Source organism: Cucumis melo, chromosome 12 (assembly GCF_025177605.1).
Source record: "Cucumis melo cultivar AY chromosome 12, USDA_Cmelo_AY_1.0, whole genome shotgun sequence".
In the NCBI taxonomy this organism is placed as follows: domain Eukaryota; kingdom Viridiplantae; phylum Streptophyta; class Magnoliopsida; order Cucurbitales; family Cucurbitaceae; genus Cucumis; species Cucumis melo.
In genome coordinates, this window is record NC_066868.1 from 15,453,518 (window position 1) to 15,525,606 (window position 72,089).

At 34.2% G+C, this 72,089-nt stretch overlaps 4 protein-coding genes, 1 long non-coding RNA gene and 1 pseudogene across 10 annotated transcripts in view; 2 read left to right on the forward strand and 4 right to left on the reverse strand.

Moving 5' to 3' along the window:
* Window positions 1-1,927: 1,927 nt before the first annotated feature.
* On the reverse strand, window positions 1,928-13,278 carry LOC103502216 (protein DOUBLE-STRAND BREAK FORMATION). 4 transcript variants are annotated; one of them, XR_007815764.1, is made up of 7 exons: window positions 13,113-13,277; window positions 12,791-12,998; window positions 12,435-12,578; window positions 10,844-10,985; window positions 10,204-10,453; window positions 9,038-9,141; window positions 1,928-2,129 (listed from the first exon to the last, which is right to left on the reverse strand). XR_007815764.1 is itself a non-coding variant. In XM_051079780.1 (5 exons), exons 1-5 carry the CDS (start codon window positions 13,157-13,159, stop codon window positions 10,257-10,259), a joined length of 738 nt encoding a protein of 245 aa, XP_050935737.1. In that variant the 5' UTR covers window positions 13,160-13,278; the 3' UTR covers window positions 10,176-10,256. The 4 variants fall into 4 exon arrangements, 1 of the variants encoding a protein (XP_050935737.1); XR_007815763.1 differs by lacking the exon at window positions 1,928-2,129 and adding an exon at window positions 7,779-8,334; XR_007815761.1 differs by lacking the exon at window positions 1,928-2,129 and adding an exon at window positions 8,497-8,799.
* Window positions 13,279-28,507: 15,229 nt separating this feature from the next.
* On the reverse strand, window positions 28,508-31,998 carry LOC103502215 (subtilisin-like protease SBT5.4). The gene is made up of 8 exons (XM_051080001.1): window positions 31,924-31,998; window positions 31,714-31,823; window positions 31,508-31,605; window positions 31,211-31,375; window positions 30,458-31,119; window positions 29,941-30,281; window positions 29,714-29,828; window positions 28,508-29,446 (listed from the first exon to the last, which is right to left on the reverse strand). Exons 1-8 carry the CDS (start codon window positions 31,996-31,998, stop codon window positions 28,688-28,690), a joined length of 2,325 nt encoding a protein of 774 aa, XP_050935958.1. The 3' UTR covers window positions 28,508-28,687.
* An 8,900-nt stretch (window positions 31,999-40,898) lies between these two features.
* LOC103502214 (uncharacterized) lies at window positions 40,899-41,707 on the reverse strand. The gene is made up of 3 exons (XR_540490.2): window positions 41,646-41,707; window positions 41,292-41,368; window positions 40,899-40,983 (listed from the first exon to the last, which is right to left on the reverse strand). It is a non-coding gene; the product is annotated as an uncharacterized LOC103502214 (long non-coding RNA).
* A 5,306-nt stretch (window positions 41,708-47,013) lies between these two features.
* On the reverse strand, window positions 47,014-51,013 carry LOC103502236 (subtilisin-like protease SBT5.4; annotated as a pseudogene).
* A 4,603-nt stretch (window positions 51,014-55,616) lies between these two features.
* Window positions 55,617-59,216, forward strand: LOC103502213 (glucan endo-1,3-beta-glucosidase 5). Of its 2 annotated transcripts, XM_008466065.3 has the most exons (3): window positions 56,019-56,194; window positions 57,044-57,134; window positions 57,888-59,216. In XM_008466065.3, exons 1-3 carry the CDS (start codon window positions 56,167-56,169, stop codon window positions 58,987-58,989), a joined length of 1,221 nt encoding a protein of 406 aa, XP_008464287.1. In that variant the 5' UTR covers window positions 56,019-56,166; the 3' UTR covers window positions 58,990-59,216. The 2 variants fall into 2 exon arrangements, with proteins under 2 accessions (XP_008464286.1, XP_008464287.1); XM_008466064.3 differs by lacking the exon at window positions 57,044-57,134 and having other exon boundaries at window positions 55,617-56,194.
* Window positions 59,217-71,742: 12,526 nt separating this feature from the next.
* LOC103502212 (pentatricopeptide repeat-containing protein At3g24000, mitochondrial) overlaps window positions 71,743-72,089 on the forward strand; it is a 4,110-nt gene continuing 3,763 nt past the window's right edge. Inside the window, exon 1 of one of the 2 annotated variants that reach the window (XM_008466062.3) lies at window positions 71,743-72,089. This exon is cut by the window's right edge and continues 69 nt beyond it. The gene's annotated coding sequence lies outside the window, so the exon portion shown is untranslated. The other variant, XM_008466063.3, reaches the window with a different exon arrangement.

Consider the following 72,089-nt stretch of genomic DNA (forward strand, 5'->3'; position numbering starts at 1 on the left):
TTACTCACGCACATGTGTGACCAATTAGTCATGTATGTTGACTGAAGCATTTTTTATATTTCTCATCGTGGGTCTATGGACTTTTTTCGTTTTCAAAATTGTTTATACAATGCAAATATCGTACTGGTTTTGCATATTTTCTTGTTTGATCTAAGAAATTTTTTAATCTCTCTACTAAAAGAAGTTTATGTTATACCTTATCAACATTTCGTCAACTTTTTTAAGTGTGGCGTAAGATAACACAACTTTCTAAACTTCACAACTCCTTGACAAAGACTATTCTTACAAAAGTTCGGTGTATGTGGTTCAACTAAAAAACCTCTATCTAATTAGTAATAATAATAAAGAAAGAAGAAGGATAAATTTCGATAGACAGTAATTCGGGGAGCAGTAAAAAGTAATTAGAGTTGTATGGGCATTGACAGATTGGAGAGGTGGGGTAAAAGTAAAAGACAACTTGAGACTGGCTTTTAACTTTAGGAGGTGTGGGGTGGGTGTTAAAAAAATAATAATAATAAATGAAAAGTAAATGGTTAATATTTTGGTTAATAGAATATTGCTAATGCTAATTGCAATGAGATTAATTATATTATTTATATAGAAAGTTGTACTCATCGGATGTGAAATTCTAGATTTGCCCTTATGAGCTAGGATCCTTTGCCTCCCTCCATAAGTCATGAATTTGAGTCAACCCAAATAAAGAAGGATTTGCGTATCTTCATTTATTTGAATATGTTGTTGGAATTAATTTATCCATCTCCCCCTATGAAGTACCCTATTATCCTATATACTTACTCTTCATTTTCTATCTTTATATTTAATACAACATCCTTTCCTCTTTGCTCATAACTTGTACAATATGAGCTATGCAGGTAGTTTTACTCTCTCTCTCTCTCTCTCTCTCTCTCTCTCTCTCTCTCTCATTTGATTTGATTTGAAGATTGTCAAAAAAATTATTGTTGTTAAACAAAAAAGTAGCTTACCAAAGTCCCTTCTTGTTCTATGTAGGTTGTAAAGGAAGTAAAGACAAAATGCATCCAAAGCTAAACTTTTTAAGTTTTTAACCTTTCCCTTCCTCCCGAACACCATCTTCTAAACCCTAGCCTTCTTGCACAAATTAAAATGGGGGATACTGGTCGTTCTAGAGATCTTCCATCCTGCACTATCTTGTACCCATCTTCCTCACTACTACTCATCGATAACCTCAAAGGCATCCTCAAGTTCTTGTTATATACAACCATCATAACTGATGGTCAGAAGAAATTGAAGGAGAGTAAAGAAAAAAATTGTCATCTCGCCGATCTGTCCGTGCACAGTCTTTCTTCATTCTCCCTATCAATGTTGTGTCTTTCTCACACTCTCTTTGAACTGTAAATATTTCCATTATCAATGGTCTATTCTGTCAATGTATAACCTTAATTAGTCATCTTGATCCTAATTATCTACAATAACTATTATGCATGTTGTTCTTTGACTTTGTAAAGTCAAAGTTGACAATGATGAGGTGGAAAAATAAGCTTGTGAGTCAAGTTAGGTTGCCTGTTGTTGGTTTTGGTTTTTGTATTTTTATAGTACTGTCGGAAATTAAACATGTTTTAATTAGATAAGTTAAATGTGAATTGATATATGAGTCGAAAAAAAAATGATTTATGCTTTTTAACTACTTTAGTTAGTTAATTAAATGTAGGATCTTTTTAATTGTTATGTTCAATTTAGTGTGAGTGATGTATCTTACATTTGCACAAAACAATCTTATAAATAAGATTTGATATATGGTATTGAAAAAACAATCAAGTGAAGAAGAATAAACAAACAAAGTTAATTATATTTAAGAGTATTCCAAATACCTCTTTTTTAATTTTTGTTTTTAAATATTCTATTTGGTAATTATTTATTTAGGGGGTGTCCATCACACAAACACATTTAATAGAAGTGGAATGAATAAAAATAGGAGAAAAAAAGACCTAACTAAAAAAAAAAGTTAAAGTTTTGTTTGAGAATCACTTTTTTAGTTTTGTATTATGATGCTATACAAAACCATAAATATCATACATCCCTCCCAGACAACTTACTCTCAACTTGAAAGACGGTGTGAAGCCAACAGATACTGTTCTCCTACTCAACAATACCTGTTAACCCTACTAGAACTATAAGTAACCAACTTAAAACATAATATAAGCAAAAATAAAATAGACTTGTATATTAATGTGGTGAAACCCAAAAACAACTATGAATCTAATATAGACATAAGTACATTAACCAAACCGTCAAAGATACTAATACAAACTCCTAGCAACCCACATCTAATACTACTAATACAAACCATGTACAGGCAGAAAATAGTACTGTACAATTGAAGAATTTGATGAAGACCTGAAAGGATCATGATCGTGGCTATCTGATTGAGTGTAGATCAATTGAAGTGATCGAGTTGAATGAATTAACAACTGAAGAAGGAACATAGATTGAAGAAATAAAGGAGAGACTTATTCCTGTACTGAATCAATATAATGATGTTTTTTATTAGCCATATACACCTTAAGGATGGCACATCATATACACCTTAAGGATGGTATGAATCCTGTTAATGTCAGACCATATTGTTACGCCTATCACCAGAAAGAAGAAATGGAAAAACTGGTCGGAGAGATGCTAGCCTCGGGTGTCATAAGACCAAGTGTGAGTCCTTATTCAAGCCCGGTGTTATTAGTTAAGAAAAAAGATGGAAGTTGGAGATTTTGCGTAGATTACCGAACTTTGAATAATGTCACGGTGCCAAATAAATTTCCAATTCCGATAGTAGAAGAATTATTTGACAAATTGGAAGGAGCATCGTTGTTTACTAAGATCAATTTGAAGGCTGGATATCATCAGATCGGAATGGCAGAGGAAGACGTGGAGAAGACTGCCTTTCGAACACATGAAGGTCATTATGAGTTTTTAGTAATGCCCTTGGGCTAACTAATGCTCCGGCTACCTTCCAATCATTGATGAATTCGATATTCAAGCCCTATTTGAGGAGGTCTGTCTTAGACTTCTTTGATGATATATTGATCTATAGTAGAAACATTGAAGATCATTTGAAACATATAGAGGTAGTCCTTACGGTTTTGAGAAAACATGAGTTGTTGGCAAACCGAAAGAAACGCGGTTTTGGTAAGGCTAGAGTTGAGTATCTGGGGCATCTAATATCTGAGGAGTAAAAGTGGATCCGAACAAAATCAAGTCAATAGCCGAATGGCCCAAACCAGCAAATATACGTGAAACACGTGGTTTTCTTGGGTTAACTAGGTATTACCAAAGATTTTTTCACCAATATGGAGCTATTACAGCTCCACTTGCCCCACCACTAAAGAAAGGAGGATTCAGCTGGAAGAAGGAAGCAGATGAAGCCTTTGAAAAATTGAAAGAAGCAATGATGTGTCTTCCGGTATTGGCTTTGCCTAAGTTTGATAGACCTTTTGAGATTGAAACTGATGTCTCTGGTTATGGAGTGGAAGCTATATTAATACAAGACAAACGCCCTATTACTTTTTACAGCCATACATTAGCCATAAGGGATAGAGGCAGGCCAGTGTATGAGAGGGAGTTAATGGATGTGGTTTTAGCAGTGCAAAGATGGAGACCATATCTGTGGGGCACCCGATTTATTGTGAGAACTAATAAAAAATCATTAAAATTCTTGCTAGAGCAGCGTGTAATACAGCCACAGTATCAAAGATGGCTTGTCAAATTATTGGGATATACCTTTGAAGTGGAATATAAATGAGGAACAGAAAATAAAGCAGTTGACGCTCTTTCAAGAATTCCTCCTTAGCCCAACTATGTAATATGACAGCCTCAATTTTTCTTGATTGAAAACAATTAAAGAAGAGGTGGAGAAGGATGAAAATTGCAGAAGATTATAGCTGAGATAAGTGGAGAACAAGATCATCAAGATGGCAAATTTAAGATATACAGTGGTATGTTGAGATCATACAAAGATAGGTTGGTATTGTCGCAATCGTCCAAGTTAATACAAATCATCTTGCAAAGCTATCATGATTCCGTTGTAGGAGGCCATTCTGGTTTTCTTCGTACTTATAAAAGGATAATAGAGGAGCTGTATTGGCAAGGAATGAAATCTGTCATTAAAAGATATTGTGTCGAATGTTTGGTGTGTCAACGTAATAAAACTTTGTGTCTATCCCCAGCAGGTTTACTGCTACCATTGGACATTCTTACACAAGTTTGGAGCAACATATCCATGGACTTTGTGGATGGATTACCGAAGGCAGCTGGTTTTTGAAGTTATTTTTTTGTAGTAGTAGACCTACTGAGTAAGTACGATCATTTCCTGCCACTCAAACACCCATATCCTGCGAAATCAGTAGCTAAACTGTTTGTCAAAGAGGTGGTTCGGCTTTATGGTTTCCCTACATCCATTGTGTCGGATAGAGACAAGGTGTTCCTTAGCAATTTTTGGAGGGAAATGTTTCGTTTGGCTAGAACAAAACTGAATAAGAGCTCTGCGTATCACCCTCAATTCAACGGCCAAGCTGAAGTGGTGAATAGAGGGGTTGAGGTGTATTTACAATGCTTTTGTAATGAAAAGCCTAAGGAATGGATTAAGTGGTTACCACGGGCCGAGTATGGTTATAATACCACTTTCCAGAGGGCTTTAGGTATGACACCTTTTCAAGTGGTTTATGGGTGTAAACCTCCATCTTTACTGTACTATGGTGATCAAGCAACTTCAAACGTTACCTTAGATGAACAGTTGATGGAAAGAAATTCAATATTATTGTCTCTAAGGGAACATTTAAGGCTGGCACAAGATCAGACGAAGAAATATGCTGACCAAAGGAGGCGACGTGTAGAATATGAAGTGGGAGATCTTGTCTTTTTAAAGATAAGACCATATCGTCAATTGTCCTTGAGGAGAAAGAGAAATGAAAAGCTCTCTTCAAAGTATTTCGGTCCTTCTAAAATCCTTGAGAGGATCGGGCCAGTGGCATATAAGCTAGAGTTACCCATGGGTTCTTTAATCCACCCTGTTTTTCATGTATCCCAATTGAAAAGATTGGTGCACTACTACAAAATCTACTTTACTTGACACTAGGCATTTTTACATACTTGACGCTTTTGTTAAAAAAACGTCAAGTATTGACAATTTTAAAGGAAAAATGTCAAGTATAGTCACAAAATAGCGGAGTTTTTCACGGAGTTTTTCGGATAATTTTACGCTAACCTTTACTTGACGTTTTTTCCGCGTCAAGTATAAAGGACATTTTACTTGACGTTGTATTCGTGTCAAGTATTGTGAAACGTTACTTGACGCGAAAACAATGTCAAGTATAGTTTAAAGAAGACAAAATTTTCAACAAAATTTTCGAATTATTTTTACTTGACGTTTTGTGTCACGTCAAGTATAGTTGAGATTGTACTTGACGGTTTTAGTATCAAGTATACTTATATCCCGATACATATGATAGATACACCTAGATATGATTATCTTAATTTTGTAAATGGCTAACATAGGAGAATGCCCATAACATTTTTTGTGTAAATGTTTTGTTCATAGCCATTATACTTATAGATGATGTAATAGATGCAAGGGGATAGAGACTTTAGTTTTGATATATAAGATAGCTATTATTATTGGTTATATAAGAGGTAGCTATTATTATTGTTGATTTTGGAATGGGTCACAGATAGGAAATTTTAGTTGGCTATATTTGGATTGAAATTGTGTAATCATTGATGACATTGGTGAGAACAAATGAAATTATTGTTGGTTTACTTAATTATTTTGTCATTTTTTTGTTGCGTAACTATACTGGTTCTGAAAAGTTTATTTTGTTGATGGATATGTTTTATTGAAACAAATGTGCTAAATGCAAAAACCAGAAAATGAAAAATTTGTATATTTAATATATATTAATAAACAGTACTATACATAACGTTTAAATATATGTCAAGTATACGATATTCCTTTACATGTAAAAACGTCAAGTATATGTTTTTTACTTGACACGTAGAAGGCGTCAACTATACAACATTACTTGACACATAAAAGGTGAACTTTGATGGATTACTTGACGTTAATACAGTGTCAAGTAAACGTATATTTGATGGTTTTTTAGTGTCAAGTAAACGGATACTTGACGGTGTTTAGTGTCAAGTAAACGTATACTTGACAGTGTTTTAGTGTCACGTAAACGTATACTTGATGGTGTTTAAGTGTCAAGTATACTTATACTTGACGGTGTTGTAGTGTCAAGTATACGTATACTTGACGATTTTTTAGTGTCAAGTAATTAGACTATACTTGACAATCGATTACTTGACGCTTTTAAAAACGTCAAGTAAACGTTTACTTGACACTGTCTTAACGTCAAGTAATCCGATTTTTGTAGTAGCGGTGGGAGAGCATACTGATGTGCAGCCAACATTATAGCAGTTGGATGAGAATTTTGTATGGAAAACAAGCCCTGTTGAAGCTATTGATTATCGCAAAAACAAGGCAGGCAAGTGGAAAGTTATGGTGAGTTAGGAAGGGCTACCAATTCATGAGGCAACATGGGAATTGTATGAGGATGTGCACGACAGATATCCTAACCTTCACCTTGATGACAAGGTGAATTTGGAAGAAAGGAGTAATGATAGACCTCCAATATTATTCCAGTGCAGTAGAAAAAATAAGAGAAAGGACTAGTGGGAATGGCATTATTATAATAAATGACTATTAATAGTAAGTTTGTTAGAAGTTGTTATGTTAGTGGAAAATCGGTGGGAGTGAGTATAAATAGATTCTTTGGGCGGGAAATTGAGTAGTGAAGTTTTGGAGAGTTTAGTGACTTGTTCTTCTTGAGCGAAGAAAACAAGAGAAACATTGTAATTGAATTAAGATTTACTCAATTCAATTCTTCCTGTATCTAATTCATACAATCAATAAACTTTAGAGAATACATTCAAAGAAATTGGTACCTATCAACATACTAGCTAAAACTCATAGAAAATTCTAGCAGATAGGTAGTTAAAGTCAAGTGTCGGGTCGCTTTTCTCTTTTTGTCTATTGCCTGAAATGGCTTACTATTGTATCATGGAATAGGGTTTCCATGCCTAAATTTTCCTCTCGTAAATACACAGAGATTTATGGTATAACTGAAAAAGAATGTTTGAGATAAGTTGTTGCGTTTGATAAACATGTGTTTGTTTGCCTTCCTAAAATGTATTTATAGAAACTGTTTGATACTCATGATCTATACAACGTGTTTAGTGTTTAAAATCAATCACTCATTGAGTTTTAGCTCATGCTTTCCAAAATCATTTTCTTACTTTCCAGGTACAAATTGTGAACCCGACACCTGATTTTGACTACCTATTTGCTAGTCTTTTGAGAGTATTAGCTAGTATGTTCTATAGTAGCATCTTTCTGTCTGTACAGGCTTTTATAAGTACTAGATGTGGGTTGTTAGGAGTATGTATTAGTAACTTTGACAGTTTGGTTAGTGTACTTATGTCTATATCAAACTCATACTTGTGTTTTGGGTTGCACTACATGTTTATATATATATTTGTTTTGTATCTGTTGTATGTTATGTTTTAAGTTGGTTAGTTATAGTTTTAGTAGGGTCAGCTGGTATCATTGAGTAGGAAACGGTATTTGTTGGCTTCATGCCGTCATCCAGACCAAGAGTAGATGGTCTAGGAGAGGGTGTGAATCTTGATCCTGCAATCAAGCACATTTCAACAAAGTGGGCATTGTGTTGCCTTTTCCATCAAACTGCAAGAACTTTTGGGTGGTTGGTACTCAAAAGACATTCTCAAATTGTCATTCTTTTAGAAGTATGAGATGAGGCTCCATGCTCGGCCTTGATAGAGTTTGTGATCATATCCTACAGCTACTAGACTGACAGGGAGGCAACAAAAGTTTATTGTTGTGAATGGCTTTCCTGTACCATGTTTTTCCCTTTGTCATCGGCCTTGACAGTAGGAGCTTCGTTGGACTTACCAGTTTCACGAGCCTACATTTGATCTCTCAAGGTTGCAGTTTTGTAGTCTTGTTCCTCGATAGCTTTCATCAGAAGATTACATGCTCCCCATCTCTATCATGTCTGCCTCGACTATTACATTAGTCGTCATAATAGGTATCACGTGAGGGAGTGATTCCCTCTTTGACGTGTTAGAGGTAGAATCAAAGTTATCATACAATGAATTCTCTTTGATGACAATCTCATCTTTAGGAGACTCCATCAACTGCTTTAAAATGCTCTATGCGATGGCAAAACTTTGTCCATGTTCTTCGGTGATCTCCTTTAAATGACTACGGGTGATAGACCCCAATTCCAACTGGGGACACGCAAAAAATCTAATGAATCTCAAATTCAATTATTTAGAAATTTATAATAACGTGACAATTTCTAATTGGACCATAATTTCTCATTCAACAATATCTGCACAAAGAAATAGAAGTAAAATAAAACAAGAAATATTAAAATGTTACTACTGATAGAACACCAACTACATATGTATGCTCTTATTTGATTGATAAAACTCAGGTATTACAAATACGAGTTGACAGAGTATCAGTTCGGAAATAGAAATGCAGAAGAAACGTAAAGGACAACAAAAGAACTATTTCCCCCTGCCTCTCCTATCTCTCAAGGATGAAAGCAGAAAACTAATCACAAAACGATTCCCCTCTCCTTTCCAGCCTCCCTTCTGTTTAACCACTCTTTCCTCTAACTAACTGTGGTCCCATTCCTAGTGCTCGCACTCTTTATCACACGTGCACTCCCTTTCGTCCCTTTCCAACTATATTGCAATACAATTGGAGGTCTAACAGTTACCAAACAATTTATGGCATGAAAAGGTAATGAAATAAGTACGTCATTCTCTTGTCTCAAAGAGGGAATGAAGAAGAATTTCCAGGCTTCCATGTGAACTCCAAGTGGATTTTACCACATGAAAGATTTATAGTATTGAAAAATTAAACTCAAAAAAAGGAAGAAATGAAGAATTTGGGGTGGGGTGGAGTATTGATAATACAGACCTGTCAGACGGGGAGAGGCAACTTAGACTTGCACAGAACTGAGATCAACTGGAATTTTGTAGAAACACTTTTTCTTATGCCCCTAAGTCTCCCCGATCTACTCCCTGTAATAGAAAGTACAAGTTTGCAGCACTCAAAGTTAAGTTGCTCTTCTTGATAAAATTTCCAGTACTAACCTATTGCCTAAGGGAAACACACAAATTCTGAAGCGTCAAATAACAGGAAGAAAATAAAAATTAAATGCTTCAATGAACCACATCAACTCAATCCCAGTAAATTTATAAATAAAATAAAATGAAAAATTTATGTAGCGCAAGAGAAATCATCTGGTAATCACAATTTGATAAACCAAAAGTACTTCTATTGCTTTTGATACCTGCAGATGCACACACATCATCCAGACATGGCACACTAGTCAAACAAAATTATCCATACTTCTAAGCTACATAGCATTAACCAGTCTATGATATAAAAGAATAAATTCAGGGTGGAAGAGTTAGCAACCGCAACTATGCTTTGAGCATGGGGGACCAATAATGGGTTTTTGAGAAATGCCTTAGGGTGCATTAGGATTGAACCAATAATGGCTTTTTGATTAATGCCTTAGGGTGCATTGGGATTGATTTTTTAAGCATTTACGTACACCTTTTCTGCACTTATAAACACTTTTTTAAACACTTAAAAAGTCAATCCAAACATGCACTTAATCTATTCATGCAGGCACATGGGCAGCTGCAACAGTTTGTCCCAATAGCTTGTAAACTTCTTTTACAAAAGAAAATGTGGGCAAAACCAGTCACAGGGAGTTCAATAGAGCCTCTTCTAGTTATCTCAACCTATTGAGAGGAGAAATATTATTTAGACTCGTTCTCTCGCCAAACTACTCAGCCATTTCCTACTTAACTCAGTCTCACCGAACATCATTTACATCACTCGAGTAATAAAGTGTAGCCCCCTCTTGGCATTGATTAAAGAACAAATGCATAGCATCAACTTTAACCCTACTCCTAAAGCGCAAGTTAAGTGAATTACGGTTCTATGTCATCAAAGTTCACATCTGCTAGCTACTGTCATTATAAAATTATATGATGGATATAAAGGTATAAAGAATTATTAAACTGATAAGAGAAAAAGTTACTCACGTTACTCATGCGTGTAAAACTAACCTGAACATTTATCTAGTCAGATGGGTATGAAGAGAGACTACATGTAGGTCTGATCACAAAACTGGATTTTGTGCGACTTTCTGGTTAACCCCACCAATACTTCGATATTCATGCAGCTTTCTTGCATTGTAGTTTCTGATACCATTTCTGAATAGAGTGCTCGCTGTAAACTTTCTTGTGCAGGATGAAGAAATCTTTCTGCTCCTTTCAGTTACTTTCTTTTTCAAATAATCAGATGTGAGAGCTTGAACTGATTTAATAAGACACAATGATCAAGGAGTCAGATGGTATTTGGACTAAAAGATTGTCTTCGTTCCAAACTATTAGTTATTAAAACTATGTATTAGAAATGGAAGGTATTTGGTTATTTTCTTTTTTCTCCTTATGAATAACAAGTCGTTTGAAAATAATATTATGATGGAAGCACTGGAAGTTTGGTTAAGATCCAACAAGGGAGTCAAAAAAGCACGAAGTTTGAAGAAATCAAAAAGCTTATCCATGAAAGCCAATCATCAACAGATGCAATGCCTTCGATAAAAAGTGAAACAGTTAGTTCTTAATCAAATTAGAACCCAAAGCATACAGCTAATTTAGTGATTGAATTGATCGTCAAATCGTTCAACTCAATTAAGATCCCTACCAGAATGGGAACCAGATAAATTCAGAGCATGATCTTTGAGTCTATTTATCTTCTCGATGACTTCTGTGTGTTTAAAGGAACCATGTGATGTGTAGTTTGCAGTATCACTCTGCTGAAGGCTTGACAGTGCTTGCTCATATGCCTACCGAAGAAAACTGTCAATAAGTTATCCGTATTGAATGAGACTAATTAAATCCATAGTTTCATTGTATTGAAGGAGAAAAGTAACTGAATACTATAAACTAGAGCTGCAATAAGAGAATTAGACACAAGAGATAAAAAAATAATCTCAAGAACTAAAAGTTGATAGGCCTGGAGTGAAAAATGATGTTCTGCATAGTACAAAGGCAGGAGGTCCTATGTTCAATGTTACCATCCAATGTCATTTTCACTCCAATTTATACTGATTTCCACTTGTCGAGTTTTCTACAAATTTCTACACCCCACAAACGAGGGGAATTATTAAAGTGTTGATATAATTACATTTTCCATCCATAAACTTAAGTTTTTTTGGTTCAGTAGTGATTTAACAAGACATGCTCATTTCTAGGGGGTTAAGTTGCGTTAGACTCTTACTCTACCAAACCTCAGTTTCCTGTTACCGATTGCTCAATGCTCCTACAACAGATTTCCCCACTGTTCTAATATTCCACTTACCCTATTGTCTTCGTAGCACTTACCCTATTGTCTTCGTAGCCCAATCACAGTCTTTCCTACCATACACCGATGTAAACTGAGCTAGTTGTGCAGATGGTAGAAAGATTAATTGGCAGCAATGGCATTATTCTTGTTCTAATTATGTCCCAGTAGTGATCATTCAAACAGAAATCTTACCACATTAATGTATCGAGTCTAGGTAAGCCATTATCATGGACTCACTAGTGCTGTTGCACACTTATGGGTAGAAGTTGTGCACCATACATTTAACTTTTCTTCTTTCTCACCATTGATTTTACTTTGTGATATGATTAGTGTTCATTCCAAAATCTTGAAATCCATAATCATTCTGTTCTCGTTTAATAAATATGCATGTTCTTCAATGTTCTTCATGAGCATATTCTTCAATTCAAACCATGTGAAAACTAACTCACAGACATTCTGACAAAGACTCTCCTTACCCATCGTTTTCTCTACTTAATAACTTGCCTTTAGATTTGTTCAGTTTGATGATGTTTCCTTTCTCTTTCTTGAAACCTACCCATAGTTTGCATAGTACCATCACTGACAAAGCTTTTCCTTATGATCTTAGCCACAACAAACATATCACCAGAAAAACTTAGCCACTGTTTATGCTGAGTTATTCTTGTTTCAGAATTCTTCAGACAAGGCTTTTCGTTGCACTACTATTCATAGCAGCAGTGTACTGCAAACATCCATTTCATATGCTTTCTTAATTTTCCACAAGACAAATGCACTTTTGTTAAGCATTTGGTTTCACTTCATATCTCACATTCTCATAATAAGCAGATACATAAGCGGTCCAATGCAGGACATAACATGTAGAACTTTTATTGGACAAAATCCTCTACCAAAGTGTTAGAGAAAAATCTTAAGCAATTACATAAATAGGAGAAATCACCATAGTCCTTACCTTTATGGCAATTGAGAAAAAGCCAGCATGCAATGAATGCTCAGCGAAGTTTAACCATTCTGCGTGTGATACTTGAAGCCATGGTTGATTGAAAGACTTCAGTACCCGAAAATTCAAGGCCTCGTATCTCAAAGCTAAGCAACTCTAGAAGCATGAAAGTATAAGTAGAACAATAGAGAAACATTCACATCTGCTAACAAATTCATCATTTAGCATGGAGTACGGACACCAAAACTAGGAAATTCATGAACGATTACAGAAGAAAAACTGAAGGATCACAGATACAAAAGAGTAGGCAATTCGTTCAAAAAGCATGAACGATCACAGAGAGTTAATCAAATAAATAATCACCTCACCTCAATGTCTCCAACGAGGGCAAAAGCTCGAACAAGAAATTCGATGACTAGAAGCTTTTGATCATCAGTTTTCTCAGCGGTTTCACGAATGATAGATAGAGATTCAAATCTGAGAAGTTCAGAAAAGCTGGATTTAACATCCGCCAACGAGGTCGCGTCTTTGGAAGCGGGAAATAATTCCAGAATTCGCAGAGTAGAATCATCAAATCTGTGGAAATCTTGAGCGGTAAAGAATCAGAGAAAAATGTAACGTAGAGATTAAGGATGGAACATAAGATTAAATGAGTTGAATAAGAGGTGAGAGTGAATAGCCAAACCAAACCTTCGGCTTCTGAGGCGCGAAAGAAAGAGAGAGTATGAACAGAACATCAATTAATAATCGGTGGGAAAGGAAAGCTTTGTTCTTCTAAATCCGAAATTGGTATTGAGTTTATATAATAATATGAAATGACAATGAGTTCATCACAATAGAATACAATTGTAGGGAGTAACCTTATTGAAAATACTATAATAGTAGATAATATAGATAAGAATACAAACTAAGGTCGACGCATTCCACCCAACATCACAATGCACAATTTATATATTTGATTTGCTGTGGATTTAGAATTATAATAACTTTTGTTTTCATAACAATCATGATTAATCATCAAATCAAATAACTGCAACCTTACCTTAACTCAAAAATGGTAGATTTTGAATGCAAATAATTTAAAAATATTTTTAAAAATAGCAAAATAAATTAAAATATTTATAAGTTATAGTAAAATTTTGAGTTCTATCAAGATAGAAACCGATAGACTTTTACCACTTTTCAATCGATGTCACTATATTAGTGTCTATTAATAATTATCATTGATAGAATCTAACAACTATCCAATAATTTAATTTAATTTTTATTTCTTTAAATCAAAGGTAACAAAATCCATAAATATTAAAGTCTATAAAGTAACCACGTTTTTCGTTAAGTTTCAAATTTGCCTTTTATTGGTTTTGAATATTCTGGGATCATTCTTTACTTCACTTCTTTTTCTTCTTCCTTACCATTTATTCTTCTTCTCTTCATATTATTACTTCTCTTTATTCATATTCCCACCTCTTGTTGTTCGCAATTTTTTGTTCCTCTTCCAGAATTTCTTCCTTCTTCTTCTTCTCTCATCTTCTTTTTTTATTATTGCTACAAGATCTAAACAATCGTGTACCAATATCTAAACGATCAGTTATCTATCCTAGATAAACAAAGATATACCACTATCACTAATAAATCGTTTAGATTTGATACAAAATCATTTAAAATATGTACAAGATCGTTTAGACTGAGTACGAGATCGTTTAAATTTGGTACAAGGGTACAATATTGTTTAAACTTGATACAAGAGTACAAGATTGTTTAGTCTAAATACAATGGCACAAGATTATGTACCAAGATCATTTAGATTTGGTACAAGTTCGTTTAGACTAGGCACAAAGATTATAGATTGTTTAGACTGAGTATAAGAGTACAGAATCGTGCACTTGATACAAAATGGTTTTTTCACGTGTGTAACTAATTAATCGCACATTTCACGTGGTAGGCTTGTGGATTTTTTTATTTTTCAAATTTATTTTGTATCGTATAAATAATTTCGCACTTTGTTCTATTTTTTTAAAAAAAAAACCTAAATCAAATAATTAAATTCCTTATTAAGTAAAGCTAATTACAATAATGAGATTTTTTTGTATTTTTAATTTTAAAAAAATCTAGATTTGTTTTAAGAACATAAATCAAATAATTTATGAAATTTTTCAAAAAAGAGAAAAAGTTGACAAACTACTTACTCTTCATAAAACAAAAGCATTAAAAACAAAATTTATTACATTTGATTTTTCTATGAAAGGTAAATATTTTATCAAATGATATTAAACATCAAGAAGAATATAATCCAATATGTTATTTATTTATTAATTAATTTCATAATAAAAAAATCAACATGTATGATATTAAAACTGATTCAATCATATTAAATTTTATTCATTCTTAAATTTAAAGTTTGTCTCTTTCATGCATTTCCAAAGTGACAAATTACAAGGAATTAACATCATAGGCCACATATTGTACAAGGTATTCATATGACCAAACGGATTAAACATATCTGAAACTAACCCTAAACGAACGTTATATGAATTTAAAGCAAAATCAGGAAATTCACAATCAAAATGCTTCTATCTCTCTGTATTAGCTGGATGTCTCAACACATCCTCTGTTTCCACTTGTTTATCCATATGTCATCTCATGTCAGATGAGCCTTCTTGCGATACAAACAAGTGTTGTAATCTCAGTACCAACGGAAAATGGTGCAATATCTTATGTGAAAATTTTTTCTCTCTATTATGACTAACCTTGTACCGAGACTCACCACAAGTTGTACAATGTTGCAAATCCCCAAGCTTCTTTTCAGTATAATACATAGTCGTACTTACAAGCATGAATAGTCTCATGTCAGATGAGCCTTCTTGCAATACAACAAAATTTTCATTTGGTTTTGTAGAATGAACTAGGGATAGTGGTACTACATATTGAAAACACATGTTTTAATATCATCTCTAACAACATGTCGAATGACTTGTTACTCCAACCATTGAGAACCTTTTACATGTATCATCTTAACCAAAAAATTCAGGGAGAAAAAAATCTAACAAATAAGTTTTGAAATAAGTGTTGTAATCTCGGGGTATAGCTCACTACGTGTTTTATTAATAAGTCTTGAAATATGTTTGTTGTCTCTTGTTCTATATCTATCCAATATTAAACGACATGTCATTCTTCAAACTATCCTCCATTTCTTCTTCGTGTACAATTGGAGCTTGTAAATCATGAACCATACCCAACATTTCATTTTCTTCAGAAAAAGGGTTACTGCTAGTTCCTTCATGAAAAAAGTTACGGCTAGTTCCTTAATGAAAAGGGTCATTGCTAGTTCCTTCGTCAAATCTTTCTATACAATTTCATTAGCTCTCCATGATACATCCAATATGTATAGGAGGGGATATTCTAATCATTAATAAATGTCGCTCCACACCCTCTAATGAGTCCTAATTTAAGTTCATAGATCTCTTAAATGGACACCTTGTTCGTCTGTATGCATCGACGTGATACTTTACGAGCTCTAAAAATTGGGAGATTCCATTTCTATACTCAATCGAGAACTTATTCCTAACTTTGATCAAACCCCTGTCTATCGTTAAAGACCTAAAACATAAATATATTTGATTAGTCTTATATTTTTCCTCTCAAATGCTCAAACTTACTCCATGAATAAGCTACACCTCACAAGTACCCAATATCCAAACTTTTACTACAACTAAATTTAAACTAAAAAGACTACCATAACTGCAAAAAAAAAAAAAAAAAAAAAAAAAAAAAAAAAAAAAAAACTTACCCACATACTACTTCAATCTTTCAAAGCTACCCAACACTTCCAACAAATCTTACAAGCTACCTAAAACTTTTAACAAATTATAAACTGCTAAAGGCTGTCATAACTTGAGGATAGCCAAAACAGATCAATAAAAAATGCATACTTCAATCTTTACAATCCAACTAACACTTAATTCCAACAAGCAAAGCATAATAAAAGATTAAAAACTAGAAACTATCATAACTACATGATAAACACAACAATTCAACAAGTCAACCCGAAAACTCTAACAATCTCAACACCAATATAAATTTCAACAATTTAAAACATAAACCTACAATAATTTCAATATACATTTTATAATTCCTAAACTTCAAACAGTTTCAATTCAATATAACCCACTCCCCTCAAATTCATTAGGACCCCCACAAATTTTCAAGTATTCAAATTCAAATTCAATCTCAATCTCAATTTCAATCTTAAATCCTAAAAACACTTCAAATTCAAATTCAATATTAAAATCTAGAACTAATTCAAAATCTAAATCCTAAAACTATTTCAAAATCTAAATCCTAAAACTAATTTAAAATCTAAATCCTAAAGCTAATTAACTAAACCAAAACTAAAACAAAACAATAACTAACTAAACAAATTATCAGAATGAAGAGTGGTGATGGTGAGACTATGACGAACAACAAGACAGGGACAACGATGAGCGATGATGTGGAGTTCCCTCCTCGGTTTCTCTCTCAACTCTCTTGGCCTTCTCTCTTTCATTTATGTGAATTACAGAACTAAAAACATGTTTGTATAGGGAAACTCCCGATGCACATCAAAAATGTCGGAAGACCCCCTTATTCCCTGACGTGGCCAAGGTCAACATCAGAAATAGGTATATCTATTCTTGATGTTTCACTTATGACATCGAGAATAGGTATCACCTCCCTCGACATCACTTACATGGTGTCGAGGAAATGAAAATAATTATTTAATGGTTTCTTTTTCCTCGATGTGGCCAACATTCACGTCGGGAATGGAAACCACATTTTCAATGTTTGTGCGCTTTATGTCAGAAAAAAATACAAGAATTAAATATTAATTTCTCTTTTTCTGATGTCTGAAATCATGACATTCGAATAGTCATCTAAGCCAACGCATACTTTGCGGCATTGTGGGAGTCTCTTTTTTCCGACATGCCTTTCACCACACCTTTTTCTGCGTCAGGAGATCCTCAAATTATTGTAGTGATCTTTTCTCATTCAATCTTAATGATTACTAATTTATTGAAATCGAATTGGGATGCATGGCAATAAGCGTGGTCGTTATCAACTTTTACTATTCTCATAACTATTTGCATGATAAGCTAATAGCAATTCAATGTTACAGCTCCAATTGAACATATGCAATCTTTCAAATAGAACACTTAGTTTAACAATCATTGATAGTCATTCAATAACAATTGAGTATAATAATTTTTAAAAGCATAGAGTTGAACAATATCCATGAAAACATCAAAATATTAATTTAAATTCAAAAGTAATTTCATCGCACTTTAACCACTCATTGTTCTAAGTATCATAATCTCATCTGGAAATATTAGTAAAATAGTAAAGAGATGAGAAAACGAAAGAAGAAAAACTTTCGTAGCCTTCGCCATCAATAAAAACCTCCAAGCGTACCGTGATGATCAACCCAAAACTCCAAACAAATATCCTCACACTCTGAAGCTATTTTATCAGGAAAATGGAGTAGAAGAGGGGAAGATGTAAGAACGAGATAGGAAGAAGTTGGGATGCGATGGGATGATATATTTTGTCTGTTGATCAACGTGTGATGCTATGTGTCAAGGGCATAATTGTCCAAGGTATTATTTACCGATGGTCGTATGCCCGAATACCCCCAAATCACTTTATCTTTATGTCCTGAAAGTAGTTTAGGTTAATTCTTTCCTTTAGGTGTCGCCGAGTCACAGTGTGACATTTTGGCTTTTTCATATGCAAGCCTGCCAAGACCAAAATTCTCAATATGTACTATAGGGGGTACATGACTAGTCCGACCCCGCCCAAGCCTTGTCGCACTCTTTGCATGTTAAGCTATTTTCCTTGCAATTGACAGTCTTCAATGCTTTCTTTATGACGTTTTCAACTATTTACTTTCTCTCTCCCGTTTTATAAAAACATTTTCCCAAGAACGGGGAGGGAGGCTACGTCATACCGCGAGTTTGTCCGCAGATTCCGATTTTCGAACGGCTGACTTGCTGATCGAGCCAAGCAAGTGCCGCACAATCGTGTTGAGAAGTTACGATTGTGACAAGTGGTATCAGAGCCAAATTGGCTAATTGACGATAAGACCGAAACATGTCATCGTCGAATCCATCGGGCAAGGCCCAGAAAGACCAACTAGTAGAGCTAGAAGAGCAGATGCTCTACCTAGTCGAAGTTCCCGACTCCATCCGCTACTTGGAGTCTCGTCTCGATAAAATTTCTGAGAAAACTGATGCAATCGATGCGGTAGCTGGCCGTGTCGAAGCGTTGCCGATACAAGAGTTGTTGGCAAGAGTTGACACTCTAGAAACAAACATAAGCGTCGGAAGAATTGTTAACTACGAGCGTGGAGACAGTTCATCAGGCTTTGCTGCCCACATGGAAGAACGTGTCAGCGAGCTAGATAGCTCTCAAAAGACACTATTAGAGATGATAAACAGCATGTCAGAGGATTTTAGAGTCACTCTCGATGTCGTTGGGAATGAAATCGCAGATGTGAACGCAAGGCTAAATCTCACGATGCGAGCAGTGGGAAATCAAGCTCCAACTGGAGGAGCGATTTCGGTTAGCAAAGTAAAGATCCCGGAACCAAAGCCCTTCTGTGGGGCAAGAGATGCAAAGGCGCTATAGAATTATATTTTCGACCTTGAACAGTACTTCAAGGCTACAAACACCGTCACTGAGGAATTCAAAGTGACATTGGCAACGATGCATCTGTCTGAAGATGCGAAGTTGTGGTGGAGGTTCCGATACGTGGACATACAAGAAGGGCGTTGCACAATAGAAACTTGGGACGCCCTGAAGAGAGAACTCCGCTCGCAATTCTTCCCTGAGAATGTGAAAATTCTTGCTCGACGAAAGTTGCGCGATCTAAGACACACTGGCAAGATTCGGGAGTACGTGAAACAGTTCGCGGGGTTGATGTTAGACATTCGCGACATGTCAGAGAAAGACAAAGTATTCTGTTTTGTTAAAGGGCTGAAACCGTGGGCAAGGGCCAAGTTGTATGAACAAAGGGTTCAAGACCTCACGTCAGCTTATGCAGCAGCCGAACGGTTGTTCGATCTAACAAGTGACTCTCAAGATGTGAGACGTCACCAAAGTTCCTCACCTGGAAGGAACAGGAATAGTCGTCCGAGTTCTCCCAATACTGCAGGGGGAGAGAAATGCCCTGGTAAAGACCGCAGATCTCACCAGTCAAACACAGGGAACACATGGCAAAGGCCGAATAATCAAAGCCCACCCAAGCGCCGTCTCAGTTGTTTCATATGTGGTAGGCCACATATGGCAAGAGAATGCCCGAATAAAGTCGACTTTCATGCGTTTCAGGCATCATTAATCGCGGATTCAGATGATAAGCCAAATCAAGATGAGGATGAAGCGGGCCTGATAGATGGAGGCGAAAGGACTCGAATAGGGGCCATAAAATATCTGTCGTCTCTCCAGAAAAAGTCAGGGGAGAGAAACGTACCCACAAAAGGGGGCTTATTATATGTTGACTCCTGGATCAATCAAAAGCAGACGAAAAGCACTATGATTGATTCCGGTGCAACCCATAACTTCATAACAGAGGCAAAGGCCAGACGGCTAAGACCCCGTTGGGAGAAGGACTCAGGGAGAATGAAGGTCGTGAATTCCATTGCCTTACCCGTCGTCGGATTAGTGAAACAAACGACGATAGAGTTGGGAGGATGGAAGGGCCGCGTAGACTTTGTGGTGGTGAGGATGGATGACTTCGATGTAGTGCTAGGAATGGAGTTCCTCCTTGAACATCAAGTTATACCAATGCCCTCGGCCCGATGTCTAGTGATTACTGGATCCTTTCCCACGATAGTGCAAGCAGAGATTCGTCAGCCCAACGGATTCAAAATGATATCGGCTATGCGACTAGATGAGAACCGTGCCCAAGGGGAACCACCATTTATGAAGATCCCGCTTGGGGCGTCTGGAGAGCTGAGGGAGACAGTCCCCGAAGACAATCTGTGTGTCCCGAAGAAGTACCATGGTGTGATGCCAAATAGTTGGCCCAAGTTCTCGTCGAGGCGAAGGAGGACCGACCATGGAATAGAGTCGCCATCAGAGGCAAAAGCGCATGCGAAGAATGCTTATCGCATGGCGCCGCCGGAGTTAACCAAACTTTGGAAACCATCAAAGATGATGTCGAATATAGGGTTTTGTAGATCTGTACAAGCTCCTTATGGAGCCCATGTCCTTGCCCTGAAAAAGAAGGACAGAAGCCCACAAAAGTGTGTTGACCGCCGTACCCAGAGTAAGCTCACAGTGCGGTGCAAATATCCACTCCCCATGCTCACGAGGCGGGTGGACCGCTCACGTGGAGTGAAGCATCTCCCAAAGTCAGACGACCGATCGAGGCAATGTCGAGTAAGAACAACGAAGGCAAAGGGACTCGAGAAAAATTATGTCACTAGGCATGAAGCATACCCCGTGGTGCCGCTGGGTCTTACTGATGCCAAGGGAGGAAAGTGTTGTTCTGTGCAGAGCCAGATGAGTGCGCTAAGTCATGTGGGGGAGTGCCACCAAGGTGGGTCGTCGAGAGAAGAAGACACTTAGTGGAGCGAGAACCTCGAGTGTCAGGCCGCCTTTAATGATTTGAAACAAGCCATGATCGAGGGCGCAAGTCTTGGGATCGTCGATGCGACCAAGACTCTTGAAGTTGAAGCCGAGCAATTCAGCTGTGTGCTCGGGGAATACCTACCTCATTGTGTTGGTAGACAAAAGAATTGGGTTCAACTGCTGAAGGTAGCTCAATTCGGTCATAGTTCTCAGACAGACTCGCCGATCAAGAGAAGTCCGTTTGAGATTAAAGGTAAGAGGCATTCTGCATTGCCGCCCCTCGTCGATGACCCTTATGTAGGGAACCGCCCTCAAGTCCACCGAGTTGGAGAAGAATGTGAACAGATGGCCAACATCGCTCGAGTGTGCCTAGAAGAAGCTTCAAGGCCGATGGAGGAGAGGGGAGATCAAAAGCGATGCCCTCTCGAGTTCGAGGGGATGACCAAGCTTCTAATTGATGGTGCAACAACGTCGTATGATTATCTGTCAACCTGGACCTGGAGGAAGACAGAGAAGTCGAAGAAGCCCTTGCTGACAGAGTAAGGACTGGCAGAAGACCCACGAGGGAGATACATAAATTCCTGGTGAAGCGGAAGAAGCCCCTCGTGGAGGTAACCAGTGGAGGACCTGTCGAAGACCTTGAAGCATGGACGCAGAAGGTCGAAGAGCTCCAGCTTCGCCAGTTGACGAGGACATCAACCGTTTAAGTGGAGGAGAATGTCAAGGGCATAAATGTCCAAGGTATTATTTACCGATGGTCGTATGCCCGAATACCCCCAAATCACTTTATCTTTATGTCCTGAAAGTAGTTTAGGTTAATTCTTTCGTTTAGGTGTCGTCGAGTCACAGTGTGACATTTCGGCTTTTTCATATGCAAGTCTGCCAAGGCCAAAATTCTCAATATGTATTATAGGGGGTACATGATTAGTCCGACCCCTGCCCAAGCCTTGTCGCACTCTTTGCATGTTAAGCTATTTTCCTTGCAATTGACAGTCTCCAATGCTTTCTTTATGACTTTTTCAACTATTTACTTTCTCTCTCCCGTTTTATAAAAACATTTTCCCAAGAACGGGGAGGGAGGCTACGTCATACCGCGAGTTTGTCCACGGATTCCGATTTTCGAACGGCTGACTTGCTGATCGAGCCAAGCAAGTGCCGCACAATCATGTTAAGAAGTTACGATTGTGACACTATGCGCCACACGCGTGGGAGAGATCTACCGCATGCTCTGACTTTAGGCGGGTAGCGCAACGTTGCCCTACTTCTAGGGGTATTTTGGTAATTTTGTCTCTTTTTTCTTTCCATGTTTGCTCCAAATTGACTCCATTTTCTCTTCTACTCTCAAATGGTAAATTAACTACAATTTATTGAGAAACACTGGCAGTCTAGAAAACACATTAAATCTAGTAAAAAACTAATTCTAAATAAGAAGTAAAATAAGCAAATTTTAGGTGCTTATGAAGTACGTATCTAAACATTCCAACATATATTGCTTATATCCAAACTTAATTTAAATCAATTTCTAACGTTTGTTGCTTTGTTGGTTACTAAGTAGTTCTCTCCTCTACCAGGAATCTCTCTTTTTAAGTGAGTATTTATTATCAAAAATATATATACATATACAAGTTGTTGCGATGGTATTTTTCATCCTTAATTAAGGACCAAACCGCCCGCTAACAATGTCAATTTTTTGTAACTTGACTTAATTTTTTGGTCAATCATACCCAATAGAAAGTTTGGTTGAAAATCACAATATACTATACTTTTCAATTTTTCAAGTTAGGCTATCCACTTTTAAACATTTGTTGAATTGATCTAATATTAAATTTGCCTTCATTCAACAATTTAAATTTTTGGGTAAATTTAATTATTCAAACATATGTTCTTGTTGCCCTATAAATTTGGTTATGATATTTGGTGGAATCTACTAATAACACATCTATTACCTTGTGACTATATAAAATTATTTATTTCTTACACTAGAAGAAATATGACCTTTGGTGTCGGTTGAAAAAAATGAAAATGAATGTTTAATGTCGGTTTTTAAAATGCGGATGTTTAATGTCGGTTTAAAACCGACATCAAAGAGGAAGGATTAATGTCGGTTTAAAACCGACATTAAAGCTACTTTTTATTATTATTTTTTTTATTTAATTAATATTTCCCTTTTACACTAGGGTTTTAATGCTTTTTCCTTTAACCCATTAGCAGCCGCCTCCATCTCTTCCCTCTATCCCTCTCGTCTCCCCTTCTTGCATCTAATCCCCGTCCATCTTTCATCTCCTCTTCTTCCCTTTCTTCAATCTCCACCTTCGCAAAGTTCCAACTCCCTTCTCTCTGCCTCTGATACCTCTCTCACATAATTCCATCAGACGATGACGGCTATAACCTTAGGTACAACTTGTTTGTTCGTCCAATTCCTAAGCTTACATAGAAGAAGGCGAAGAAGAGATGGCTGCGATGGCGAGGGCGAGCTCCGGCTTGCAATATCCCGACCGGTTCTACGCCGCGGCTTCTTATGTCGGTTTTGATGGATCACCGAAATTGTCTTCAAAGGCCCTCAGGTCTAAGTTCTCTGATGAGGCCGCTTTGTTACTCTATGGCTTGTATCAGCAGGTACTACCACGTGTTCTTACACCTGTGACTTACTGGTGCTGTTTCAGTTTGGTTGAGGTTTGAGATTGGTGCATTTTTTGTGTGACTTTGGTCGCGTTTTCCCTTTCGATTTGTGTAATGGTGGAGGCATAATGTGTTTTCTGAGGGTGTTATTTGCTTCAAGCGTATTTTCATTTTTGATTTAGTCTTTTGTACGAATTGTGGTGGCCATTCTGATTACTGAGTCGTCTAAGGTTTAATTGCTTGCCTCCAGATAGCTGGAAATTTCTTTTTGTAAATTGTTTTGGTATTACTGGTGTAATGTGAGCTTACTGATTTGCTGAATTATGGTGTTGATTTGGAAGTTTAGATTGCTTATTTTCTGGTTATGGAATTCAGAGGTTTGAGTCCTTTATTTTCTTTGTTAACTCGGGGAATGATTTTGGTGGATTTGACCATACTATTTAAATTTATGTTTGGGAAGATTGATTCCTGACATGCTTTGTGCTTGGAGGTTATAGATCGGGTTTAAAGCTTGCTGAATTCACAAATTTATTAGGAATGCTAAATGTATGCCAGTACCAAATTGTCTTACTGAGTGAGTTTATTGTTTATTTGAGCGAATCCTGAATTATTGTAAGGATACCGGCCAAACTCTTAACTATTCTTATTACAGACTACAGTAGAGCATTGTAATTTACCTGAACCCAATAGTTGGCATGCAATCGAGAAAAGCAAATGGAAGAGGTCTGTTAGTTTATATTCCTTCTCATGCGGATATATATAATCTAAATCAACATAAAAAACAACATATTGAATAGATGGGGTTTAGAATTTTTCCAAATGCTACCTACTCTGTCATCTTGGTACTTGTAATATAACGAAATTATTGCAATTGAAGTTGGTCATTGTTCCAGTTCTGATATCTAATTTTACAAAATGTCCTTAAGTGGTTCAAATTGAATCGTATAGTGGCTCTGGCTTATTGGAAGAAGCAATTTGTGGAGAAGGTTAGCTATGGTATTTGGCCAATGCTACTAATTAATGGGTATTTTCCATGTTGGTTCCCCTGTGAGGGTCTTTGAAGGCACAACAAAAGACCGCCTCTTTAAAAATTAGGCAAATACTTGAATACTTGAAGTTATTCTGTGATTTTCTTGGTGCTAACACCACATACTCGGTCACAGTTTCTTGTCAATATTTTGTCTGCTTTTGGCATTGATGAACTGATGCTCTTAAAGATAACTTATTTCAAAATATTACTGTCCAATCTCTTTATTCTTAGTAAATTGTTGTGCTGTATATTCGTGGTTAGGGTTTGTTGATGTTGTATTTGATGGTAGTCATTGCAACCAGATAGTTTTCACTATTGCTCATGCTCTACCTTTGTAGATTGGTTATATGCTGTGTTCATTGTATTGTAATCTCTTTTCACATCCTGAGTCAATGATTACTTTTGCGTCAACAGTTAACTAACCATTCACTAGGAATTTGGATAGACAGTGCAATTAAGCTGCATAGAAGTTTATAACACACTTTTTAATTCACTTGTATAATTATGGGTTTGCTTCGATCATGTTGAGAGTTTTTGAGGAACTTATTTGGGATTCTGCAACTGGGATGGGCTTGGAAATATGGTTCCTGCTGAAGCCATGCGCCTTTTTGTGAAAATATTGGAGGTCAGTGCGAATCCAACACCAAAAATCCATGTGTATTGTTGCATCTCATTTTAATTAATTAATAGTTGTTTGATCTTGATAGTAAGAAGAGCCAGGTTGGTATTCTAGAGTATTCAGCTTTGTCCCAAAGCCAGAGCCTATTTTAGATGTGCAAATTAATGTGAGCATATGGAATCCCTATCACAGATCTTATTATCATTAAGTTATTTAAGATTAAAATAGTCTCAAAGCATAGGGGTGAAAATGATATTTTTCCTAAGTTTTAATAAACGTGATATAATGCTAATAGAGACTGCTTTGTACCTCAATTAATAGTCATTTTATTGGACCTATTGGTAACATCAATGGAAATATTTAAACATCTACTTGAACGCTTGTTTCTCATTAAACAAAAAAGAAAGGAAAGAAAAACCTACTCGAACAATTCATTCCACAAAGCTAATTTCAGTTTTGAAACTAGTATTCCATAAGGAAGCTATTAATCAAGTTGATTTGGATTTTGCATTGTAGCCTGTTTTTGGCTAGTTAGTTCAGGGTTAATCTCAACATTTTGGAATCTAACACTTCATAGAAAGCAAGTAATTGGAGTTATTGACATTTTGGATGTAGCCCTTTTTATGCTTTGTTAGCTCAAGTTTTGTTTTGGCCTCTTTTGTTGCCCTGTCTTTTTTGCATGCTCTGGTATAGTTTTTTAATTTTCCTCAAAGAAAGTTTAGTTTCTTATTTTTTGGAAAAGTAATTAGTGCTCCATCCAACATGTTGCAAAATAAATAAATAAATACATACAAAGAAATAGAAATTGATATGAATTAAAAATTATAGTGTCATTAACCTTCAATTTCATATTGCCTTCCTCTCACACGTTTTCAAAAGAACTAAACTTATAACTATGTTGTTTTAGAATGACCAAAAAATTGAGCCAATCATTGAAAATAGGAATTCGATCCCTAAGACCAAGAATATATCAACAGAAAACGAAAGCCTGCCTGAAAGTCAGGATAAAGATGTTCTTGTGGAAGGTCTTGGCTCTATTGTTGTCTACTATCAGTGGATTTCATCCCAGTATGTGGTCTGCGCCCGAAAGCACGATATGAGGTTTGGACCATTCATCTTTCAACTCATTAGGACTATGATCTTCTACCATGTCATTTTCTAAACCAGGGTTACTGACTTTTTCAGCATGGAGCAGCAGTTATTCAGGACAAGATGTATATTTTTGAAGGAAACCACAATGGTCGCTACCTTAGTGATCTTCATGTAAGCAAAATATTTTACATGGTTTTGCTGCATTCGTGCAATTTTTCATTTCAGATTTTGGATGATTCTTTAAGAAGACTTCGCTTAATTATTTATTGTCTAATGGAACAATAAAACAGAAACAAGAAAGTCCTGGTCAGTCTGAGTGATGAGATTTCTACCTAATCTGCACCTGCAATTTTTCTATCTTGCTATCTTGTTCAAGTTAATTTTGTTTGCTATTTTATTGGATTGCAATTGGTTGGATGAATCTATTTTGATGTAGGGATGGTTACAAATAAAGTAATCAACTCAATGCAAAAGAATTTGCAATTATAACAAAATTTAGATCTAGCTAGCCCTTCTTGGAATCTATTCGTATTAGACCATATATCCGTAATAAGAGTTCTGTACTGTTCGTTGATTGAGTTCTATAATGTTCGCAAGTCCACTAGTTCTTCGATCTAGCAACGTTCATTCAACGGTAATTTTTTGTTTTGCTCGAGTGATTTTACCTATATGTTTTGGGATTGTAGTAGATTGGAAGCTGTGTTCTAATAGGTAGGTGTAGGAAATATTTTTCATGTAACAGCCAACAAGATGCCATATTTATTATTTATTCACAAAGTTCATTTGTTGTTTTTAGTTTATTGCCATATTTTTCAGTCAGGTTATGGCAAGGAGGAAATACTGCTGGCCCTGGTGTGGTGTTTTTTCTTTTAAAGATTTTAAAAAAAAATCTTTGTGATATGTGGTTTGCTTGCTTTGAACGACCATTTTTTCTCTTAAATAAGTTGGTTTCTGTTTTTTACATTTTTTGTTTTGTTTGTGATATGGGTACTTAGTTACGTAGGTTTCGATTGTGAGGACTTGCAATTATAACTAGGTCATAACATTGTTACTTATCAATTCAACCATCTTGATGTCTTTTACAGGGAGCTATCACTAAACAAATGACTACAATAGAAGAAATGGTTGCAAGTGAGTACAATTAGCCAGACCCTCATCTTTATGACAAGATCTTGAAGATGGTCATTTGTTAAGCGTTCTAGTTTGCTATTAGTTGCAGTTTTAGTTATTGCTCTCTCAATATATTCTTTTTCTTTCTTTATTTTTTTTTCCAAAGGATGATTAGTGTATAATAATTAAGCTTCATAATTTCTTTGTCTTTGGAGCCAAGTTGTATATAAATGTACACATTATTAAGATTTCATTTTGTATATGTACAAGTAAAAGATTTCATTTTTAACTATTTGGTGTCATACAAAATGGACAATAATGCAAGGATTTAATAAAAATAAATTTGAAAAAACGACATTAAAGACAGCTTTAATGTCGGTTAAAAAAAATTAAAGACATCTTTAATGTCGGTGGAAAAACGACATTAAAGATGTATCATAAGTGACATTAAAGACATATTTAATGTCGGTTATCCACCGACATTAAAGATGAACCGACATTAAAAGCCTTCAATAACACCTTCAAAGATGTCGATTTATAACCGACATTAAAGATCGACATTGAAGTCGATTAGTAAGGCATTCTTTTTTTTTTTTTTTACCACTAGTTTAATTAACTCTTATTCGAAAAACAAAGTAGATAAATGAAGTTGGGCCCATTGGAAGTAATGTGAAAGCTTTAGGCACAAACGAGGCTTATAAAATGTGTTCCTATTCTTTTAAGAATCTCTTTCACTATATTCTTTCAACTTTCTTTAACAATATCCTTCCTATTATTTTAGAAAAGTTTTCTCATTCAAATTCATTAGGTTCAAAATAATTGTTTTAAAAACAAAAGTATATTGTGAATAAATGGTGTTCGAAATTAACTACTGGAAATTGACCATTAATTATATTAACAAATAAAAAGAATTGTTAAGGTTTAACTAAAGGGGGAAAATGTCTAGAATATATTAAAGAAGGTTGCTAAATAAATCCTCCTACTTTTATTGGTAAAAAGAAGAGGCAAATAGATAAATTATTACAGATCGAGGAGTTACCAAAACTGGTAAAAAAAAAAAAAAAAACAAAAAGCTCACTAACCAATAACCACTACTTAACTAACCGTAATATATAGAATATTAAGAATGAATTCCTAAGAAAATAAAAACAATATATGGTATCGCTAATTTGAAAAATAAAAATATGCAATTCAGAATAATCCCGAAGAAACAACAATGGGACTCCTGACAACGTGTCTGCCATCACTCCAAATCAAAGCGCCGTAACCTACCCGATCCTTTGGCACAACTCCAGCGAGCGTCAATTCAAAGCTCTTCTCTTCTCCAACACTCTCAAACTTCAAAAATCTGGGCTTCACAGAAACCACAACTCCGTTGGGGTGGAGAATTTGGGCTCTATAAACTCCCGGACTGCCAACGTTCTTCAGTTTTCTAGTGACACTCACACTACCTTTCAAATTTTGAACCCCAATGGAAGGGTAATTAAGGTTCAAAACAGACGAAGCAGGAGGACATTTGAAAGGTTCATCAGAGAATGCACGAATGGTCTTCTCGTCGTAGCCGCTGGCGCAGAGGAATTCCAAGTAGTCGTTGGGGGAGAGGTCGTAGACAAGGCCGGGGTCAATGGCTCCAGTAGGGTTGATGTGGCCGGAGCCATATGCAAATGGAGTGGCAGGGGCGAGGTCAAGAGATCCCCCATCGATCATGGGGTTCAATGTGTTGTCACGAACTTGGGAGGAGGTCATGATGGCAGATTTAATGGCAGAGGGGCTCCAATCCGGGTGGAGATTTCGGAGAAGGCCGACGAGGCCAGCGACGTGGGGGCAAGACATGGAGGTACCTGACATTGTAATGAATGGAGTTGTTCTGTTGTCAGATGCATCGCGTGTTGGACTTATAGCTTCTGAAAATGCCGCAATTATGTTTACTCCTGGAGCGGTCACATCAGGCTGCAAAGAAGTACTTTTATTCAAATCACAACAAATATAACACTCATTAACACTCAATAAGACTACATTTTGGCTGATAGTGGCAAACTTTTGTTTTTTTATTTAATGTAGAGGCTCAACACACCAAGCTAGAATAAGTTTTTTGTTATCAAAATAATAATTTTATTCATCAAATATGTATATGTATAGAGGTGCGTAAACTATAACTAAACTATAAAATCAAAGTAAAATTTGTTTATATATATGGAAAGTTTAAGAAAAGAAAACCTTGATAATCTCTGGTGAAATAGTATTGGGTCCTCGGGATGAGAAGACCGCCATAGTGGGAGCTGGTTTGGTGTTAACTTTTGCCAATGGTGGGATTAAATACCCCATTGGATTTCTGTCCAAGAAATTAAAGAAAAAATCTGACCTTTAATTACCAAATTTTCAAACAAACGTACAATACAGTACCAAAATAATAAAAACTGGAAGTATAAATATTGTTATATTACCTGGCGGAGTTGATGTAAGATAGAAGAACTTGACCATCTTGGTAATTGATATGAGAAGCTGGAAGAAGGTGAAAATCGGGGACGATTGAAGACCCACTGAGCTTATCGTTGCATAAAATCATTCCAACAGCACCGGCAAGGGCCGCTTGTTTTCCTTTGTCCAACCTTGCCGTTTCTCCTCTCAAGCAAACCAATATCTTCCCTTTCACTTTTGAGTGGTCCAATGTTTCGGGCTTGCATAGCATGGCATCGTCCTCGTTGGCGTTACCCGCTTTTGCCTGAGCTCCGGTTATCAATGGGTATAGCTTCCTTCCCGTTAGTCCTTTTGAATGACTTGAACCCTAATCACCAACAGTAGATCAATTATAATGGAACCATAACTAGAGAAAAATTGTAATACCATGCCAATATGGTAATGAAAAAGTATAGATGGTGTACTTTATTAATATTTATGAAGTCCAATTATTAGCTAGTTAAATGTCTTAATTTGGTTAAACAAGGAGTGAGAGATACGAACCATGAAGCGATGACCATTTTGAAGCACAACAGGAGCATAAAATTCACGATCCAAAGTACTTGCACCAACAGTCAAAATCCAAGGAGCAGTATTAGAAGCCGTCTTCGGTGTGGGACCGGAGTTCCCGACAGCGCACACGACAGGGATTCCCTTCTTCACTGCATGGAAGGAGGCAATGGCGATGGAATCCTCGGAGTATTTGATGGGATCACCGCCAAGGGAGAGTGAAAGAACGTCGACACCATCGTGGATGGCATGGTCAAATGCCTCAGTGATGTCAGCATCAAAGCAACCGCCTTGCTCGAATGGCCAACAAACCTTATAAGCAGCAACACGAGCCTTTGGAGATCCTCCTTTCGCTGTTCCGATACCCGACCCAAACACGCTGGCGCCGAACACATAGTTGCCAGCAGCTGTGGATAGTGTGTGGGAGCCATGACCGTCGTAGTCACGAGTGGAGTTGATGATAGATGAGAGGTCAACAGTAGAATTTTCAGATTTCAAGTACTCGAGGTAACCCTTGTTGAAGTACTTTGCTCCGATTAATTTTTTGTTACAAGGCACTCCATCGGGGGATTTATCAGTACAACCTCCTTTCCACTTTGATGGAGCAGGTCCATCTATGCCATGTTCTCCAAAACTCTTTGACTCTGGCCATACACCTATTTCAAAAATATTTCAAACATTAGGATTGACACAATTGAAAAAAAAAATAAAAAAGAGAAAGAAAAAGAAAAAAGAAAAAAGATTTACCGGTGTCAAGATTGGCGATAATGACGTCTTTTCCAAATTTGGCCATCCGCCAAGGAGAAGAAGGGGGAACCACACCATTTTTCTCCAAATGCATAAATTCCCATGAATGTGTTGTGTATAAATCTTTTGGTTTGTTTGGCAATACTGCTGCTACTTCTGGATGATCTGTCCCATTTTTATAATTTTCCAATTTAACTTTAATTCTAAATATATTTTTATAAATAGTCAAAGTATATAAAATAAAATTATAAATAAATAAATAAAAAAAAAAAAGGTTGTATATAGTTACGATCATACTTGCAAGTCGGGTTGCATCTTCGTCATCCAGAGTTGCTGCAAATCCGTTTATATGCTTCTTATAGGAGTAAAATATGGAATCTTTTGCCTTTTCATCACTGAAATAATTTTAAAATATTAATATTAATAATTAAAAATTATATTTTATATTTTATATTTTGAAAAAACAATTCAATGAAATAATTAATTAGATAAAGTTTCCAAACCTCCTCAAGAAGGATCCAAGTAATTTGTGATGGGAATCAACTACACTTTCAAAATCTTTCTCTGTAACTTCTAACCCATGTGAATGAGATCCCAATAACACAACATAAGACTGAAGTTCCAAAAAAAAAAAAAAAACTCTAATGTTTAATTACCAAATTTTATTATTATTATTATTATTAAAGAGATTGAAATTAAATATTTTCAGTTACCTTCTTGGCAGCAATGGCGGGTGATATTAACAAAAGGAATGAGAAGAAAATAAGAATAGAAATAGAGAGTTTCATGTTAGGATGATTTTTGGTAATCTCCAAATTAATCACTTTGTTGAATGCTGGATGTCTCCTTTATAAAGAAATGGAATTTAGTAATATCACCTAATTTATCTTCAAATCAGATCTCCTCTTAAACCTAATTATAGATTTAATTTAATTATTAGCACCATAACAAATTTGTTTATTCCATTCCCTATGGAATTGGGATTGTCTTATTAGTTGAGATTTCGTTTTCTTTTTCTTTTTTATTTTATATCTTCTTGTTACTAAAAAATTGGGATTGTCTTTTTAGTTGAGATTTCGTTTTTTTTCTTTTTCTTTTTTTTTTTATGATTTTTTTTTATAAAAAAGTCATTTTCCTTTTCGTCTGAAAAGAATTGGCCAAACATTTTAAATCGAAGGAGCTTTATTATAGAGTTATTTGTTAGTAATTGCTCCATTCGTTCTTTTGAGCAAATTAAGACTATGGACATCAATTCAACTTGTAAGGTGTCATTTCATAATAGCTTTCTGTTTTATCAATTTTGTTATCTAATGTTAAAAAAAAAGTTTAAAATTATAATTAATCTCTTTGTTAAAACAAAATTCTTTAAAGGATCTAAGATATATAAAAAAATGATTGTTTAAAGTATTAGAATTTCTTCAGAGTGCAACGGTGTTGGATGAAAAATATATACAACCCAAAGTACAAAAAATGAACCCGATTTAATGTGCAAGGGTCAACCTACTCAACTCAACTTGAATTGAGTCAGATTGGGTTGACGGATTAACCTTTTTTAATAATAAACCAATAATTTAGACAAAATCTTCGCAAGTCTAGGAAGGACGAAAAAAAGAAGAAGATATCAAATAGAAAGTTGAACTTTAAATTTGTATTCTATCAATAGTCTTTAATAACATTTTTCTCAGCTACTTTTTTGGGTGTCATCTCTGTGCCCAATTGCCTAATGACAATAAACATGAAATGTAGATGTTGGTGTGAAAAGATGCTCAAATTAAAATGTATGAAAGGTTATTGGACAGCAACTTAAATGTATTTGACAGCCTTACATTCAATAACCAACTAGAGATATTGCGGGTCGGGAGTCAGAAGGGAAGTGCAAGGAAGTGCAAAGCTTCGTAAGGTGCAAAGTGAATAGACCGAAGGCTAAACCTAAATGTATTTAGGGTTTTTTTCTTTTTCAATTTTCTAATGTGGTTGGATTATCGGTTATTTTTAGGGTTGACAAGCAAAATAGAAGGTTTACTTGGGATAAATGACAATTTTTCATAATAATTAATTATTATTTATCTTTCTCCAAAATAATTAATTATTGATTGTAACGCCCCAAAAGTTTAGGAACTTATTATGGGTATTACATTAAGTGGACTTGGAAATTAAGGAATATTTTCGGTTGTTTTGTTTTGGATTAATTAAATATATGTACACGAGTGTGTGTGTTTGATTAAAGATTTTGGAATTTGGTAGAATTTGTTTTTAATTAAGACATGAGAGCCAAGTATCCCAAGTTGTTCAAAGATTATAACTTTCGAGGACGAAAGTTGTTAAAGGAGGGAAGATTGTAACGCTAATAATTTTGGAGTTAATTATCTTAATTTTGTTTAAATAGATTTAATTTATTGGAGAATTTTTACTGTCAACTAAGGAGTACCTTGTTTGGCTAAAATCTCAAGGTAAGAGATTCTCCTACTAGGCTTTCGAACTGAATTCAAGAGACCGCATGTAATTATGATTATGCTTTGATGGTAGCTAAAATGCATGACTTGATGCTATTGATAATGACTGTCATTTTATGGATGATGAATGAGATTATTATGTTGATAATTGATGTTAATGACTGTCACTTTATGGATGATGACTGAGATTATTATGTTGACGACTGTTGATGTTTATGTTGATGCATGGTATATTAATCACATGATTAAGGACGTTAAGATTAATATTCATGTCATGTTATGATGTTATGTTATGCTACATGCTATGGATAGGGTGTTCTATTAACTTTGTCTATTAGAGTTGTACCAGCATGGGTGTCCTTTAGGATCACCACCTTTTTAGGACTGCGTAGTCCGACGAGACCGCCAGTCTGGCATTGACATAGACATGATTCGAGTGATTCGACGGGATCACTCGCAGCCCGATTGTCTTAGTGTTTCCTTCAGGTACACTAAAGACCAGATTGTCCTAGGTGTTCCTTTGGATTCATCGAAGACCAGATATGTTCCTACGGGATCACAGATTGCACGTGTTCGGAAACATGCCAGCTCTTGGTTACCACTTTTCAGGACTCTAATGGGAAGTTAACAGACACCAAGCGGGACTAGTAGTAGGTCCCTTACTGAGTATATGTTTATACTCACTCTTTCTATGTTTAATATTTCAAGCGAAGGTAAAGGTAGAGGAAAGCTGGCGAGCGACAGAGAATGATCCATGACATGTCATATGGGGACTCAGTTTTGCTTCCGCGTTTATGTTTTAGTGTTTTAAGATTTTGTTTCTAATGAAAATTTAGTCTTCCCTCGTTTCAAAAAGTGTCTCTTGTTATTGTTTCTTTTTAGTAATGACCTCAGCTTAGTATAAAGAGTTGGGTTGTTACAATTTATCTATGTTAGAGGAAAAAATAAAGTGGGTTAATTGTTGTCCATTGCCAAAAAGAAAAAAGAAAAAGGAAAAAACTTATAAATGTTATGAAATAAAGAACCAAAAACTAAATAAGAACACAAAAGAAGAATAGAGAAGAGAGGGAGAAGAGAAGACAATTGAACTCAATTATGATGTGTATACAAATTGATCTCTACAACCTCTATTTATAGGGTTGTGAGAATAATGGTTACAAAATCAAACATAAATAGGGGACAAGAAAGTTATGGATATTGATGGAGAGGTTATTGGATGAATTTGTAACCTAAAGAGGTTATGGACATCTAATAATACTTGACTTGAATATTAAATATTCATAACACTCCCCCTTTAGATGTCCATATTATATAAAATAAATGCCTCGTTAAAACCTTACTAGGAAAAAACCCAATGAGAAAAAATCCTAGTGAAGGAAAAAGAGTACATCATTTTATATACTTTAATAATTGCCTCATTAAAAACATTGCTAGGAAGACCCAATCGAAAAAACCAGTCAAGAAAAGAATGCAGTATTTTTACTCCCTCTCATGAGTACATCACTTGAATTCTCCGAGTTGTCACATTTCAATGTTGTACTTAAGCTTTTCAAATGGCAGAGTTGGTAATTGTCTTTGTAAATAAGTCTGTCATGTTGTCTTTTGAAGAATTTTGTTGAATATTGATGTCATCATTTGATGCTTTGTCTCATATAAGAACACTATTGGCTAGTTTTGTACATCACCAATATCGCTGCATGATTTAAAGTAGTTGTTCTGATTTGCTTCATAAGCTGTCATAATATAGAAAAAATTCTTCTATATGTATTGAGTAACTCGTGTAAGATCTAGCTCGCATGGGTTAGATAAATAACATGTATCTTCATAATCAACTAGATCACAATTAGATCTATTAGAATAAATTATTGGAAGCTAATAATTCTTAAATTAAACATAACATAGTTTAATTCTATTTCAATATTTTTGGAGAAATATTATTTGTATGTAACAAAATTACTAAAAATATTACAATAGATAGTGGATAAACTAGTAAAGATACAAGTGCACTTATTTCTCAAAATTATGGTTCTTCACGACCTCAAGTTCTTCGTTATCTTTCTAATACGAAATGATATAAATTTTTTTTTTCTACATGGCCAAGTGAATGAATCACCTTAGGAAAGTTCAATGATATAACTAGTCCAATTTCATTTGTTTTATGCTTTATTTGCAAGTTAAGACAAAACATATAATCTCAAATTCTTTTTAGAGACATTCTAATGTTTTTAAAATCTCTTCAGGAGTTTCTACTCAAATCATTAAATTGAACAAATAGGGGTTATGTTTATATCCTCTTATCAACAAAAATGTAATAAGAGATGATGATATTCGTCTGAAATATTTTATAACTCTCTTATTATTGAATCATAAGATTTCATAACCTTTAATCCTTCAGGGATATAATTATTAATAAATTTATATCAAATGTATAATGACTACATCCATAAGGTGTATGTTAAGCTTTGCATACACACTAATATATGTTAGATATCTCATGGTATTGTATTCACCATAGGAGAATATGTATCTCTCATATAATCAATACCAATTCTTTGTGTGGAACTTGTCCCACTTTCTATTTGTTTTACAAACACTTTACTTGTATTCATCATGTTCGACATTCTCTAAATGTTTAACTAGTTCTCACGATTTGAAACATATAAGTTTATTTTGATTGGATTGTTTCTTTTAACATAAGTCAATCCTTTTTGTGCTGTCGCAACATTGTTCAATATGTCTAAGTACATATTGTTTATTTTCATAAATAATATCGTGAGCAACATTGTATGCAAAAATGTTGTCAAGTTATATAAGTATGGTTCCATTTCTTGTCATGACATATAATTTTATCGAGATCTCATTACCATCTTTAATTTTTTTTTTTATTATTTTAAGATTCTTATGAGTACTCATATTCAGGATTTCTTCTAGAATATCCATATCCTTAACTGATCATTAATTGACTATTTCTTCTTTAAGGATCTTTCTCTTTGGAACTCACATTTGCCTATCACGCTTCAAGCGTGTAGTATTGACAACTTGTTGCATTAAGATATCGTTCTTAGATGGTATCTTTGTAACCATTACAATTTGGTCACTTTCTTACATTTGATTTGATATCATTTTATTCCAAATGAGATATCTTTTGAACTTCTAGTTCAAAATAATTTGTATGATGATCAAAATGAGACAATACTTATACATTTCATTCAATTTATTTTTCCAACATTTTCTTAATTTCTCCCCCTAATGTTGGAAAAAATGTCTCATTAATGAGAACTAGCAAATTGCATAGTAAATATATCATCCATCCGGGGTTTAATTGTTTCATCATCTTAAACATGATCTCATACAAATTTAGAAGCTTTTCTATTCAAACATATGCTACAATATGTTCGTTCACTTATCTCAATCAATTATCAAATGTTTGGGATGCAAATTCATTAACATTCTTAAATCAAAATAATAAGTATATCTATGGCCAACAATAGGATGCGCCAACAAGAATTAATAAACCATGAATCTCTTCCCAAAAGTATGAGAGTTTCAATTTCAAATTTCGCTAGTGAGAGTTTGATAATTAACCTTTTGAAAACAAGAGACTCCTTGACAATTTATTACATGAAAGAATCTTCTAGTTCTTCAATGGATGTTAATCTATATTTCCAATCATACATTAATTTCATTATTGACCCAAAATGACTCTCATGTCAAATAAAATTATGTTTGGATCAATGAACTTTAGGTTCGTTGTTGCATATATATCAATTACACGAATGTGTGTGTAATATAATTGAGAAGTAAAAGTAGGCAAATTTTCTATATGCACTACCCGCAGAAGATTATATATAATATATGCATATCATATATTATTCTTATAGTCAATCTCTCTAGATATGATATTGATTACAACATATACCTTTTCAGTTTACTAAACTTCTCTTTGATAGATTTACAAAGATAGTAAGGTATATTAAGACTATCAAGACTATCAAATCTTGAAGGTGTATTGTTTAGTTTTAAGTATAATATGCATAGATGTACTATATGCAACACATAAATATCAAGAGATTATTCTTATTCTCTCCAAGAGATTAAAAGAAAATCCAAATATTTCATCCAATATAAATGGGCAAAAAGAATAATCATCTCTTCAGAAGATTATAAGTAATTTGTGATATCCAAATAATATCATATTTATAAGGTTAAAATAAAAACTATGATCTCTCTGAGAGATACAAATAATTTATCAAAGTTTGCTTTCATACATCGCTCTCCTTTTCATCGTTAAGGATTTTAATTTTTCAAATAGACTCTTAATGTACGACAAGTACAGGATTATTGTATCTTTTTCAAACATATTTGGAAAATAAAATTCTCATATGGTTCTAATCAAATAAACCCTTATTCTCTATTAACATAATTTCGATCTTACTAAATATTGTAACATTCACTTCAGGGAATGCTATTAAATTATTTGATCAAAATTTACCATTTTTTTTATAGAAACATATGCTCAATATATAATATAATGTTTCAAACTTTCTCTATCAAATTGTTATTGTAAGAGCAAAGATGTTTTGATATGTGCAACTAGTGGTGCACGACAAAAACAATGAGCACTAATTGATTTATGCAACTTCAGGTGCATTAAATCAACATTGAGTTTAAGAAGTAATTAACTATTATACATAACTTTCATAAACTTTGTCATAAGAGAATTTAATCAAATATATATAATCACTACATATAAAAATTTTAAGACTTATAAAGTTCACATGAGAATTATTTAAATATTCAACAATCAAATAAGTTTCAAAGACAAAATTGAGAATTTATTCTCATATTTGAAAAACAACATTAACATTATATAATCTTAACGTATATATATAGAAAATAAATATTACCACAATATTTGTCAAGTAAAATGAAATCAAATTAGGAAAATAAATATTCTAATTTAAACTTTCATATAAATTAATTAGTAAAACATCTCAATCAAATATTTCAAATATAAGGATTATATTTAAATATAAGACATGATTTACCACCTTAATCTAAATAACATTAGAACATTTATAACATAAATCTAAAATGATATAACATATTTGACAAATCTATAAGTTTTAACCAAAAAATTAAAGTCAAGAAATACTTGATTATTCAATATCTTTTCTATTTTTGGATCACTCAAAACAAGGTTATTTAAGTTTCTCAAACATAAATTTTATTCCTCAACAAATATGAAAACTATTTATGGTCTAAAATAGTAACCACACACATATATATACATATACTTCAAATAGAATTTAAGTTTGAATATATACTTATTCAACACATATGTCATGATATATATATCTCATGCACCCAAAATTTAATATCACAAAATTTTACCATGAAAATGTCATACATAACTTGAAACCAAATTAAGGATAGTTTTTCATTAAATCTATGCAATCGCAATTTTTTTTTCTATTTAGTCATTCTACCAAAGTATGAGGATAAAGTACGTGCAATTTTTGTCGAACATATGAAAATATAAATAAAGTTTTTCGATTCGATCAAATCAAATTATAAAACTAATAACAAATGTATCTTAGCAAACAATTTCACAATTAACATATATTGCATACTTAGTTATCAAGAAATATGAATGATGGTGACAAGAAGATCAATGATGAATACACCAAATACAAACATATATGACAAAATCATCAAAATCAAAATACTCATCATATTTTGACGAAATTCTAAATACCTCAAAAACTATGAAAATAATTTTAGCCGGTCTTTAACAAGAATCAAAATCAATTGCTACAAAACCTTCAAATTAGTAGAGACTCGTGCTAATAACGTGTTATGAAATAAAGAACCAAAAACTAAATAAGAACACAAAAGAAGAATAGAGAAGAGAGGGAGAAGAGAAGACAATTGAACTCAATTGTGATGTGTATGCAAATTGATCTCTACAACCTCTATTTATAGGGTTGTGAGAATAATGGTTACAAAATCAAACATAAATAGGGAACAAGAAAGTTATGGATATTGATGGAGAGGTTATTGGATGAATTTGTAACCTAAAGAGGTTATGGACATTTAATAATATTTGACTTTAATATTGAATATTCATAACAATACAAACAAAAGAAAAATGAAATTCATATTTTATTCAAGTATAGATAAGTAGAATTGTTAAATAAATAATTTTTTTAAGAAATATGATAAGAAAGGGACATTTTTAAATATATAGTAAAATAAATCAAAATATTTACAACAACAAAATTTTAGATTCTAGTAGACTGTCTATTATGATTGATAAAAACATATTAATGTTCATAATGATGGAATCTAAAATTTTACTCTATTTTATAAATATTTTTTTAAATTTTTTCTTTATTGTAAAAAATATATTCACTACTACAAAAACAGGATTTCTTGACGGTTTTAAACTGTCAAGAGTGATTATTCTTGACGGTTTTAAAACGGTCGTTGAATCCAGTGTCAAGAAAGGCATTTTTCTTGACAGTTGTAAAAAACGTCAAGAATTATTAACGTTGACAGTTTAGAACCGTCAAATATTCCATTTTTCATGACAGTTTAGAACCGTCAAGCATATAGGTTTTAATGACAGTTTTGAACCGTCAAGAATGTGACTACGAATGACAAAAACCGTCAAGAGTGCATTTTTCATGACATTTTATAACCGTCAAGAAAGTCATTGTTTATGACATTTTGTACCCATCAAGAGTATTCTTTTTCATGACATTTAGGAACCGTCAAGAGTGATTTTTAATGACATTTTAGAACCGTCAAGAATTTCGTTGTTCATGACATTTGCGAACCGTCAAGAAATTTATTATTCATGACATTTCAAAACCGTCAATAATTTTTATTTTTTTAATTGTAATTTATTTATATTATTGTTCCTGTATTATACTCTCATTGGTCCAAGAATTCAACTACATATAAACGACAAATATACATCAAATGACAACTAAACATCATCCATTCATATCATTTCCAAAACTTTGCATCATATTCATATATCATTTACAAAACCAATACATATGAACAGTTCACCAATCAACAATTCACCTAAACTCTAAACCTCAACAAAGTCTCAAAAGTATATCAATCAATCCCCACCTCTCCCCCTCCCCCTCCATATGAACATTTCAAAAAATCAACCACAAAAAATAAAGTTTCCTGTTTCAGAGATGACAAATAAATCCTAGATCATATGTACGAACCCAAAAACTCAACCAACTCAACCCGCACCTCATCTAACTCGGCCTGTGAGTATGGTTTTCTTGTATCAATCTGTAGACATGCAAAATAAATGAATTAGTATTCATGAAAATTATTATACCCACAATATTGGATCAAAAGTAAACTATCTAAAGAACAAAATAAACTAGATCAATCCCAATTCTTTAACTCAATCGAATACCAAACTAAAATCACATGACCAGAGTAAAAACGAAGACAAATTAAAATGCTAAAGATTAAGATAATTATGGCAAAATCTATCATTGATTGCATCAATCTCATCGTCACTATTAGAAGGCGCACAACTAAAAGACCATAGAAAATTAGAACTGAAATTAAATAAAGAATAAAATATGAACCTAAAACATCCTTTATGTCACGGAGTCTCTGGGGAACCTTTTTGGCCTGAAGCCTCTTATTTCTGATGTGGCAGTTTCTGAAATATAAATATGAACAAAAGTGACAACAAGACCTATCCCAAATCCATCCAACAACCTAGCTATTTAAAGTATCAACACATTAAGCAACCACAGCATGATCAAACCACTTAGAATATAAAGCAGTGATGACAGTATCAATATAAAGCTCTTAAAACAAACGTAAAAAGTTTCTAAAAAGTTTCAAAGCAACACTTTAACACTTGAAACAGCAAAAAAAAATGTTTAAATGTCACTTCGAGTCTCGTAACAATCCCAAGAAGATCCTATACTCACTTTGATTCTCAACCAACCAAAAGTTTTCAAAAAGTGTGTGAGTAACACTTTAACCCCTGAAACGAATGAAAAGTGCGTAAGAGAAGTATTGAATCTCAAAACAACCTATATTGCTCCACACACTTACAATCAAGCCCCCTCTGAGGAAACACTTTAAAGGATTGGTATCACATATTGATAACAAGATTGGCTAGCTGCACTAGGAAATAGAAAGAAAAACAAGCGGCACACCTTTCTAATAACATACTAGCGGACCACAATAACTTTCTATTTGAATTACATATATAGTGTTCTATGCAACACGTATAGTATTTTTTAATTACACTTTCTATTTGAATTCAACCAACCAATATTAGATCAAAACTAAACTATCTAAAGAATAAAATCAACTAGATCAATCACAATTCTTCAACTCAATCGAATACCAAAATAGAATCGCATAACCAGATGCAAAAGAAATGCATAGGCATTGAATATATTAATGCATCTTTAGATTTTCATGTAAACAGAAAAGAAGCACAAAGAAGTAAAGCGTTGTAGCCGCTCCCACACTGAACCCTCCTACACCAAGCTTAACTTAGGAAAGAATAAAGATTACAGCAAAATATACTAACAATCAATGGCAGAGGCAAAAGAATAATAGAAGTTAAAGTAGTATAATCACTTAAAATATTATTAGACATATCCATTTAATCTACATTAGAAACTCCAAGTTTATAAAATAACACTAAATAAACAAAGCAACAGTCGTTAACAAAATAAAAGATCCAAGAAAATTGGGAATTGGAATTAAAATTACACTTAGCAGAATAGATCGATCACTTAAAAACTAGAAAAAGAAACAAAACTCATCCCTGTAGAAAAACATACTTTGATTTAGTGGACATAACGACAATGTAAAATGAAGTAACGAAAGTGGTAAGTAACAGAGAAGTAGAATAGAAAAACAAAACCCAACAAGCTCATGCGATATAAAGCTCAAAATACAAGAGTATTATACTAAGAGTAAAAGAAAATAAGAGAAAATACAGACTAAAACTAACACAAAGACCATACTCAAGCAACATAAATATATGAAGGCAACCTAAAAACGAACCTAGACAAAAAAAATGATTTAAACAAAGCCACTCAAAGACAATACAGCTGGACTTTCATGATATGATTATGTTACCAAAATTCTCCTAAAAAGCGTGGTCTTAATTCAATTTTAAAAGACTGTACCTAGATACACAAATGTAAGAGATAATACTGAGAACTTTCAGCAACCTTCTCAATCTTCATCCTAAAATGAAATAAGAGAACATCGTCAGTGACCCTAAGTGGAAGCATGAGTGGATTGTACTTTGTAGCATCACTGTACAATTGGAAAATGGCTCTAACTAATAAGCTATGAAATCAAAGCATCAAGCTTGTTGAACTTCTCATCAAGTTTTGGAGTGATGATATTGATAAAAAATCATCATCCTCGAGTGGGCGAGATATCCATACAAGTGAAGCATATTGCTTTTGCATGATTTAAAGAGTCACAGATGCATAATTAAATAGAACCTTGTATTTGTAATTGACAAAAAGATTGCTCATAGAGAAAACCTGCTTCTCTGCTTCTCCTTCTTGAACCAGGGCCCAACCCTCGCTACCTACAACTTTCAGATTTCTTACGCCAACCTGAAGTAATAATGTGACTCATATGAAGTTTGCAGTAATTTTAATCTATGGAAGAAGTAGTACAATATGAACAACTTACCAATTTATTCTCCGAGCTATTTATCTTTGACTGTAATTCATTTATTATCACCTCAAATGCGAGAAGACGTGCGTTCTGTATCTTAACCAAGAAAGGTCTACCTGAACCCAACATTTGAACCTGGTAAGAAAATTTAATATTACAAAAAGTAAAGAGCTTCCTAATTGTAATAAGGAAAGAATATTACATCAACATCCTCTCTACCAGCAACATGGAACTTGTAACTATCACCTCGACAAAAGAGAAGAATATTGTTGCCTAGAATCTCTTGTAGATACCCATGAGACTGTTAATCTTTTCTTGCAAAATGAATAGTTGTATAATAGAACAGCCAGTCACCAAAGCAAAAGGCCACTACCTCAACAGATGCTTCTCCCATTCTCTTTTCACTACCTCGAAAACTCTGGGTTTCACAAACATCAAACAACCAAAGACAAAATCAACATCGACTGAAAGGATTTCCACAAACATCAAACAACCAAAGACAAAATAAACTACTAATATGTTCATTATCAACATCAAAAAACCACAAACAGAAAGAAAATAGACGAGTCAAATTTAAACTGAGGTAAGCTTTGTTCGGACCTAACTCCTAGACATTAAAATTCACAAACTTAAACAACACTACATAGGAAAAGAGGTCTACGATAACTCGCTAATAAAGATGTCTTACAAGGGATATAGCTAGGTGTTTAAATCCAAAGAAAAATAAAGTTTACATATCTAGACATGTTATATTTGATGAAAACTACCTTACTTTTGATAACAAATCCACTAACCATCCCTTGAGTTGTGAATCTCTAGATATAACAAGTTTTTTTAGATGTAGCAAATTGGTATAATCCTACAAATGGATTAGAGATAAAACCACAAGAAACTGAAAGTGTTGCAACTCACATGAAAAATAATCATTGCTATGACATGGAATGTAAAATGTCTCACTCAAAGGATAATCTTAACAAACAACCACTTGTGGAAGAGAGAAATGAAGAAATAATTCAACCTAAAGGCATCCAATTTGATCCAACACCCATTAACTAAGAAGATGTATTAACTACTCAAGAAATAGAAAGAAAACAAAGTCTCACACTACAAACAAGGTAATCAAAGCAAAAATCAAGATCTATTAAATACAAATTTACAAGTAAATCCATCTCAAAGGCATCATGAAAGAGATCAACCAAAGATCATCTTGGAGAAACAATCTCAAATACAACCTCCACTGGAAAGGAACTTCTAAGTAACAAACTCCAAAGTTTAGAACATCTCACCCAACGAGTATCTCTAAAGTTTTACTTGAAAGTTTACCTAATATCAATGAACAATTGTTCATTGATCTTCCTTGCCCTACAACAAATATATAGATGCATAATAATCAATCCCAACAACAAGCAAAGCCAACAGAAAACAATCACTCTATGGTTACTAGATCAAAGTCAAGACAACAACAAAATCATAACACTTTTCTCAGCATTCTTTTCCTATAGAGCCAAAAAACTACAATGAAGCATTTCATGTACTTGAAACGTAACACCATCATTTTCCAATGAACAAGGATCGTTATACTCGCAAGCATCTATAAGTAACCAAAAAAATGTAAACAAAGCCAAGAAAAAGAGAAAGTTACATACCAGAAGTGACGACAATAGAGTTAGCTGGAGAGACGTCGTCGTCGTTAGTTGAATGGCGATGTCGATCGTGAAGGTTACTAAGAAGATGGGGTTGATCAAAGATGTGGCATGAATGAAGAGAACAGAGAAGATGGATGAGGTCGGAGATGTGGTTGGAATGAAGACAGAGAACTGTAGTGGCTTGAAGAACTGTTGTGGCAGTGGCTGGGCTTCATCAGACGACACACGGGGAGAAGAATGACGCGATGCTCGATGCTCGACGCTCGGCTTAGGCAAGTGGGACTGAGGTTTACGGAAGGAATGCGGCAGCTTCAAACGCGACGAACGACTAGAACGCACGGTTGGTTGCGGTGGGTGGTCGTCGAAGAAGAGGGGCTGACGACGACATTCGATGGAGAAGTGAGGAGATGGGGTGAGGTGGTGGCAATTGGTTGAGGAAGAAGAAGAAGAAGAAGATGGGGGGGGGGGGGGGGGGCGTTGACGGCGGAGATGAAGAAGACTAAGAATTTTAGGGTGTTTTTTTCAAAAATATTTTTAATAATAATAATAAATAATAAAAAATAATAATATATTTTTATTATTTTATTTTATTTCATTATTATTTTATTTTATCACCCAAAATATTTTTCTTTCCCTTTTCTTTTTCGACCAACCCAAATAATATAACACCCAACAAAAATAAAATCTTCGAAATTTAAGATAAAAGTGTTAAGAAATTTACCTTGAAAAATTGGGAGGAGGTAGGTTAATTCCAAAAATTGGGAGGGAAAGGGAAAAAGGAAAAAGAGAAGGGGAAATGTAGGTTTATTTTTTTTAAAAAAAAAAGGTTTTTTTTATAAAACATTCTTGACGTTTTTAAAACGTCAAGAAACGTCAATAAATTTGAAAATGAAAATTTTTGACGTTTTAAAACGTCAAGAATTTATCAACATTTCTTGACAGTTTTAAAACGTCAAGGATAAATATATACATTTGATGTTTTAAAAAACGTCAAGAATATCGAACTCATAAAAATTCTTGACGTTTTAAAAATGTCAAGAATATAAAATAAACAACTTGACGGTTTCAAAACGTCAAGAAAAAATTGCATATTACTTGACGTTTCAAAACCGTCAAAAATTCTGTAAATTGCCTCCCCTTCGCCTTTTAATCAAAATTCTTGACGGTTTTTTCATTAAGCCGCCCCTTTCTTGACTGTTTTTCAAGAAACCGTCAAGAAAAGAAAAATCAACCATCAAGAAAGGGTCTTTTTCTAGTAGTGATTATTTAAAATTTAAAAAGTTGTATCAGATACTCTTGTGATCTCAACTTTGTGTCCCAAACACAAAAATATGAACTACGTACATTTTATCTCACCTAAGTGCTCCAAACAACTTCTTACATTCATTTTTTTCTTTAATTTGTCTTCAACATGCAGACTCAGAAGAGGGAAAAAGGATATATCCTTAAATGTTCTCTTTTCATACCGAAGAATTTTGGCAATTTGGGTGTACATATTCTGAAGAGAAAATGAAGGTGGAAGAAGATGAAGACAACTTGAACGATAGTGGTTCGGCCATTTAGGCTTACATCACTCTTGAAGACAACCAGAGAGCTTTATTCAACTTCAAAGAGTTGGGAGCAATTACAACGGAGGGAAAAGAAAATTAGCTAAGTATTTTTCTCTATTTCTAATAACTTTTTAAGCAAAAAATACAATTCTGATTTTTAACTTCTCTTGACAGAATAAGAGTAGGTTAGTTGTGTTCATTAACAACTTTAGCTCTTGAAGACTAAGTAATTATTTAATGCTTTGAGCTCAAATCATATAACCAATTATTTGCTCTCTTGAGCCACCCTAGCTATCACATATCAGATAGTAAGATGGCGGACAAAAAATTGTTTGTTTCAATAATTGCATAAAATAAACGGTAGAAGAGAAAACGATTAGAATACGTATAGAATATAACTTCCTAGAAAGTGTTCGTCATTTGACATAAAAATAATGGTACGATTAATTTGAAATTTAACAACTTGAAATCTAAAATATGATCCTAAAAATGAGTAATTCAAAACAAGCCAGAGGAAACGACAATGGGACTCCTAACAAAGTGCTTCCCATCAGTCCAAATCAGCACGCCGTCAACAACCTGATTCTCTGGCACATCTCCAGTTATTATCAATTCAAAGCTTTTCTCCTCTCCAACTCTCTCGAACTTCAAAACTTTGGGCTTCACTAAAACCTTAACTCCATTGGGGTGCATCACTCTAGCTTTGTATACCCCAGGAGTGCTAACGTTCTTCAATTTCCTAGTGAGGGTGACACTGCCAGTCAAATTCTGAACCCCGATGGAAGGATAATTGAAGTTCAAAATAGAAGCAGAAGCTGGACATTTGAAAGGGCCATCAGAGAATGCTTGAATGGTCTTCTCGTTGTAGCCACTGGCGCAAAGGAATTCCAAGTAGTCATTGGGGGAGAGATCATAGACGAGGCCAGGGTCAATGGCTCCAGTAGGGCGAATGTGGCCAGAGCCATAGGCAAAGGGGGGTGGCAGGGGCGAGGTCAGGGGAGCCACCATCGAGCATGGGTTTCTTAGTGTTGTCACGAATTCTAGCAGAGGTCATGATGGCAGATTTGATGGCGGAGGGGCTCCAGTGAGGGTGGAGAGTTCTAAGAAGGCCGACAAGACCAGAGACATGGGGGCAAGACATGGAGGTGCCTGACATTGTTATGAATGGAACTGTTCTATTGTCAAATGGTTCGCCTGTTGGGCTTACGGCCTCTGAGAATGCTGCAATTATATTCACACCCGGGGCAGTCACATCTGGCTGCAAATTTTAATTCAAGTAAAGTAGTCGTTAATTATGAGAGATATGAGATTCTATAATCATTTTTATTTATTTAACTAAAATATATGTTATAACTTTTAGAGTGAGTTCTTTGAGTACTATATTTGGGGAGATGAGAAATTTAAAATCAAACAATATACTTTGCTTAACATTAAAAGGACTCAATCATATTTAAACTATTTCGAAAACTCAAAAAACTAAACCATATCACCTTAAATTTATTATACTAATTAAAATATTTTGAAGACTCGTACTATTCTTAACATTAATTAAAGTATAAAATAGATTCTTAAGAGAAAATCGTAATAAGGGCTTGAGAAAAGCAAACCTTGATAATCTCAGGGGAAATAAGGTTGGGTCCTCGAGATGAAAAGGCTGCCATACTGGGGGCAGGTTTGGTGTTAACTTTAGCCGATGGTGGGATTAAAGACCCCATCGGATTTCTGCCAAAGAAACAACCAAATATGTCATCGTTAATCAACTTCTTTTTTTTTTTTTTTTCCCTTTTAAAAAAGGGTAAATTTTGTTATTATTAATTACTTGGTGGATTTGATGTAAGAGAAAACAGCTTGGCCATCATCGTAATTAATATGGGAAGCTGGAAGAACATGGGGATCTGCGATGGTTTCGAACCCACTTAGCTTATCATTGCATAGAATCATTCCGACAGCACCGGCAAGGGCCGCTTGTTCTCCTTTGTCTACTCTTGCAGTGTCTCCTCTCAAGCAAACCAATATCTTCCCTTTCACTTTTGAATGATCCAATGTTTTTGGTTTGCAAAGCATGGCCACCTCCGCGGTGGCGTTCTTCGCTTTCGCTTCAGCTCCAGTTATTAATGGATAAAGCTTGTCTCCCTTTAATCCTTTTGACAGGCTCGAACCCTAACGAATAGAATACCAACAGAATATAAATAGATCTCATACACACATTTAATTGGAGAGTGAAAGAGACGAACCATGTAACTGTGGCCATTTTGGAGCTCAACAGGAGCCTGAAACTCACGATCCAAAGTACTTGCACCAACAGTCAAAATCCAAGGTGCAGTATTAGAAACAGTCTGAGCAGCAGGGCCAGAGTTACCAGCCGAGCACACCACAGGGATTCCCTTCTTCACTGCATGGAAGGCTGCAATGGCGATTCCATCATCATAATAATCGGCTGGCTCGCCACCGAGGGAGAGCGAAAGAACATCAACGCGATCGTGAATGGCATGGTCAAATGCCTCGGCGATGTCGGCTTCGAAACAACCTCCATCCTCAAGTGGCCAGCAAACCTTATAAGAGGCAACACGGGCCTTGGGAGAGCCCCCTTTGGCAGTTCCAACGCCTAAGCCGAACACACTGGCGCCGGACACATAGCTGCCCCCAGCAGTGGACAAGGTGTGTGAACCATGACCGTCGTAGTCGCGAGTGGAGTTGATCACGGATGCTGTCAAGTTCTGAGAGTTCAAGTAGGCGAGAAAGCCCTTGTTGAAGTACTTGGCTCCTATTAGTTTCCTATATTTATTAATTTGAAAATCAATATTAAATAAAAAATAGAAGTAGTTAATTAAGTTTTAGTATAAAAAAGATGAAACCTGTTGCATGACACTCCATCGGGGGTTTTATCAGTGCAACCTCCCTTCCACTTTGATGGAACTGCTCCAACTATCCCATGTTCTCCAAAACTCTTTGACTCCCCCCATACACCTTTTCCCAAAACAAATAAATATACTTTGATTTTAATTTGGACCATAAAAACTTAACTTTACTAATTAATTCCATCAAACTAAATCAAAATCCCTAACTCATTATCCTATGTTTTTATAATTAATTAATTTATGCTAATTAATTATTCACCATTAAATTTGTAAAATATTTGCTATTAAAAGTAGAAAGAAACAAAGAAACAAAAAGAAAGTGTACCAGTGTCAAGATTGCCGATAATGACATCTTTTCCAGATTTAGCCCTACGCCAAGCAGATGAAGGAGGAATTACACCATTCTTCTCCAAATGCATAAACTCCCATGAATGTGTTGTATGTAACTTTTTTGCTTTGTTTAGCAATACTGCTGCTACTTCCGGGTGTTCTGCACATTTTTATAATTTTCCTAATTTAATTTCTATTATTATAATTCTTTCTTCTTTTTTTTTTTTTTAAATTAGTCAACCTTGGTTATGATAAAAAAAATGTGAAAATAGAACTTTTTTCTTTTTTAAAAAAAATAAAATATATATATATATATATATATATTAAGTTGATTTTTACTTGCAAGCTGGGTTGCCTCTTCCTCATCCATAATTGCTGCAAAACCATTTATATTCTTCTTATAGGAGTAAAAGATAGCATCTCTTGCCTTCTCATCACTGAAATTTTCAATTTTAAAACTATTAAATTTTAATAATAAGAATTATAATAATAATTACAACAATATTTTATATTTTGAAAAAAAAAATAATCAAATGAATAATAATAAGTACTTGTTGTGATGAGGAAATTATACATAAAATTTCAAACCTTCCAATGATGGATCCAAGCAATTTGTGATGAGAATCAGCCACCCTTTCAAGATCTTCATCTCTAACTTCTAATCCATGTGAATGGGATCCCAATAACACAATATAAGACTGAAATCCAAAAATAATAATAATAAAAAAAAATTATTTAGTTTTTGAAAAATTCTTATAAATAGAAAAAAAAATTGAAACTATTAGGAATTTTTTGTACCAACAAAAATCACAACCCAAAACAACTCATTTATCCCAACCAAATCAATAATAATAAAGCAATTAGTTCTAAGGGTTTGTTTAATAATATGCTTATGAACATAGAAAACATACACTGAATCAATCAGTGTATAAAACAACAAATAATAAAGATGAGGAAAAACAACAATTTTAATTTTTAGGGCTTTGTGAAGAAAAAGAAATCACAACCCAAAAACAGTCTTATGAACCAAATCAAATCAATATATGTTTTTTTTAATAATAAAGAACAAAATGGCTATAGATTTCAGATAATGCATGCATATATAGTATAACACAACTTCAAGACTTGTGATTAAGAAAAATCTCTTTTCTAATGTTTTGATTACCTTTTTGGCAGCAATGGCAGGTGATATTACCAAAAGGAGTGAAAATAAAATAAGAATGGAATTATAGATCTTCATCTTCGGATGCTTCATGATCTCCAAAAAAATACCTAACCATTAATCACTTTCTTTTTTGCTTCCTCCTCTTTATAAAGGAAACCCTTTGCTAAATACTAAAAAATAGGAATGTCAATCAAATTTACCTTTGATTATATCTCATTCTCTTAAATGAACGATATAAATAATTTAACTGTTATAACATTGTTTATTTACATTCCCTATGGAATTGGGATTGTCTTATTATTTAAGATAACATTTTTTTTTTTTTTGTTTTGTTTTAAAAAATTATGGAATCTCTCTATACTTGTGTGTTTGAAGTTTTTTTTCTTCCAGAAATTTTCATTTGGATACTTTTAAACTAAATCTTTAAATAGTTGTTAAAATTTGACTTAATTTTCACCAGTAAAGCAGTCATAATTAAGTTAATTTTCAATTATTGAGTTTGTTAAAATGTTTTAAAGCTTTCTTTTTTTTTTTTTTTACGTAGGAATCTGTTGGTCAGATATTTTTACGGTAGACTGGGATGATTTAGTCTTGATCGGGTTCGTTGCGTTTTTGTAGGTTTTTCCGAATTGTTATCAAATATTATTGTTCTTTTTCTTTTTGAATTTAACTGACAGAACTTTATTTCAATTTTTTTTTCTTTTTTTATTAATTATGGTTTTCAAATATTTAACTTCATATATCCATCAGAGGTTCAGAATCGTGTGCACAAGTTATGGAATGGAAGAATGTATATTTTATTCAGAATATTGGATTACAAATAATGTTGAGAGATTGATATGTATATATAAGCTTCATGTAATGCTGTGAAATGGTTGTATTACATGAGGATCCTAAAAATATAAACATGTAAGCAAAGTAAATATCATAAATTGATAAGATTAAGAGCACTGATCAGATAGCAAGTTTTGGCAACGAAAAGAGAGTTTCAGTTGGGTAAGGGATATATGCAACTGAAAAGTAATAATCATTTGTCCGATCCATCCCAACTGGTTTTGATTTGATTTAAATGCTGTGACTGAGCATCCAAAAATGTAAATAATAAAAAATATAAATTTTCTTAACAATTTTTTTTTTTTCTTTTTAACTTCAAAAGTGTTACGTTTTTTATTTCTTACTTTTAGATGTTTGATGATTAAGAAGATTTTTGTTTATCAATTTACATTTGCAAAAATAGCTTTTGCAAAAATATTTGTAAATTTTAAAGGTAACAAGTTTACATAGGCCAACTTTGATCGGTTTTCTCTATTTGTTTTAGAGCAAACCGTTGGAAGATTTTTTTTTGAAACTTAGGTAAATATAACAAAAATGAAAACTATTTACGATCCGTATAACAAGCCCATTAAAGTAAATTATTTTTTCATAATTCCTTTTGTCCGTAATCTTTTATAACGATCTTTCAAATATGATTTTCTTCTTCTTTCCGATTTTTCCATGATCGTCGTTTCCAAGTTATTCGTCTCGTCTTTTATATATGTTTCATCATGATCATTCTTTACCTTTTTTGCAATTTTCGATAACATTTGCTCTCATATCCATCATCTTCAATAACATTGTTTCTCTTCTTGTCATCTTGGACAATCAAGATCGTGTATATTGCTCTGTTAATATCGTCTCAGTTATTTTAGTTTCGGTGAGTATTTTAAATATTATTTTTTCTTTGAACTATTTAGTTGATTATAAAAATTCGTTCAGAATTATATATTTCGGCGTGAAGATAGAATGTTTAGAATATGTGGGTATTATTGTAAGACATCCTATATTTGGTTATGAAGATTGTTGAAAATTTTGATTACTGTTTAGGTTGATTTAAGAATTTATATTTCAGTATGAATGTCGTTTGAGTTTTTTGTTGTTTGTAAGAATTTAAAGTTTTTTTTTTCATTTTGAACTTCTAAGAAAGTATTTCATTATGAAGATTGATATAGTTTGAAGTTTTTCAGGATAATTTTCATTGAATTACTTGATCGTTTACCTCTATCAATATACATACTCTTTTGTTATATATCGTTTAACAATATACAGATGATCGTTTTGTTATATGAACACGATCGTTCATCTTTATGAACACGAAAGTTTTTAATATTTTGTATGATCAACGTCTTTAAATGATCATGTATCAAATTCAATATGATTGTTTAAACGATCAGCGTCTTTAAACGATTATATATCAAATTCAATACGATTATTTAAACGATCAACGTCTTCAAAAAATTGTGTATCAAATTCAATACGATGGTTTAAATAATCAGTGTCTTTAAACGATCGTCTATAGCTTATTCTATACGATGATTTAATTTATTATATACAATCGTCTATTAGTATTAAACGATCGTTTAATATTTATTAATTTCTTTGCACGATCGTTTAGTATTCTCTTATTACATCTAAATACTTAATTATATTTTCTTCTTTTCCATATTAGAATGTCTATTCCTATTGTTGTTTTTTATGGAGGTCAATAGAATGGCTGGAATGTTTATGAGAATTATCAGTGTCCGGAATTTTAGCGTAGATATGCAAGTCAGCTTTAATTCTTTGGTTGCTTTGACATGTGAACAACTTGAATTGGATGAATCAGTAGAATTATTTGTTTTACTTGATTTTGGTAAAAGTAATGTTCAAACTGTGGTGCCGATAAAGAAGGACAATGATGTTGCTTGGTATTTAGCTTTTGCTAAAGATGCAACTAGTAGACATCCATTAGTTGCCCATGTAAGTGTCAATTGTTTGGGAACGTCTTCTTCATCTAGTAGTGTACGGGAGAATGTTGATATGTGTCGCTGAATATACGTTTTTCTTCTTCTGTTTCAAATGATGAAGTTATAGAGACATCTCTTATTATTCTGAGTTGAAGGAAAAAAGTTTTATTTGAAAGTAAATAAGTGCTTTCAAAGTGTTTTTGCATAATAACAGTGAAGAATAACTTTCAATTTAGGACTATAGTATCAAATTTGAAGTTTGTTGAATTCAGATGTCTGCAAGAAGGTTGCAAATGGTATGTAAGGGCATCTCGTTATAAGAAGAGTGATTTGTGGATGCTACGGAAATACACTTCTGACCATGATTGTTCATTGAGTATTGCCCAAAGTTCTCACATGCAAGCTTTTTCAACAGTAATTGGCAATTGTTTGATAGATGATTTTGGATTCATGTCTACTGATCGTTCCATCCCTAAAGAGATTGTGCATAAGGCTCGTACAAATCTTGAAGTTAATATAAGTTACCAGATAGCTTGGAGGGTAAAAGAACATATGGTAAAGATATTAGATGGTAACACAGTTGAATCGTATGCATTGATTCCAAGATTCTTTGATAAATTGGTTGAATCTAACTCAAGTATGATCAGTTTTTTATATCAAATTTAAATTGATTTGCAGATAGATGTGGATAGACTAATATCACAGTCTATCTAGAAAGACCAATATTGGCATCTTTCATATTCTTTCTGTTTTTTTTTTTTTTTTTTTTGTGCTGATAGAAATGTGTTTATTATTATAGGTACATGGACTGCTTTAGAAATGGATGATAGTGGTCATTTCAAGTTTTGTTTTATAGCTTTTGATGCATCAATTGAGGGGTGAAAATATTGTACACCTATTATTTCTATTGATGGAAAATTTTTGAAGTGTAAGTTTGGTGGCATCCTATTAACAGTCTCATCACAAGATGGTAACAATCAAATCTTCCCTCTTGGTTTCACCATTCTAGATTCTGAAAATGATGTATTATAGACATAGTTTTTTTGAGAAGATACGAGGTAGTTTTTCAGAACGCGATAATTTAGTCATTGTTTCTGATAGGCATCTTAGCATCCTAAAGGAGTTTTAGAGTGTTTCCTGATGTTGAGTCAGGTGCGCGCGGATGGTTAATCTCGCGTTTATTGGGATATTTTTTGTATTTCGTATTGTGGGCCTATGGACTTTTTCCGTTTCTGAAATTGTTTTATAGAGCGTAAATAACTTGTCAATTTGTTATATTATTAAAAAGACCCTTATTGAAGTGTACAGTTACTTATTTAAATAAATTATTAATTAATTAACTAACAAAGGTCTTAAATATATTTAATTAGTAATCTAAATTTGATTAAAAAATGAAGGTAAAAAATCATAATTGATTCCTTATAGGTCCTTTTTAAAATCAAATAATTATTTACATTAATTTTATTATAAATATATATGATAAAATTGTTGGTTTAATAAGGAACCATTGACTCTCTTTAAGCTAAAAAAAAAAAGTAGAGTTGATAACTCCTATTTTCTAACTCCTATTTTCTAACTCCTACTTCACAATTTCTTTGACCATACATATCTAACTATTTTCATCTCAAACATAAAAGTATTTTTTTAACACTTGTTTGATGTTTAAACTTTATTTTGGACCTTTTAAAAAAGATTTTTTTTTTGTTTGTTTAAAATTTAACCTGAATTGTTTCAAAAAGCATGTTGTTGGGCAATTTTTCAAACTAATTGGGGCCTTGAAATACTTTCTAAAGAAAATTCATATAAAATATGAAAGAAGACCCAAAAAGTCAATTTATTTATACAAAATTGGGCAGGAAAAGGGGAAATTTGGGGCCTGGGCCCGATAACTAATGAGTGCTATTTATACAAATTACCAAAATTAAATTAAAATTATGAATTTTACTATCACTTCGCTTCATCTTCACTCCTCGTTCAAGCGGTTACAAACTTACAGGTGTCACTCCTCCACCGCCTTCCACCGCCTCCTCCCTTTTCCACCTTTTCACTACACTTCTCCGCCACCACCGAATCCCCGCCGTTGCTTACCTCTCTCCTCCCTTGTCGACTTCTTGAACTACTTTTAGCATTTTCCGTTCCCAAAGTTCGGTTTAGCTTACTCTGACATGTCGTTCCCTAGATTCCAAGCAGCCTTCCTCTATTTGTTTCTACTTTTCGGTTCATCTTTGGTGGTGGAATCCGCCATTGGAGTGAACTGGGGCACCATTTCATTCCACAAGCTGAAGCCCACCACCGTCGTTGATCTCTTGAAAAGCAACAGGATTCAGAAAGTAAAACTGTTTGAGGCAGACCCGAGTGTGCTCAAGGCTTTAATGGGAACTGGGATCCAAGTTATGATTGGAATCCCTAATGAGATGCTCGCTTCCTTGAGCTCATCTTTACTTGCTTCTGATCTATGGGTCCGTCATAATCTGTCTTCGTATGTTGTTAAGGGGGGCGCCGACATCAGGTGCGTTGTTGATAAATGATGATTCTAAGATCTCTTCCCCTTCCGTTTCTTGTGGAGCTCTACGTTAGTGTTTGGATTACTAATTTTTCTGTAACTTTGTGGTGTGGTTTCTGTTCTTTTCCTTTGCAGTGGTTTTGTAATCTCTGCCCAATGTAGTGCTTGAAAACGATAATAATAGTAGTTTGAAGGATTTCTCTCTTCAATGGGGCTTTGGTTGTGTTATTTCATTGTTTGTCCGTTTGTAGAGTAAAATGATGCATTGGCTGTGGATTTCTTGTTGTTTGTTGGGCCGTGTTAAACTGGAAGCGTTTGAAAGGTCCGTGAGATACACACATTTTGATGTTTTTTTCATCAGTTAGTAATGTAATAGAAGTTCTCTATCGATTAACTTATTGAGATGAAACAATGTATATTATGGTCCAATACTCTGTATAACGGCCATTAGCTTTTCTTATTTAGGATAAACAGGGTGTTGCACTTTGTGGGAAATTTATCTATGAATCTGACGAGTTGTATGGTATCAGCTCTGTGTGCTTAAATTGTTGCATTGTTGTTCTCCTTTCTCTCTTTCAAATAAAAACTTACATACGTTTTCATTTGCATTTGCTGTATGCCGTATAGTTGTTGCTTGATAGTTGAATACTACGCCTTTAGAATTTGACTGAGGAAGTTTCTATCAATCAGTCGTAGAGATAGAGGCACGCTACAAGGAGTTAAGAAGTTACATTCGAATTCAAAAGAAGGAACAACTCTATAAATGAATGCCAGTGTCTATCCTGATGCTTCATACTCATATTTGGAATCTTAACATAAATGAGGAATTTTTTTTAATAGTGTTTTTCTTTGTAGATCAGCACGAATCAAAAGAAGATTTTGATTTTCCCTTAGGTATTCTAGCTTCCGAGATCATATTCCTAAAATTCAGTCCTTTTTATTTGGGGTAAGGCTTATAACAAAATTGATGGTTTAGATATTTTGCACTTGTTTATTGTATGGCTTAACTGTCCAGGACAACGAGATAGGAAGAATGGATAATTTATTCTTATTCTTGTCTTACCAACTCTACTACTCTAGTATGTGTATATTAATTTTCTCGATGAAAACTGGGCTTGGGTAAACGAAAATGCACTTGTGGAATTGGTTGGATAAAGATGAGAGAAGTATGGCAAGGGAAAGAAAATTGGAGGGGTGGTGTAGGTACAGATAGATATGGACAGTTTGATATATGATACATGGTTAGTTATGCTCGAGTAGGCTAAGTGGTAGACTGACCAGAGAGTTAGCTAGGCTAAACTAAATTGTAATAGAAGGAGAAAACGAGGGTGAGGTACAATTTAGCATGATGCAGGGTTCTGGAAATTTCTGGAAGCTTTCAACCAGGTTATTTTCTCTGGTAGTTATTGACTTTTAACCTGATTTCTTTTAGTGAGAAACCATTCTCTACAAGAGTTATCAATGTAAATGACTCGAAGAGGTCAAGACTGGTGATAAGTGATAACACATATGACATAAACCTCTTTCTGCGCTTTCCTATGTATAAAATGTTACCAACGCTTAAATTTCTTTGTACACTATTGATGTGGACTGATATTCCTGAAACTTTTAGGATATCCATTTATCTTCAATCCTAGTTTGTAGGAGCAAAAAACTTGGTATAAGATTTCTTACTTTTATTACATGATGTATGGTGCAGGTATGTTGCAGTAGGAAACGAGCCGTTTCTCAGCAGTTACAATGGAGAGTATCAGTCATATATCATGCCTGCTTTGCTCAATTTACAGCAATCTTTAGCAAGAGCAAATCTTGCAAGCTATGTGAAGTTAGTTGTACCTTGCAATGCTGATGCATATGAGTCTTCGCTTCCTTCTCAGGGAGCATTCAGGCCTGAATTGACTCAAATTATGACTCAACTTGTTTCGTTTCTCAACTCAAATGGCTCTCCATTTGTTGTTAACATCTATCCATTTTTGAGCCTCTATGGGAACTCTGACTTCCCACAAGACTACGCATTTTTTGAAGGAACTACCCATGCTGTTACAGATGGAAGTAATGTTTACTATAATGCATTTGATGGAAACTATGACACATTGGTTTCAGCTCTGACTAAAATTGGCTATGGACAGATGCCAATTGTTATAGGGGAGGTAGGTTGGCCCACGGATGGAGCCATGGGTGCAAATCTCACAGCTGCACGTGTCTTCAACCAAGGCCTTATTAATCATGTTCTAGGCAACAAAGGAACCCCTTTGAGGCCAGGAACGCCTCCTGTGGACGTATATCTTTTCAGCCTACTTGATGAAGGAGCAAAGAGTGTGCTTCCAGGTAACTTTGAGAGGCACTGGGGTATCTTTTCTTTTGATGGGCAGGCTAAATATCCTCTGAACCTTGGTTTAGGTAATAAGGTACTGAAAAATGCAAAACATGTGGAGTATCTTCCCTCTAGATGGTGCATTGCAAATCCGTTCAGGGATTTAACCGATGTGGCAAATCACATAAAGCTAGCCTGTAGTGTTGCGGATTGCTCGACACTCAACTATGGGGGATCATGCAATGGTATTGGTGCAAAGGGGAATATCTCGTATGCATTTAACAGCTACTATCAGCTACAAATGCAGAATGAGAAAAGCTGTGAGTTTGATGGCCTTGGTATGATCACGTTCTTAGATCCCTCCATTGGTGAGTGTAGGTTCCTTGTTGGCGTCACTGACAGTCGTTCACTCAGTTCTCCACCATCAAGTGCGTCGGGGATCGCTTGGGTATCGTTAATATGGTTTTTCTGGACTTTGGTATTGTGAAAACTTGTTTAGAGAATTTTCCACGGTGCTCCATTGAATCCATTAAGCTATAATAGTTGAGGTTATAGATAGTAAACGAAAGGTACTAGTGTTAGAATGTTAGCATACTAGAGCAAATTATTCATGTAGTATTATACTGGGTTAAGTATTCGTTTCATCTGGTTCTAGAATATGAACTTAACCCACGAGCAGATTGATATTTATTTATTCAATTTGATTTTATTATATGTTTTCTTGTGCATTTATCTCTATTCCTCCCTCCTTGTGTTTTATTATTATTAATATTTTATTTACACTTATTCAAAGTCTTGTTGTTCATCTTCATTTCTTCAAGATGTAAGAGCAAGATCAAGTGTTTGATGAAGCTCATCCATTGAATTTTATGAATCTGAGTTGATTGGATATTAGTTCCGAGAATAAAAGGAATTAAGAAATAATTTCTGCTCTACTTATTCGTGTGTAGGCTTAAATTACAAAATTTGGTGCACGTAGTTCCAGTTTTTTATTATTCAACATAATTTTGTCTTAAATGGTAATTTAATCTCTGTCCTGCCCTTCGAGAATTGTTCACTTTCATCCTGCTATTGACACTTATCTCAAAATTTAAATAGTGTGTTGAAAAATATGAAAAATATTGTATTAAAACAATAAATAATTTGGTTATAGTAAATACAGAGTAATTGATTTAAATTGACATTCGAATACCAACTCTACAAAATCTAATAAACCCAATTAGAAACTGATTCAAATAGTCATCTAATTGATCCATAGAAATCACAAAACAAATATACACTTTCCGATCACATGTGCATTGTTATCGGTTTAAAATTGTTGTAGCTTCCAATATGATTGATGTTAGTTCTGTTTTCAGAAACATCAAATGTTATATGGACCAAAACAATAATTGTTGTTTAACTCACAAAAAGGAAATTCATACCTTTTCTTTTTTGTGGTTAGTCATAATGACCCAAGAGATTAGTATTTACATTTATATGTTTATATCTGGTATATGTACTTTAACTAACTACTTAATTGCTTAGATTTTTTTCTTCTTAAATAAAGTCTTTGCAATTTCTTGTATATATAAACTACAAATTATATTATTTTATTACCATAGATTATATAATTATTTTCAAATATAGCAAAGAGACAAAACTATTTACTAAACATAGCGGAATATTACCTATGTACCTTGATATATTAGTATATCTTAGTCTATCACAGAAAGATCTTAATATTTTGCTATATTTATAGATATCTTTAAAAATTTTGTAATTTAAAATAATATTTCTTAATTACATGGTATAAAAGGTTAGAAGAGAATGAAATGTAACAAGAAAAGTTGGTAAGTTCATGTTCATATTTAAATGAAAGATGATAAATGAGGTTTTAACAAAAATAAGATAATTTGAAGATAATGAAATCTAAAAAAGAAAAAAGAAAAAAAAAAGTAAAAAATCAAACACAAAAAAGAAAAAAAGAAAATCACATAAGGACGTGAAGGATTTAAGTGAAAAGGGAAAAGAGATTATTTTTTATTATTCGGGAAGCATAGAATCAAAAGCTACAATTCAGGAGATTTTAAAAATCAAAGGGTTTTAAAATTGATTTTATGTAAAAAATTTTAAAATCTATATTACCTCACTTTTGACCGTTAAGATTTTTCAAAATTACTTTTTCATGCCCCTAATGCAATTCCAAACAAGGCCTAATTACTTTAGATACCCTTTAACAAGGGTCGAATCCAAAGAGTGATGAGAAGACAAGTGCCTCCCTCCGCGTAGTGGGGACCTGCTCAAGTGCAAATTCAATAACAAGATGAAATAAGATTTTGATAAACCACTTCTCCTCTCCTCTGCGAGTTGTCAATATTCAAAGATCATCCCCACCCCAAACCGACACATGTGAACAAGTAAAGCGGACGAACTAATTAAAGTAGACAATGACTCCGATCCCGCCTCATACTCAGTCTGATTCATTCAATACCCTTGAATTCCTTTTAGTAGGTTCCTTGCCTCCGAGAGTAGGTGACGAGGTTTCGAACAGTTGCTCCTTGAACGTAGTCGCTTAAGTAATTAGCTCTTTGAACGTAGTTGAGGAATGAACGAGACCGGAAAGGAGGTTCATCATATGAATACTGCGATATATCTAGATAGCTCTTAAGCATCTGGACTCGAGTTTGAGGTTTTAATGATGATTGAATGCATGACTGAAAAGCTTGTTTGATGCGAATGATTGAATAAATAATTGGAAAAGAAAAAGTTGCATGGATGTTCTCTCTTGTTGCTTGGTGCTTTACCATGATGACTAATGATACATTTTTCTTGTCTGAGCTAGCACGATCTTATGTAGGAAACGAACACTCACAATTTTGAGCCCATTTAAAAAAAATATTTGTTATATCATGCCGTTTTTAATACTTCGCCAGGTCATATTGAACATTTAATTCTTTTAGAAAGTGGTAGCAGTACTTGAGCTTTTGTTGTCATCTCGAAAGGTCAATTATCTCATCTCATGTACTTAGGTGAATTCTAGAATAGGGAAAAGTCAAAGTGAGAAAAAATGGAAGCAAAGCAAAAGTTTGCTAGCCATAAAAAGAAAAAGAAACAAATACCAGAAAAAAAAAAAAAAAGTGGCAAAGCAAAATAATGCTTTCTTAGAAAAAGGTGAGGCTTTTGCATAAAAAAATGATGATGAGATAAAACCTCAACGAAAAAGAAAAGAAAAATGAGTGAGATTACATATTTAGGTTCAAGGTCCAATTACCTCCCTTTTGAGCAGGAAGAGTTGCCCAATGTTAATGTGGTATGAACTCCTACGGGACAACTTCCCATTTTCTTAGTAAAACAAGTGATCTCCTAAGTCTAGTATTTTTTCTTCAGCTTGATGGTTTATTCAAGGGCATTGAATATAAGGAGGAATCCTTCTCGAACCAAAGTAGAGGGAAAACAAATTAAGAGTTTATTAACTCTTTTGAGTAGGAGTGTTCAAATAACCCGACAACCCTATCACGTCCTGTCCCAAATGTCACTTTGTGCGATCAAGTGGAGGCGTGCAACCTAGTCACTCAACGTATATCTCTAAGAAAGATAGCACGCTAAACACCTAGTAAGCGAAACAACTTCTGAAGCCACAAATTTAAATGAGGAATGAAACAAGAAAACTTCATTGATAAGCAAATCGTAAGGGTACATTTAATTCATAGTACACAAGTCTTTCAAAAGAAACATAGTAGAGTCAAATCGACGACTTGACTCTTCTCGCCTAGCTTCTATTTGCTCTGCAAGATAACAGTGCCTACTACTGAAATGATGCGATTACAAGCCACAAAAGGTAATCAAGGCTGCAAGTTCAACGTTAGATGTCCTTAGGTACCTCGGGGGAAGATAAAACAAAACATTTGAAAAGTTAGATGAAACGTCTAGTGAGTGGGATCTTTTCTCAACACCTTTGATAAATCAAGTTTACCTTAACGCAACATAGACATTTTGCCAAATCAAGCAATATAAATAATATGTAAGTCGATCATTATATCTTTGAGTTTAAAAACACTCATTCAAGGCGTAAACATTTTTTTTTCAACATCTCAATTTCATCAACAATTCATAAATCTCAGGGAAGAATCACTTCTTTTATCATTCATCATAATTCATATAAAATCTCTTTTCTTTTCATTTCTTTCACCGTAATTCATATCGTGTCGTATGTCTCTCGCATACCGCGTAGTCATTTCATATAATCATTTTACATATTCAATTACATCTTTGTACCCTTTCCTCAGCTCAAGTGTTTACCACATTATTTTGCCAAGTTGCAGCTATGCGGAGTACACTCAATGCATATAGCAAGTTCAATCAGTTCCACTACGTATAACATGACTTCCAATGCTAGATCACACAGTAAGCAAAAGACATCTCATACAATATCACATAGCAAGTATGAGACATTCTATTTAAGATCACATAACATGAATAAAACATTCTATTTCAAATCACACAGCAAGAGTAGAGCATCTTATCCTAGATCACGTAGCAAGGATAAGACTTCCTACTCAAGATCACCTAACATGGGTAGGGCATTCTATTATAGATCACATAGCAGGAATAGAACATCTTATCCTCGATCACACAATAAGGATAAGGAATCACATCGCATAGGGTACAAAGATCATTATACTTTATCAAGCCTCATGCATTCTTCAAAAATCATCATTTCAAGAAGCATATATTAGTTCTCTTTTCAAATAAACAACGTCAACATCAACAATAACATACACAACATGTTAAACATAATTGCAAAATAAGACTCGGAGGGAATGCTTTCAAAACATTTCTTTCATTTAGGAATCACTCACAAAATACTTCTTTTAAATCATTTTTCATAATTCATGTCGCATTGTACAATCGTCTCACATCAACCTTTACCAAACCTTATGCATTCTCCGGAATGCATCATTTCATCACATCATTTCAGTTCATAATAAGTCAAATTCATTTATAGGTCATATGCATTTTAAGAATTGGAAAACATAAGAGAAATCATATAATTCATGGTCTTAATAGAAATATATTTAAGGATTCAAACACATTTTAGAAATTATTTTCATTTTGGGAACATTTTATAAGAATAACCACTCACAGTTACAATAGTGAGTTGCTACCCATGAGCTCCTTTCCCCTTTCTGGCTAAGTTCAGATCTTGATCAAAATGTATGGGATACCTTGGGAGTTCCCATAACAGCATTCGTTTAATATGACTGAACTTTCTTCTCTACTTATAGACTCTTCCCCATGAGGATACTCATGCCATAATGATTACCTATGTCGGCGGTGAGAATCAATCAAATTAAATCTCAGGATGCCACATATCCTTGCCCAATCCTTATCTTGAATTTGAATTAGATGGCAAGGTCAAATCAATCGTTGACCTATTGACATCAGGGTCGCATCACTGGAAGTAGGCTCAAGTCGCCTAGCAATTCCTTACGTAGCCACTTCATGACGCGTAACAATTTCATCGCATAGCTCCTTTTCTCATAATTAGAGTTATAACGCAATGCGTAGTTGCTTCACAATGCTTCAGTCGTCAACTCTCATTACGCATGGTCTCGTCGCATAACCGGTCTTGTCGCATGTAGTCTCAATGTGTTGCTTCATAACGTAGTCAGTGTCTTACAAACCCAAACAACTCGGACTACCCCAACCCAAATTGTAAGGATTGGGTTGGGTTAGTTTATATTTTAGGTTGGATTAGATTGAATTTTCTTTGTTTTTTTCGGGTTTGGTTGGGTTCGAGTTACATTTTTAAAAATCCAAATTGACCCAACCCAACACAAATTTCTAATATTATTAAAATATATCTTACAATTTATAAATATTATAATTCATACAATATTATTATGAATTTTTCTTTTCAAGTTTGTAATAGACATGTTGAATTTTTATTTAATATTTGAATATCATTTGAGTTTTATGAAATTTTAGTTATAAAAATGTGTTGTATACAAATTTAAGTATTTTAAGTTAATAAATAATATACTTAAAAAAAGAAAATAAATAAATAAATAACCTGATAACCCAACCTAACCCAACTCGAATTTTGAGAGTTTGGTTGTGTTTGGCTGAAGATCTTATTTGGGTTATTTGGATTGTCAATCTGACCAACCCGAAAATTCAGGTTGGTCTAAAAAATCTCCCTAACCCAACCCAACCCATTTACACTTTTGAGCATGCTTGGTGATTCAAAATAACTAGATCTTCCATCTACTTATACATGATTTTACTTGAACAAAATTCTTTAAAATGATTCTCAATTAAATGTTTGCTTCTTGGAATGCTTAAATGATTTCAAGCTTAAGCATAAAATAATTGTTAAAACTTGAGTTTGGTAGTTACTATTTTTAATTTGAGACATGGTAATACTATGCATGATTGAATGATTTTAATTTCTAAAACAATGTATGACTTCCTTTTTAAAACAATTTATGACTTCCTTTTCTTAATGCTTGAGTGAATGTTGGCATATTTTTCTTTTCTTTGCTCAGGATGAGCAAGAGCTAAAGTTGGGGGTATTTAATATAGCATCGTAAACGGATTATATTTTCTTGGTTAGAACTCCTGTGGTAGCCAAATTGGTGCATTAATTCTCTTATTTTATAGGAAATTATGATCTAGAGAATCCAAGGAATCCAATACATCAAAAACGACTCAGTTTCGAACTAAAACAAGTAAAGCTGACTAAAAGAATAAAAAATGGCAAAACTGTAATTTTAGAGATTGGCACAACCCGTAGCGCTACGGCTAAAAACAAATATTGTAGAAGATTAGGAGGAAGAGACTCAAGCTCGATCCCTAATTTCTATAAAGAATAGAAAATTTTATAAAAAAATAATGGTGTTAAAAAACAAAGTCGATGAGAGGGACATGATCATCAACAAAAGACAATGAATTTGTAATGACATCATAATCAATTGTCTTTGAATCATTAACATGTACAAATTAAAGCTCTCATTAACACTTTTTGACTCATCCACTTTTTTACAATTTCTATTAAATTCAAAATTTTATTTTAAAGGAAAATTATCAAGAGAAGAAACTAAATCATGTCATCATCACTAAACATAAAATTTTCATACTCAATCTCAAAATCATCATTAAAGGATCTCAAACATGTTCGTCAATCAATTCATGCTTCTCAACATTCTCATCAATCAAATCATGCTTTCCAACACAATTCTCATTAAGCATATCAGGTTTTTCAACACAAAATTCATCAAAGGAAATATCATTTTCATCATTAGGTCCACATGCTTACACTTTAAAAAATTTAAAAAAAAAAAGTCTATCAGAAATTGCATAGCATCCTTAATATTGAAAGAGATAACATGACTATCAAATACTACATAGAGATCTTTTGATTATATCAATTATAGTTTTAGCTGTTTTCGTGAAAGGTCTCCCTAATATAATATTAGAGGATAAAGAGGTAGAGGTTTCATTCATCTTCAATATGTAAAAATCCTCAGGAAAAATTAATTATCCTACTTTAACTAGCACGTCTTCAACTATTCATAGAGGAGTAATGGAAGACCAATTTGCTAGTTGGATGCACATAATTTATCTTTTTCCATGTTATTTGATTTCAAGTCTTTATACACATGATAAGGTATAACATTGATACAAGCACCTAAATCTAACATGACATGCATATTTTTTTTCTCAATCTTCCATGAAGCATGGTAAAGTGAACATACCGAAATCTCTACATTTTTTTCAGAACGTTTCTTGTTAAAAGTGACAAAATGTTACCACTTACTATACCTTTTCCTTTTCCTTAGTTTAAATGTTACCACTTACTATACATTTTCCTTTTCCTTAGTTTTCTTCTTTTTAGTGTAAAGCCCTAAGAGACCTTGACATATCTTGGTATCTGTTTGATTGCACTAAGAAAGAAAATGTTAATTTGGACCTTTTTGAATGTCTCCAAAAGGTCTCTATCCTTATCCACTTCCTTCCTTGGTGTCAACCTACTAGGAAAGGAAGCTTTAGGAATGTTGTTAGGAATAGAATATAAGGAATTCTTATATACCTTTGAAGATGACGGGTCTTTTGTTTCATTTTTCTCATCATTTTTTACCTCAACTTGTGCTTTAGAAGGAAGAAGGTCGGGGCAATCATTTGACATATGAGCAGTTGGAGCAAGACTTCTTCCACTTCTAAGAATAATTGCGCTTACATTGGCTTGCTCTAGTTGGTCAGACAATTTTCCTTTGTTTTCCAATTTGCTTATAACCGACATCAATCGTATTATTTGGTTTATGAGATTATTGAAGTCAGCCTTTGTTTTGTATTGTAATAACTTTATTTCTTGGGAGAATTGGATCTAATCTCTTGAAATTGATGAATCTCCTGTTGATATTTAAGAGAGTTTCCAGCTAGAGTTTTTACTATATTCCTTGAGAAGAAGAAGAATGATGCAAAGGTCTTAATTCTTGTTGCCCTCGATTTCCCATTGCATGTGAGGATGGTCTCTCCATTTGGCATTGTATGTGTTGTTATTAGGATTGTACTTTCTATTAAAGCCTTCCAGTGCCTTAACCTCCAGTGTGACATTAGTATCAGTGGGTGTCCTAGAACTCTGCATACATAGTATACAAAAACTTGGTTTGTTGTCTTTAAACTCATTCGTAAATATGTCATGATAGGTTCTAATAATGCGACTCAGCTGACATCTAAGTTAGGATTATGCGATAAAAGATGCATGTCCTACCTATATGTTGCTAAATGCATAATAATCAATGTTTAGTACAAGGTTTCCTCATGTTTTGCCTAAGTGTAAGTGAAGCAAAGGGTTTTCTGGGTAGAAAATTAATTGCTCTTTGCTACATATCCGTCCTTGCTTACAAATGTCAACATAGAAAGTAGTCGTTTCTTGTCACATCATGTGAGGCCCTGGTCCAGAAAAAGGGAGTCCTATCGAAGAGGAGCCTTGCTGGAAAGATATTCAGGATAAGTGTAGATATAGGGCATTTTGCGATGAAGGATGCAAGAGGAGAAAAGGCGACGCGAAGAGAAATGTTTGAATCGAAGTTATGTCCCGTTATGGTAAGCTACGTGATGAGAATACAGCTAGCGAGGAAGAAGCATGCGATGGATGTCAAGCATTAGGCGTTTAGCGTAATAATGCGGGAAGAAGTACCTATGCCTAAGAGAGTATGGCAAAGAAGTAGGTGTTCTGTTGAGACGATAACACTACTCGGTGAGGAAAGTAAATACCTATTGCTTCCACATACAATAGAGAGTCAGGTGATTAAAGAGTTTAGCTTTCCAAGAAGAGAAGGCTGACGTCTCAAGAGAATGTCTAATCGCCATTGACATTTAGCCTATGAGTCGAGATTGGGTTGGTTGCATGACATGACGAATTGGTAAGACGACATGTGTAAAGCGTGAAAGTGATTCTTGGATGTGAAACGTCACTATAAATAGGGCCTAAGGCTGAAGCAAAAAGGGAGTTTTTAGAGATGTTAGATACTCTAAATAAATTACAAGAGAAAGCTTTGAGTGTTAAACGCTTGGTCGAGGGAACCGCTAGGCGAAAAGAGAAAGCTGAAAGTTGAGAAGGAAGGGTTAACCCTAAGTATTTTCTTGAGTGATATTTATAAATGAACAAATGTTTGTGAGTGATTTTTCATAAACAAAATAAATATCTTTGTGAGAGATCTTTGTAATCAATGATTGTTTTAATAACTTTTATAAGCAAAACATTTGTGAATCTTTCATCAAATGAAAGAAATGTTTTATGAATGATTTTCATAAGTAGTCAATGTTGTGTTTGTGAACGTGATAAGTGAAAGATGCATTCTATTGATGATTATTTAAGAGTATTCTTTCGTTGATGCTTATTGCCTGATATTGTTACTACTGTGATATAATGTGTTGAAAATAAACTATAGAGCTAATATCCCTTGTGTACTGACTGTGATGATTGTATAACGTGAGATGATGAGATCTATTGCAAGATGCTGGTAGAAATCCCAGGTAACTCGCATGACACTGGCTGAATGTGAATCCCAGGTCTAGGCGAGGGGAGAATTCCAAGTCAGGGCGAGTTGTCATGAAATCTTGACGCTGGATGTTGGTAAATGTGAATCCCAGATCTAGGCGAGGAATAATGTATGAGACACTAGTGAAATGTGAATGTTAGGTTTGAGAAAAGGTTTAAACATTACGAGATGCTGGTGGAAATCCCTTATAACTCGCGTGATGTTAGTTGAATGTGAATCCTAGGTCCAGGCGATGGGAAAATCCTAGGTCCTAGTAATGAGTTTGGAATGCGTTATGAACCGAACACGTGGGGTCTTATTGTGCTTGTTGTGATGATGATTTGATTGATTGTGGTTTGATGCGATGAGAACTATATGTTTGTGAATTGACCTTGATATTGTTATATTTGAAATTGTGTATTCTCCAAAAGGTATTTCTCTAACCCGTCACTCACTAAGTTCTTTTGACTTACGTTTTAAGTTTTCCTTCCTAGGTTGTTAAGCGTTGAAGCCAAGTAAAGGATGGACATCAAGCATGGAAGCCAAGTAAGTGAAAAGGAGGGTTGTTGTAGAAACTTGTGCGGCGTGAGAGCCATGTCATCCTGTCTCGCATTCAAGGAGCTAATTGGTAAGCATATCGCTCTTTGACGTAGATGGCTCAGTTCATAAGGAAGACGAGTGCTACACCTAGATTGATGAGGCCATGACCGAGGAGCAAGAGAGCCAAAGAACTGAGTCAAGTAAAGGAAGCCCTAAAGGCTGTCTTTTAAGTTGGGTTGTTGGGCACCAAGATGAAGGATGAAGTGAGATCTTTACACCTCTAGGTACCCCACCACAAGAAGCAGCGTTTGACAACAAAGTAAGAAGATGAGTGTTATACTCTTGAACACCTTGACACGAAGAGTAGCACACCTTAGTAGAAGAGAGGCGTGTAAACCAGAACTTAGCTTTATTGTTATGTTATTAAAGAGAAGAAGTTTACTTATTTTACTGCATTTTGTTTTGTGTTAATCACCTATAAGCTAAAGTTGATTAGAGTTAAGTATCAGTACTAGGCGATGGAGCTAGGTTTAAGAGTTGTTTTCTGCCGCAAAGAGTTGTGAAGGTCTCCAAGGTTCTAGTAAAGGGCTTTGCAAAGAGACAAGAAAAAGGAGTTGCTCCACTTAGTAGGCGTTCAGCTTGTCATCTCGTAGAGAGGTACACGATGAATTTCTAGGCAGCACGCCCCCATCTGGTCGCATGGAGTGACATTTAGGGTTTGGCGTGATACATCATCTCCAACTACCACTCTTGTCTTCTAGAGAATCATCTAGTGTAATGTGTTGTGCTGGCATCTCACCTTTCGACTTGCCAAATAGCTTCTTTTCGTTGAGTTCTTGCACACGATCCTCGCTTCATTTCTTATTTTCGCCATCTACATATAAAATACTTAAAAGCATAGTTAATCAGACGTGATAACTTATGTAAAGTGCATTATCTTAATATTGTAAATTTACACTAAAAGCTACACGTTTTGATCATTTATCTCACGTTTTGATTCCATTGTTTTACTTAAAAGGCCACAATAACTTGTGTTTCTACAAGTTATAAGACCCCCGAATTTATAACAACATTTGTGATCAAGCATAGCTCCACACCTAAGCCTTACCTTCCTCCTTGCATCCACTAAACTTCTCATGATGCAATTTAGTCTTACTTGCCACCTGGTTCCACTCTCGTCGCGTACTCCCCATTATGAAAATATGTCTAGGTTCAGAACGCGACAAGCTTAAATCTCAAAATACCCTTGTTCGTTCCCCAAAAAAATGTTATTTTCTATTTTTTGAAATGACTTAAATTTTTCGAAAAATTTGGTTCCTTTTTGGTGATTTTTTTTTTACTTTATTTTGATTTGGCCTTGAATGAGAAATTATTGGTATTGTATGAATCCATTATTCTCCTCAACTAGAATTCATCGCCACTTTTTACTTTTACTCAGATTTTTTAAGCTTTGCTTCTTATTAGTTGAGAGGCGACAACATTGAAGTTTTTATTTCATCTGAATTTGATAAAAGAATTTTTTTAATTTTACTTTATTTTTTACATTGTTTTAACTTGTGTTAAAACACCTTACGAAGATCAAAAGTTTTAGCTCGGACCTTGCACACCCCCAAATTTAGAAGACAACAAGATCCTCATTGCTGAAAAGTGAATGGTAAGATTTGTTGTTGAAAGATACTACAAAAGAGGCTTGACTTAAAGAATTTAAATGAAAAACTAAAGAACTTAAACGCTGGGGACGTGGACACTAAACTATGGGCGAGTGGAGTGGATTATGTTAGCTCACCCAAAGTTGGGGCTCGAATTATGGAAAACTTAGGATTAAGTTTTTTATCTCTCTTTTTCACGGTTTTACACTCCTCCCCCAATCATTCTCACCCTTTACTGATCATTACCCCATCCTTTTCAAATTTTTAGAGGTGGACGTCATGCACAATTTTCCACTTTTCTCCATTTTCCCACTTTTATTTTCTTTCTTTCTTTAATTTCTCTCTTTATAACACCTTTACTTTTTCTTGGTTCTTTCTTTTTTTTTCCTTTGTTTTCTCTTTCATTTTTCCCCATTTTTTCTTCCTAAAATATATATTTAAAATTTATTGTAGATATTTTTCACTTCCTATATATGCATTTTAATTGATTTTTTTTCCATGGTTTACTCATATATTCATAACTCTTCTCTTTACGTTCTTTTTTATTTTATTTTTCCAATATAATAATTTTAATAATATCAGTTTGTAATTATATATTTTTCATTATATGTGTACGCCAAAAATAAATTAGTGAAAACTAACGATTCAAGCTAAATTTATAAAATGAACGTAGTAATTAAAAATATTAAAGAAATTAATTTGAAGCAAAATTTTGTATTTCATGGAAAATATATATGCATGTAAACAAATATTAGTGCAAAAGGAAGATCGAAACTTAATTTATGATATGAATGTCGTAATCAAAAGTTTAAATTATTGTTAGAAACGTCGTAATTTGATGTACAATATATATGCACGAAAAAAATTATTAAACATTACGATTAATGCTAAATTTATTGGATGAATATTATAATTAAAATTATTTAATAAAATCAATTTTGTAAAAATTGTGTATGGGATTAAAAAAAAAAAACAAAAAGTGAAAAACAGACTATATAATAGAGTAGCACTATCGTGAATCACATGTCGCCCAAGACGTCCCCTAAAGTTATAGTTCCCGGCATAGAGTAGAGCACAAAACAAATGAATTGATAAGCGTACTTGTATTCCAGACCTCACCCACCAGCAGCGGCGGAGACTATAGACTCCGACGACCAGTCCTTGCGCGTCCGACCGACGTGCTCTTGCACTTTTCCTCGTTCCACGCGCGACGGCGGTGGTTCGGGGTCGACGAAACCCACTGATCTAACTTACGACGCGAGCGCCACTCCTAACGCCTTTGCCTGGACCTTTCTAACAATGTTCCTCTCTGTTTCAATGAGTTTCGGCGTTGACCGAACCTCAATTTGCCCTCTAATCAGTTTACTCAC

Bases quoted from the DNA above. Each gene is read 5' to 3' on its own strand.
- LOC103502216 (XM_051079780.1), bottom strand. From the start codon at position 13,159: ATGTTCTGTTCATACTCTCTCTTTCTTTCGCGCCTCAGAAGCCGAAG. The intron at 12,999-13,112 runs GTTTGGTTTGGC...AGATTTCCACAG, and splicing joins TCGCGCCTCAGAAGCCGAAG to ATTTGATGATTCTACTCTGC. The intron at 10,454-10,843 runs GTAGGGATCTTA...TTATTAAATCAG, and splicing joins TTTATCTGGTTCCCATTCTG to TTCAAGCTCTCACATCTGAT.
- LOC103502215 (XM_051080001.1), bottom strand. From the start codon at position 31,998: ATGAAACTCTCTATTTCTATTCTTATTTTCTTCTCATTCCTTTTGTTA. The intron at 31,824-31,923 runs GTAACTGAAAAT...TTGGAACTTCAG, and splicing joins CCGCCATTGCTGCCAAGAAG to TCTTATGTTGTGTTATTGGG. The intron at 29,829-29,940 runs GTAATATAACAA...TTTCTTGGACAG, and splicing joins TCTTACATCAACTCCGCCAG to AAATCCAATGGGGTATTTAA.
- LOC103502213 (XM_008466064.3), top strand. From the start codon at position 55,851: ATGTCGTTCCCTAGATTCCAAGCAGCCTTCCTCTATTTGTTTCTACTT. The intron at 56,195-57,887 runs GTGCGTTGTTGA...TGTATGGTGCAG, and splicing joins AAGGGGGGCGCCGACATCAG to GTATGTTGCAGTAGGAAACG.